Source organism: Lissotriton vulgaris, chromosome 12 (genome assembly GCF_964263255.1).
Source record: "Lissotriton vulgaris chromosome 12, aLisVul1.2, whole genome shotgun sequence".
NCBI lineage: Eukaryota > Metazoa > Chordata > Amphibia > Caudata > Salamandridae > Lissotriton > Lissotriton vulgaris.
This window is the reverse complement of record NC_141700.1, coordinates 804,415,082-804,487,170: the sequence shown is the minus strand read 5'-3', so window position 1 is coordinate 804,487,170 and position 72,089 is coordinate 804,415,082. Positions and strand designations below refer to the sequence as shown.

General features: G+C 48.0%; 1 protein-coding gene across 1 annotated transcript; it reads right to left on the bottom strand.

The window, feature by feature from the left end:
* Window positions 1–40,750: 40,750 nt before the first annotated feature.
* LOC147678799 (uncharacterized) lies at window positions 40,751–46,644 on the bottom strand. The gene has a single exon (XM_086946255.1). The coding sequence runs from the start codon at window positions 46,567–46,569 to the stop codon at window positions 42,982–42,984; it is 3,588 nt and encodes a 1,195-aa protein (XP_086802381.1). The 5' UTR covers window positions 46,570–46,644; the 3' UTR covers window positions 40,751–42,981.
* Between the last annotated feature and the right edge of the window lie 25,445 nt (window positions 46,645–72,089).

Here is a 72,089-nt window from a genome sequence, read left to right as displayed (position 1 = left end):
TGGGCATCAGCAGCTTTCAGGTGCGATCAAAGGACCCGTTCAGATGGAGCACCCGGTCCCAACAGCCTTCCACCAGGCCTGTTCCATCATACCTATTATTTTGGTCAGGTAGATTGACCTCCTTAACACCTTCCATGCTCATGACGAGCTGAACTCGTCATGAGGCCCGGTGCTCCGGTGCTCTGAGCCGTGGAACGCTAACTCGCGGGGATTATTCCCCTGCTGTGCTGAGCGTTCCACGGGAACGGGTGCAGCTGTGACGAGCTCGGCTCGTCATGAGCACCAGAGTGCCGTGCCTCATGACGAGCTGAGCTCGTCATGAGCATGGGGGTGCTGTGCGCGCCCGCCAGCACAGCGGGGAAATTACCCCCGCAGCGAAGGGGTTATATAATTCTTGGTTACAAACATAAAAGATCCCAGAGTCATTGATGGATCCATACTTCCCCCCATTGATAAGAAAGGCCCAGTGTCAAAACCAGCAAAGTATAAATTGAGTCCATTGTGGGAGCCAAACACTTTGCTTGTCTACTATTCTGGACCTAGAAGCATGGGCCACCAAACTCAATTTGGTTCCATTAAAACAAACTGGGGTTCACCGTGGAACAATAACAAACATTTTAGCTGTCATCAATCAGCACCAATTCCTTGCTATAAGCCTATTTTGTTGTTTTAAGATCAGATTTTGACAAAGTCTCAAGTCCCTCACTAAGGGCAAAGCTTAGCTGCTGGGGATACCTCTGAAGCTATTACAAGCCATACCGCTGGTTCACTCCAGTACTTGGGGTACCTTCCAGTAAAAATGGGTGAGGGACAATTTGTCTCTGCCAAGACACGTACAACAAAAGATTAAAAACAATAGGGTGTTCGGCACCGCTTCTTTTTAAGCTTCATATTCAGGACTTAAACAAAGTACTTAATTATGTGGATAATGTTGTATTATTGAGTAAAACTTCAATCAGACGAATAACTTCATCCTCCAATTACGGCAAAACCAATGAAATGGAGATTAATTCGGACAAAATGAAAGTGTTCATCTTCAGCCTGAAACGCAAGAACCCTAGTTTGTGGTTCAAGCATAGAAGATAGAGAAAGAACTTGTTTATGAGTGTCTCAGCATTATATTTGATAATCAAGACAACGTTTGTGATCAATTGTCTCTAAAAAGTCCTAAAGCACAACCCTTTGAGGTTGCCTTTTAGACATTGCTAAAGAAACATCATAGGAACCTATGTTAAAAGTTATAAATTGTAAACGGCTACCAAGTTTAACATATGACACTATCGCCCTGGTACGCCTATAAGCAATACCCCTTGGCAGGGTTACTAGTGACATCTGTATACACTCGTCCTTCTTGCCTAGAAATGCATCACAAGACTTGAGTTTGGTCTCATGCACCAGTTCCTGGCACGTCACACAGGGGCATATTTACAAGGGCTTTATCTCTGCTTTTTTTGGCTTAAAAGGCCAAAAAAGCAGAGATAAAAAATATGACCCTATTTACAAGAGGGTGCTAACATGCATAATCGCATCTTAGCACCCTTTTTCCCATCGCCTCCCTTTGACTAACGTCTGCTAAAATGCAGACTTACCTATCCCCAACATTGGGGTGGAGTATGCTAATACAACCCTGTGGGTCGTATCAGCAAGGTTTTCACAGTTTTGCAGGGAACATCGCTGGATAACCAGCAATGTTCCCTGCAAAAGGGCGATAACCTCGCTATCTCTGGAATTTTTATCGCCCTGGAGAAAAGCATTAATAATAACGCGCTACCAGGGAGATAAATTCCCGAGATAGCCAGCAATAATATAATTATCGCTAAGCACGGCTAGCGATAATTATCGCTGGCCGTTGATAATATGCCCCCAAACTTTTCTTAAATTGTGCCACAAAACAAGTATAAACATTGAGGGGCAGATGTACTAAGAATGGATTCAGTAAAAGTGGTCGTGAATTGTGCACCAACTTTTACAAAATCAATGATTCGCCTCCATCACAGGGATTGTGGCCTACTGAGGCCAGCAGATCACCATGTCTCTGACCGATTTTAAATAGAGCAGTATTTTTTATTAAATGCAACCTGTTTTCCCTTAAAGGAAAACAGAATGATTTAAAAAAATTAAAAGTTTAAACCGCATTTTTATAAGTTAGCTGTGCTCAATGGACCACTGCCCAGTCCTAAAAAATGATTGTGTCTACATCCACAAAGGGGGAGAAAGGGCACCTGGGGACTCCTTTCCATTTGTGAATAGGTTACCACGACATTGGTGTTGTTCAATTTCAGTCACAAAACATTCATACCTCCAAATCGGAATTGGTATTTGGAAGGGATGATCTAAACATGCCCCTTCCAAATGCTGATTTGTTATTTGGACGCAAACCCAAATTGTAATTCAGTAACCATGCCAAATTATAATTTGGATTCGATACATAACCGCATTTTTGAGGTCTTAAACAGTGCGATTCTGCAAATTGGACCTTTTACGAACTCAAAAATAGCTCCATACATAATTACTTAAAATGGACAGAAATTGTAAATCGCAGAAATAAAAACGTATAGTCAAAATATTTTGAAGCAGCATTGCAAACTACATAAATGATGTCACTTTGGGAAACGCCAGACAGTCCTACTAACATCTTCAAAATATCTGGTAATAAAGCATTAAAGCTTCCCTCACGAGTCCAGGATAAAAGGGAATACACAACTGCGCGCCTACATAACCACTAATAGTTATGAAACTAATGGCAACCCTATTTTGCAGACAATTTCCAGCTCATATTAAATTTAAACTAATGATTCACAGATGCGGCATGTTTCTATCTGGTGATTCACACCCACATTGATAGTTGGGTGGTACATATGGAGAAACCTCTAGATTAATAACAGCTGCAGGCTCGGGAACCACAAGTGGGTAACAAAATTATATAAATTGTGGGGTTCCCTGCATTTGTACAGGTATGTAAAAGATGTAGTAGCTCCCAGCTCAATCATATAGCGCAAAACTGCTTGGTGATTTGCGCTATATAAATTCCTGTACATATAATAGTCTGCACCTTCCAATAAGTCCTTGTCAATTGCTTAAATTGAGCTAATATTTTATTTATAAAGTTTTATATAGCGCAAACTTGATCCTGAAGGATATCAGAGCACTTGACAGTTTGAGGTAAATGACGGTAACAGATCCGTACATGAGTCAAATAGGGTATATATATAGTCATTGAATCAAATAGTGCACACATAAAGGACCATATATGAACCTGGGGTACGCGAAGAATGGCCTAGTCAATGAAAGATAATGACAAAAGGGGAGCAAATACAATAGTAAAATACAAGATTGACAACCAATACTGTAGTATTTCCGATGTGATAAGAGCAGATAGTCGCTCCTCTTGTTAAGGTAAGAACTTATTCATGAGGAATCTTTTTGCTTCCAGTTTGAAGGCAACCTTGGAACAGATTCTACGGATTTCCGGTGAAAGAGAGTTCCAGATTTATGGCACAGAGCCCGAGAAGGCTCGTTGGCATGTTCTCTTTTTGCGGAAGAACTGGGGTTTCAAGAGGAGGGTAATTAGCACTCCTCGATGGACTTTGCCTTCCAGATAGTTCTAGCTTTTGCACCAGGTAGTTGGGGGTTTAGAAGTGTAGGGTTTTGTGCGATAAGCAGGCAATCTTTAGTTGAATTCTAGCTTCGTCGGACAGCCAGTTTAGAGATTTTAGGACTGGGGAGATGTGGGCGTTTCGCTTGGTGGCCATTATTAATCTGGCCGCCGCGTTTAACGATGCCTTTAGGGGAGCCAAAGTGTAATTGGGGAGGCCACATAGCGTAGCACTGCCATAGTCAAGCCTCGTTAAAACAAGCGCTTGGACCACTTGCTTGAAAAAGCATCTATTGCTTATTTTTTGACATAATGTGTAATTGTTATCATATTCTGTTACATTGTGGAACCTAATGTAAAGCGCTCTGATACCTCCGGGTCTAGCCAGCGCTATATAAAACTTTTTAAATAAATAAACAAAATAAGTACCTCACCGACAGAATCCAAAGGATCAGACTGTCACCATTCCCGTCCGAACCCATGGAAATCAACTGCGGAGTACCCCAGAGATCATCGCTCAGCCCAACCCTCTTCAACATCTACTGGGCCCCCTTGCCACCATCGTCCGACAGCACGGCCTCAGCATAGTATCCTATGCCGACGACACCCAGCTCCTCCTCTCCCTCAACAAGGACCACACCACCACCAGACTCAACTTCCAGGAAGGAATGCAGAACGTCGCAGCCTGGATGAATAACAGTTGCCTGAAGCCCAACTCAGAGAAGACAGAAGTCCTCGTCCTTGGGACCAGAACTGACCCCCAAGACTGGCATCCTAAAGAGTGTGCACCGCTCTGGTAATGGCACGCTGGTGGGCACCATCACAGGAGCAGCTGTGGAGGAGAGACAAGTGACTGTAACTCATTACTTCATTGGAGTGAGGCCATTCCTGGGCCGGACCCACCAGGCTGTAGGTTTTTTGTGTCAATCATGGCCGAGCTGGGAGCCCACACGCTCAAAACACACAGTGACCATTAGCACCCCAATATCAGAACAATGGAACATACACAGTGGTACCAGCAGAGGGGCCCCTATCACCCCAATATCAGAACAATGGAAAATACATAGTGGTACCGTCGGGTATGAACCTAGTCCTGAAACCTACATTATAACCCACAGATTAATCTTCTGATTTGATGACAACTCGACAGACATGTTCTGAATATTAATCCACCATTGGATTAATAGGCGAGTCCCTTATCACCTAATCGCCTTTTGCGAATTGTAATGCTTTTAATAAATACTAATTACAAATCCAAACTCCGTCTTATCAACAGGCGCCTACACTCTTCCCCACGTTCCTGTCCTGAGGAAGACCCGCATTGACCTACAAATTAGGCGTCAACAGGGTTAAAACGTCGACGATATTAGATTATAGGATCAGTGGTCCGAATCCAGGATACAAAAGCTAAACAAATTTGGCACACTGGACTACAAGATAACTGCACTTGGAAATAGCTGGCCTATTAAATTGTTTTCCACCCTCACTCCCTTTTTCACTCACTTGCGTATAAATCACTTCTTCTTGTACCACTTATGCACAAATTGTCACAATTCACTCACTTCCTATGTTGCGCCGTTTATTGAATAACATGTGAAGACTGATTTTCTATGCATTTATAATGGGTCCCGAAAAGAAATAATTTATGAATAATAAGACTGAGTGAATTAAACTCTCTATGACCCTTTCGTTTTGCTTGTTTGGATTTGTATGTATTGACAATTTTTTTGTAAATAATCTCATCTGATGTGAAATATGATGAAGCACCGGTTGTAAGATATTTCAGATTTATACATGATTTAAGGCAACTAGGTTCATACCCGACAGAACCATTGTTGTAATTGAAAATATACTGCCCAGGTTATGAGGGATACTGGGTCACCCCATAAGAGATTTATATACATAGTGGTACCAGTAGAGATGGCCCCCCTCATCCCTGATTGAGCCATCGGCTTGCCTTCTGCGGTCATAGGAACTCGACTGGGGGATAAACTCTATACAAGAACCGCAAATTGTTTCCCCGTATGCGATCTTCCGCTGCACATTCTGGTCCTGTTGGCTGCTTTTGGGGTAGTGCTTGGCCTGCAAGGTAACTGGGACAAGTCACTTCTTTACACCATACTCTGTAGAGCACATCGTCGACTGTCCTTGCAGGTGCACCGCAGTGAATCATGTATGACACCTTTGAATATTTCTGTGGCTGGACCTACTGCGAGGAGGAACTCATGAGGGGTAATCTGGGCAGGGATGTGACTTTTGTGCAGTCCTCTGCCTTCTGGAGGACACCTTTCTCCTCTCTGCAGGGTCATGATCACAGTGACAGCATCCCTAACTGCTTTCAAGCCATACCAATGATCTTAAGGTGGGCCTTTAAGAGGGATTAAAGTCTCCTATCCGACCTGATATGGAAAGATCACATTTAAGAGACTAACCATGAGCAAGATGAGGCTCACATTGAAAGGCGGGGGCCACGGGGTGCCCCTAATGGGATGAATTACCTGGCAGCCCATTGATCTGGCCAATGCTATGGTTGGAGGACCCACACAGCTGGGATGCATCTGACATTGCAGCATCCACCCCAGAATCATCACTGATCTGGCTGCTTAAGGGTGCTATAAAGATCAAGAGGAAACATCTGAGGGCCCTCTGGGTTCTTGATTGTAGCTGGTCAACACGCACGCAACCTTTAGGGTCAAGAACTAGGTTCCTCAAATCCCACTGTAGTGTCTCCCAATAGTCAGTTGTCTGACCAGCAACTATAGCATAAAATGAGTCGGGTTTGTTCTGTTCAGGCCCATGGATGAGAGATCAGGTAACAAAAGCAGAGAAGCAACTGCACACTCCAGCAAAGCCATAGATTACACTCCACATAATAAACATACACAAGGAATTGACTCAATGTGCACACATGCTTTCCAGTATTGCTTTAGAGGATTATTTATTTTCCGTGTTTATCTTTTGATACTAGTAACATGGAGAAGTCGTCAAGAGCATCTGCAGGCGCCCAGGAGAAAAAGCAGCCCCCCATGACTTATGGGAGTTACATGCGACTTTGCTCCTGGCATGGGAAGCACAATGCATGGTCAGGTACCAAGGGCAGGGAGGGGGGTGTTCTCTCTAGTTCCTTATCGACAGATTGTAACTGTGGGTGTATCCTAGTGCACAACTGGTGCTGCACCTCAAGTTACTCTGGGTGACACTTTCTTTAAATTCTTCATGCGCAGAAATTCTAATAAAGAATTTTTTTAAAAAAATCTTGCCACACTATCCAGCTCCTAATAAGTTTGTCAATGTAATTGTTCTTTGAGAATTACAGTTATTCCTTGATTTTTCATTTATGGACCATAAATTGGTTACTATTGAATGTTCAAGGCTACACCAGATACTTCTCAGTACTTGCAGCATTCAAATTGTGTTTTAAAAAAATACTTCCTCTTAACGGAGTCCTTTGTGAACCACTGCTTTTGTGCATCTGCTTATACCCCAGCTTCTGTGCACGTTTATACATAGTGCTTCTGTGCATGTGTTTACACCCAGTGCTTCTGTGCACGTTTATACATAGTGCACGTTTACACCCAGTGCTTCTGTGCACGTTTATACAGTGCTTCTGTGCATGATTATACCCACAGCTTCTGTGCACGTTTATACAGTGCTTCTGTGCATGTGTTTATACCCGCAGCTTCTGTGCACGTTTATACATAGTGCTTCTGTGCATGTGTTTACACCCAGTGCTTCTGTGCACGTTTATACAGTGCTTCTGTGCATGTTTATACCCAGTGCTTCTGTGCACGTTTATACAGTGCTTCTGTGCATGTGTTTACACCCAGTGCTTCTGTGCACGTTTATACAGTGCTTCTGTGCATGTGTTTACACCCAGTGCTTCTGTGCACGTTTATACAGCGCTTCTGTGCATGTTTATACATAGTGCTTCTGTGCATGTGTTTACACCCAGTGCTTCTGTGCACGTTTATACAGTGCTTCTGTGCATGATTATACCCACAGCTTCTGTGCACGTTTATACAGTGCTTCTGTGCATGTGTTTATACCCGCAGCTTCTGTGCACGTTTATACAGTGCTTCTGTGCATGTGTTTATACCCGCAGCTTCTGTGCACGTTTATACAGTGCTTCTGTGCATGTGTTTGTACCCAGTGCTTCTCTGCACGTTTATACAGTGCTTCTGTGCATGTGTTTACACCCAGTGCTTCTGTGCACGTTTATACATAGTGCTTCTGTGCATGTGTTTACACCCAGTGCTTCTGTGCACGTTTATACAGTGCTTCTGTGCATGATTATACCCGCAGCTTCTGTGCACGTTTATACATAGTGCTTCTGTGCATGTGTTTACACCCAGTGCTTCTGTGCACGTTCATACAGTGCTTCTGTGCATGATTATACCCACAGCTTCTGTGCACGTTTATACAGTGCTTCTGTGCATGTGTTTATACCCAGTGCTTCTGTGCACGTTTATACCCAGTGCTTCTGTGCACGTTTATACAGTGCTTCTCTGCATGTGTTTGTACCCAGAGCTTCTGTGCACGTTTATACAGTGCTTCTGTGCATGTGTTTATACCCAGTGCTTCTGTGCACGTTTATACAGTGCTTCTGTGCATGTGTTTATACCCATTGCTTCTGTGCACGTTTATACAGTGCTTCTGTGCATGTGTTTATACCCATTGCTTCTGTGCACGTTTATACAGTGCTTCTGTGCACGTTTATACAGTGCTTCTGTGCATGTGTTTATACCCATTGCTTCTGTGCACATTTATACATAGTGCTTCTGTTTATACCCAGTGCTTCTCTGCACGTTTATACAGTGCTTCTGTGCATGTGTTTATACCGAGTGCTTCTGTGCACGTTTATACAGTGCTTCTGTGCATGTGTTTATACCCAGTGCTTCTCTGCACGTTTATACAGTGCTTCTGTGCATGTGTTTATACCCAGTGCTTCTGTGCACGTTTATACAGTGCTTCTGTGCATGTGTTTATACCCACAGCTTCTGTGCACGTTTATACAGTGCTTCTGTGCATGTGTTTATACCCAGTGCTTCTGTGCACGTTTATACAGTGCTTCTGTGCATGATTATACCCACAGCTTCTGTGCACGTTTATACAGTGCTTCTGTGCATGTGTTTATACCCAGTGCTTCTGTGCACGTTTATACAGTGCTTCTGTGCATGTGTTTATACCCAGTGCTTCTGTGCATGTTTATACCCAGTGCTTCTGTGCACGTTTATACAGTGCTTCTCTGCATGTGTTTATACCCAGTGCTTCTGTGCACGTTTATACAGTGCTTCTGTGCATGTGTTTATACCCAGTGCTTCTGTGCACGTTTATACAGTGCTTCTGTGCATGTGTTTATACCCATTGCTTCTGTGCACGTTTATACAGTGCTTCTGTGCATGTGTTTGTACCCAGAGCTTCTGTGCACGTTTATACAGTGCTTCTGTGCATGTGTTTATACCCATTGCTTCTGTGCACGTTTATACAGTGCTTCTGTGCATGTGTTTATACCCATTGCTTCTGTGCACGTTTATACAGTGCTTCTGTGCACGTTTATACAGTGCTTCTGTGCATGTGTTTATACCCATTGCTTCTGTGCACATTTATACATAGTGCTTCTGTTTATACCCAGTGCTTCTCTGCACGTTTATACAGTGCTTCTGTGCATGTGTTTATACCGAGTGCTTCTGTGCACGTTTATACAGTGCTTCTGTGCATGTGTTTATACCCAGTGCTTCTGTGCACGTTTATACAGTGCTTCTGTGCATGTGTTTATACCCACAGCTTCTGTGCACGTTTATACAGTGCTTCTGTGCATGTGTTTATACCCAGTGCTTCTGTGCACGTTTATACAGTGCTTCTGTGCATGATTATACCCACAGCTTCTGTGCACGTTTATACAGTGCTTCTGTGCATGTGTTTATACCCAGTGCTTCTGTGCACGTTTATACAGTGCTTCTGTGCATGTGTTTATACCCAGTGCTTCTGTGCATGTTTATACCCAGTGCTTCTGTGCACGTTTATACAGTGCTTCTCTGCATGTGTTTGTACCCAGAGCTTCTGTGCACGTTTATACAGTGCTTCTGTGCATGTGTTTATACCCAGTGCTTCTGTGCACGTTTATACAGTGCTTCTGTGCATGTGTTTATACCCATTGCTTCTGTGCACGTTTATACAGTGCTTCTGTGCATGTGTTTGTACCCAGAGCTTCTGTGCACATTTATACATAGTGCTTCTGTGCATGTGTTTATACCCAGTGCTTCTCTGCACGTTTATACAGTGCTTCTGTGCATGTGTTTATACCCAGTGCTTCTGTGCACGTTTATACAGTGCTTCTGTGCATGTGTTTATACCCACAGCTTCTGTGCACGTTTATACAGTGCTTCTGTGCATGTGTTTATACCCAGTGCTTCTGTGCACGTTTATACAGTGCTTCTGTGCATGTGTTTATACCCATTGCTTCTGTGCACGTTTATACAGTGCTTCTGTGCATGTGTTTATACCCAGTGCTTCTGTGCACGTTTATACATTGCTTCTGTGCATGTGTTTATACCCATTGCTTCTGTGCACGTTTATACAGTGCTTCTGTGCATGTGTTTATACCCAGTGCTTCTCTGCACGTTTATACAGTGCTTCTGTGCATGTGTTTATACCGAGTGCTTCTGTGCACGTTTATACAGTGCTTCTGTGCATGATTATACCCACAGCTTCTGTGCACGTTTATACAGTGCTTCTGTGCATGTGTTTATACCCAGTGCTTCTGTGCACGTTTATACAGTGCTTCTGTGCATGATTATACCCACAGCTTCTGTGCACGATTATACAGTGCTTCTGTGCATGTGTTTATACCCAGTGCTTCTGTGCACGTTTATACAGTGCTTCTGTGCATGTGTTTATACCCAGTGCTTCTGTGCATGTTTATACCCAGTGCTTCTGTGCACGTTTATACAGTGCTTCTCTGCATGTTTGTACCCAGAGCTTCTGTGCACGTTTATAGTGCTTCTGTGCATGTGTTTATACCCAGTGCTTCTCTGCACGTTTATACAGTGCTTCTGTGCATGTGTTTATACCCAGTGCTTCTCTGCACGTTTATACAGTGCTTCTGTGCATGTGTTTATACCCAGTGCTTCTCTGCACGTTTATACAGTGCTTCTGTGCATGTGTTTATACCGAGTGCTTCTGTATTTATCCATTGCTTCTGTGCATGTGTTTATACCCAGTGCTTCTGTGCACGTTTATACAGTGCTTCTGTGCATGTGTTTATACCCAGTGCTTCTCTGCACGTTTATACAGTGCTTCTGTGCATGTGTTTATACCCAGTGCTTCTGTGCATGTTTATACCCAGTGCTTCTGTGCACGTTTATACAGTGCTTCTCTGCATGTTTGTACCCAGAGCTTCTGTGCACGTTTATAGTGCTTCTGGGCATGTGTTTATACCCAGTGCTTCTCTGCACGTTTATACAGTGCTTCTGTGCATGTGTTTATACCCAGTGCTTCTCTGCACGTTTATACAGTGCTTCTGTGCATGTGTTTATACCGAGTGCTTCTGTATTTATCCATTGCTTCTGTGCATGTGTTTATACCCAGTGCTTCTGTGCACGTTTATACAGTGCTTCTGTGCATGTGTTTATACCCAGTGCTTCTCTGCACGTTTATACAGTGCTTCTGTGCATGTGTTTATACCGAGTGCTTCTGTATTTATCCATTGTTTCTGTGCATGTGTTTATACCCAGTGCTTCTGTGCACGTTTATACAGTGCTTCTGTGCATGTGTTTATACCCAGTGCTTCTCTGCACGTTTATACAGTGCTTCTGTGCATGTGTTTATACCCAGTGCTTCTCTGCACGTTTATACAGTGCTTCTCTGCATGTGTTTATACCGAGTGCTTCTGTATTTATCCATTGCGTCTGTGCATGTGTTTATACCCAGTGCTTCTGTGCACGTTTATACAGTGCTTCTGTGCATGTGTTTATACCCATTGCTTCTGTGCACGTTTATATAGTGCTTCTGTGCATGTGTTTGTACCCAGAGCTTCTGTGCACATTTATACATAGTGCTTCTGTGCATGTGTTTATACCCAGTGCTTCTCTGCACGTTTATACAGTGCTTCTGTGCATGTGTTTATACCCAGTGCTTCTGTGCACGTTTATACAGTGCTTCTGTGCATGTGTTTATACCCACAGCTTCTGTGCACGTTTATACAGTGCTTCTGTGCATGTGTTTATACCCAGTGCTTCTGTGCACGTTTATACAGTGCTTCTGTGCATGTGTTTATACCCATTGCTTCTGTGCACGTTTATACAGTGCTTCTGTGCATGTGTTTATACCCAGTGCTTCTGTGCACGTTTATACAGTGCTTCTGTGCATGTGTTTATACCCATTGCTTCTGTGCACGTTTATACAGTGCTTCTGTGCATGTGTTTATACCGAGTGCTTCTGTGCACGTTTATACAGTGCTTCTGTGCATGTGTTTATACCGAGTGCTTCTGTGCACGTTTATACAGTGCTTCTGTGCATGTGTTTATACCCACAGCTTCTGTGCACGTTTATACAGTGCTTCTGTGCATGTGTTTATACCCAGTGCTTCTGTGCACGTTTATACTGTGCTTCTGTGCATGATTATACCCACAGCTTCTGTGCACGTTTATACAGTGCTTCTGTGCATGTGTTTATACCCAGTGCTTCTGTGCACGTTTATACAGTGCTTCTGTGCATGTGTTTATACCCAGTGCTTCTGTGCATGTTTATACCCAGTGCTTCTGTGCACGTTTATACAGTGCTTCTCTGCATGTTTGTACCCAGAGCTTCTGTGCACGTTTATAGTGCTTCTGTGCATGTGTTTATACCCAGTGCTTCTCTGCACGTTTATACAGTGCTTCTGTGCATGTTTATACATAGTGCTTCTGTGCATGTGTTTACACCCAGTGCTTCTGTGCACGTTTATACAGTGCTTCTGTGCATGTGTTTATACCCAGTGCTTCTCTGCACGTTTATACAGTGCTTCTGTGCATGTGTTTATACCGAGTGCTTCTGTATTTATCCATTGCTTCTGTGCATGTGTTTATACCCAGTGCTTCTGTGCACGTTTATACAGTGCTTCTGTGCATGTGTTTATACCCAGTGCTTCTCTGCACGTTTATACAGTGCTTCTGTGCATGTGTTTATACCCAGTGCTTCTGTGCATGTTTATACCCAGTGCTTCTGTGCACGTTTATACAGTGCTTCTCTGCATGTTTGTACCCAGAGCTTCTGTGCACGTTTATAGTGCTTCTGTGCATGTGTTTATACCCAGTGCTTCTCTGCACGTTTATACAGTGCTTCTGTGCATGTGTTTATACCCAGTGCTTCTCTGCACGTTTATACAGTGCTTCTGTGCATGTGTTTATACCCAGTGCTTCTGTATTTATCCATTGCTTCTGTGCATGTGTTTATACCCAGTGCTTCTGTGCACGTTTATACAGTGCTTCTGTGCATGTGTTTATACCCAGTGCTTCTCTGCACGTTTATACAGTGCTTCTGTGCATGTGTTTATACCGAGTGCTTCTGTATTTATCCATTGCTTCTGTGCATGTGTTTATACCCAGTGCTTCTGTGCACGTTTATACAGTGCTTCTGTGCATGATTATACCCACAGCTTCTGTGCACGTTTATACAGTGCTTCTCTGCATGTTTGTACCCAGAGCTTCTGTGCACGTTTATAGTGCTTCTGTGCATGTGTTTATACCCAGTGCTTCTCTGCACGTTTATACAGTGCTTCTGTGCATGTGTTTATACCCAATGCTTCTCTGCACGTTTATACAGTGCTTCTGTGCATGTGTTTATACCCAGTGCTTCTCTGCACGTTTATACAGTGCTTCTGTGCATGTGTTTATACCGAGTGCTTCTGTATTTATCCATTGCTTCTGTGCATGTGTTTACACCCAGTGCTTCTGTGCACGTTTATACAGTGCTTCTGTGCATGTGTTTATACCCAGTGCTTCTCTGCACGTTTATACAGTGCTTCTGTGCATGTGTTTATACCCAGTGCTTCTGTGCATGTTTATACCCAGTGCTTCTGTGCACGTTTATACAGTGCTTCTCTGCATGTTTGTACCCAGAGCTTCTGTGCACGTTTATAGTGCTTCTGTGCATGTGTTTATACCCAGTGCTTCTCTGCACGTTTATACAGTGCTTCTGTGCATGTGTTTATACCCAGTGCTTCTCTGCACGTTTATACAGTGCTTCTGTGCATGTGTTTATACCCAGTGCTTCTGTATTTATCCATTGCTTCTGTGCATGTGTTTATACCCAGTGCTTCTGTGCACGTTTATACAGTGCTTCTGTGCATGTGTTTATACCCAGTGCTTCTCTGCACGTTTATACAGTGCTTCTGTGCATGTGTTTATACCGAGTGCTTCTGTATTTATCCATTGCTTCTGTGCATGTGTTTATACCCAGTGCTTCTGTGCACGTTTATACAGTGCTTCTGTGCATGATTATACCCACAGCTTCTGTGCACGTTTATACAGTGCTTCTGTGCATGTGTTTATACCCAGTGCTTCTGTGCACGTTTATACAGTGCTTCTGTGCATGATTATACCCACAGCTTCTGTGCACGTTTATACAGTGCTTCTGTGCATGTGTTTATACCCAGTGCTTCTGTGCACGTTTATACAGTGCTTCTGTGCATGTGTTTATACCGAGTGCTTCTGTGCATGTTTATACCCAGTGCTTCTGTGCACGTTTATACAGTGCTTCTCTGCATGTGTTTGTACCCAGAGCATCTGTGCACGTTTATACAGTGCTTCTGTGCATGTGTTTATACCCAGTGCTTCTGTACACGTTTATACAGTGCTTCTGTGCATGTGTTTATACCCATTGCTTCTGTGCACGTTTATACAGTGCTTCTGTGCATGTGTTTGTACCCAGAGCTTCTGTGCACATTTATACATAGTGCTTCTGTGCATGTGTTTATACCCAGTGCTTCTCTGCACGTTTATACAGTGCTTCTGTGCATGTGTCTATACCCAGTGCTTCTGTGCACGTTTATACAGTGCTTCTGTGCATGTGTTTATACCCACAGCTTCTGTGCACGTTTATACAGTGCTTCTGTGCATGTGTTTATACCCAGTGCTTCTGTGCACGTTTATACAGTGCTTCTGTGCATGTGTTTATACCCAGTGCTTCTGTGCATGTTTATACCCAGTGCTTCTGTGCACGTTTATACAGTGCTTCTCTGCATGTGTTTATACCCAGTGCTTCTGTGCACGTTTATACAGTGCTTCTGTGCATGTGTTTATACCCAGTGCTTCTGTGCACGTTTATACAGTGCTTCTGTGCATGTGTTTATACCCATTGCTTCTGTGCACGTTTATACAGTGCTTCTGTGCATGTGTTTGTACCCAGAGCTTCTGTGCACGTTTATACAGTGCTTCTGTGCATGTGTTTATACCCATTGCTTCTGTGCACGTTTATACAGTGCTTCTGTGCATGTGTTTATACCCATTGCTTCTGTGCACGTTTATACAGTGCTTCTGTGCACGTTTATACAGTGCTTCTGTGCATGTGTTTATACCCATTGCTTCTGTGCACATTTATACATAGTGCTTCTGTTTATACCCAGTGCTTCTCTGCACGTTTATACAGTGCTTCTGTGCATGTGTTTATACCGAGTGCTTCTGTGCACGTTTATACAGTGCTTCTGTGCATGTGTTTATACCCAGTGCTTCTGTGCACGTTTATACAGTGCTTCTGTGCATGTGTTTATACCCACAGCTTCTGTGCACGTTTATACAGTGCTTCTGTGCATGTGTTTATACCCAGTGCTTCTGTGCACGTTTATACAGTGCTTCTGTGCATGATTATACCCACAGCTTCTGTGCACGTTTATACAGTGCTTCTGTGCATGTGTTTATACCCAGTGCTTCTGTGCACGTTTATACAGTGTTTCTGTGCATGTGTTTATACCCAGTGCTTCTGTGCACGTTTATACAGTGCTTCTGTGCATGTGTTTATACCCATTGCTTCTGTGCACGTTTATACAGTGCTTCTGTGCATGTGTTTGTACCCAGAGCTTCTGTGCACATTTATACATAGTGCTTCTGTGCATGTGTTTATACCCAGTGCTTCTCTGCACGTTTATACAGTGCTTCTGTGCATGTGTTTATACCCAGTGCTTCTGTGCACGTTTATACAGTGCTTCTGTGCATGTGTTTATACCCACAGCTTCTGTGCACGTTTATACAGTGCTTCTGTGCATGTGTTTATACCCAGTGCTTCTGTGCACGTTTATACAGTGCCTATGTGCATGTGTTTATACCCATTGCTTCTGTGCACGTTTATACAGTGCTTCTGTGCATGTGTTTATACCCAGTGCTTCTGTGCACGTTTATACAGTGCTTCTGTGCATGTGTTTATACCCAGTGCTTCTGTGCATGTTTATACCCAGTGCTTCTGTGCACGTTTATACAGTGCTTCTCTGCATGTTTGTACCCAGAGCTTCTGTGCACGTTTATAGTGCTTCTGTGCATGTGTTTATACCCAGTGCTTCTCTGCACGTTTATACAGTGCTTCTGTGCATGTGTTTATACCCAATGCTTCTCTGCACGTTTATACAGTGCTTCTGTGCATGTGTTTATACCCAGTGCTTCTCTGCACGTTTATACAGTTCTTCTGTGCATGTGTTTATACCGAGTGCTTCTGTATTTATCCATTGCTTCTGTGCATGTGTTTATACCCAGTGCTTCTGTGCACGTTTATACAGTGCTTCTGTGCATGTGTTTATACCCAGTGCTTCTCTGCACGTTTATACAGTGCTTCTGTGCATGTGTTTATACCCAGTGCTTCTGTGCATGTTTATACCCAGTGCTTCTGTGCACGTTTATACAGTGCTTCTCTGCATGTTTGTACCCAGAGCTTCTGTGCACGTTTATAGTGCTTCTGTGCATGTGTTTATACCCAGTGCTTCTCTGCACGTTTATACAGTGCTTCTGTGCATGTGTTTATACCCAGTGCTTCTGTGCACGTTTATACAGTGCTTCTGTGCATGTGTTTATACCCATTGCTTCTGTGCACGTTTAAACAGTGCTTCTGTGCATGTGTTTATACCCAGTGCTTCTCTGCACGTTTATACAGTGCTTCTGTGCATGTGTTTATACCCAGTGCTTCTGTGCATGTTTATACCCAGTGCTTCTGTGCACGTTTATACAGTGCTTCTCTGCATGTTTGTACCCAGAGCTTCTGTGCACGTTTATAGTGCTTCTGTGCATGTGTTTATACCCAGTGCTTCTCTGCACGTTTATACAGTGCTTCTGTGCATGTGTTTATACCCATTGCTTCTGTGCACGTTTATACAGTGCTTCTGTGCATGTGTTTATACCCATTGCTTCTGTGCACGTTTATACAGTGCTTCTGTGCATGTGTTTATACCGAGTGCTTCTGTGCACGTTTATACAGTGCTTCTGTGCATGTGTTTATACCGAGTGCTTCTGTGCACGTTTATACAGTGCTTCTGTGCATGTGTTTATACCCACAGCTTCTGTGCACGTTTATACAGTGCTTCTGTGCATGTGTTTATACCCAGTGCTTCTGTGCACGTTTATACAGTGCTTCTGTGCATGATTATACCCACAGCTTCTGTGCACGTTTATACAGTGCTTCTGTGCATGTGTTTATACCCAGTGCTTCTGTGCATGTTTATACCCAGTGCTTCTGTGCACGTTTATACAGTGCTTCTCTGCATGTGTTTGTACCCAGAGCTTCTGTGCACGTTTATACAGTGCTTCTGTGCATGTGTTTATACCCAGTGCTTCTGTGCACGTTTATACAGTGCTTCTGTGCATGTGTTTATACCCATTGCTTCTGTGCACGTTTATACAGTGCTTCTGTGCATGTGTTTGTACCCAGAGCTTCTGTGCACATTTATACATAGTGCTTCTGTGCATGTGTTTATACCCAGTGCTTCTCTGCACGTTTATACAGTGCTTCTGTGCATGTGTTTATACCCAGTGCTTCTGTGCACGTTTATACAGTGCTTCTGTGCATGTGTTTATACCCACAGCTTCTGTGCACGTTTATACAGTGCTTCTGTGCATGTGTTTATACCCAGTGCTTCTGTGCACGTTTATACAGTGCTTCTGTGCATGTGTTTATACCCATTGCTTCTGTGCACGTTTATACAGTGCTTCTGTGCATGTGTTTATACCCAGTGCTTCTGTGCACGTTTATACAGTGCTTCTGTGCATGTGTTTATACCCATTGCTTCTGTGCACGTTTATACAGTGCTTCTGTGCATGTGTTTATACCCACTGCTTCTCTGCACGTTTATACAGTGCTTCTGTGCATGTGTTTATACCGAGTGCTTCTGTGCACGTTTATACAGTGCTTCTGTGCATGATTATACCCACAGCTTCTGTGCACGTTTATACAGTGCTTCTGTGCATGTGTTTATACCCAGTGCTTCTGTGCACGTTTATACAGTGCTTCTGTGCATGATTATACCCACAGCTTCTGTGCACGTTTATACAGTGCTTCTGTGCATGTGTTTATACCCAGTGCTTCTGTGCACGTTTATACAGTGCTTCTGTGCATGTGTTTATACCCAGTGCTTCTGTGCATGTTTATACCCAGTGCTTCTGTGCACGTTTATACAGTGCTTCTCTGCATGTTTGTACCCAGAGCTTCTGTGCACGTTTATAGTGCTTCTGTGCATGTGTTTATACCCAGTGCTTCTCTGCACGTTTATACAGTGCTTCTGTGCATGTGTTTATACCCAGTGCTTCTCTGCACGTTTATACAGTGCTTCTGTGCATGTGTTTATACCGAGTGCTTCTGTATTTATCCATTGCTTCTGTGCATGTGTTTATACCCAGTGCTTCTGTGCACGTTTATACAGTGCTTCTGTGCATGTGTTTATACCCAGTGCTTCTCTGCACGTTTATACAGTGCTTCTGTGCATGTGTTTATACCCAGTGCTTCTGTGCATGTTTATACCCAGTGCTTCTGTGCACGTTTATACTGTGCTTCTCTGCATGTTTGTACCCAGAGCTTCTGTGCACGTTTATAGTGCTTCTGTGCATGTGTTTATACCCAGTGCTTCTCTGCACGTTTATACAGTGCTTCTGTGCATGTGTTTATACCCAGTGCTTCTCTGCACGTTTATACAGTGCTTCTGTGCATGTGTTTATACCGAGTGCTTCTGTATTTATCCATTGCTTCTGTGCATGTGTTTATACCCAGTGCTTCTGTGCACGTTTATACAGTGCTTCTGTGCATGTGTTTATACCCAGTGCTTCTCTGCACGTTTATACAGTGCTTCTGTGCATGTGTTTATACCGAGTGCTTCTGTATTTATCCATTGCTTCTGTGCATGTGCTTATACCCAGTGCTTCTGTGCACGTTTATACAGTGCTTCTGTGCATGTGTTTATACCCAGTGCTTCTCTGCACGTTTATACAGTGCTTCTGTGCATGTGTTTATACCCAGTGCTTCTCTGCACGTTTATACAGTGCTTCTGTGCATGTGTTTATACCGAGTGCTTCTGTATTTATCCATTGCTTCTGTGCATGTGTTTATACCCAGTGCTTCTGTGCACGTTTATACAGTGCTTCTGTGCATGTGTTTATACCCATTGCTTCTGTGCACGTTTATACAGTGCTTCTGTGCATGTGTTTATACCCTTTGCTTCTGTGCACGTTTATACAGTGCTTCTGTGCATGTGTTTATACCCAGTGCTTCTGTGCACGTTTATACAGTGCTTCTGTGCATGTGTTTATACCCATTGCTTCTGTGCACGTTTATACAGTGCTTCTGTGCATGTGTTTATACCGAGTGCTTCTGTGCACGTTTATACAGTGCTTCTGTGCATGTGTTTATACCGAGTGCTTCTGTGCACGTTTATACAGTGCTTCTGTGCATGTGTTTATACCCACAGCTTCTGTGCACGTTTATACAGTGCTTCTGTGCATGTGTTTATACCCAGTGCTTCTGTGCACGTTTATACAGTGCTTCTGTGCATGATTATACCCACAGCTTCTGTGCACGTTTATACAGTGCTTCTGTGCATGTGTTTATTCCCAGTGCTTCTGTGCACGTTTATACAGTGCTTCTGTGCATGTGTTTATACCCAGTGCTTCTGTGCATGTTTATACCCAGTGCTTCTGTGCACGTTTATACAGTGCTTCTCTGCATGTTTGTACCCAGAGCTTCTGTGCACGTTTATAGTGCTTCTGTGCATGTGTTTATACCCAGTGCTTCTCTGCACGTTTATACAGTGCTTCTGTGCATGTGTTTATACCCAATGCTTCTCTGCACGTTTATACAGTGCTTCTGTGCATGTGTTTATACCCAGTGCTTCTCTGCACGTTTATACAGTGCTTCTGTGCATGTGTTTATACCGAGTGCTTCTGTATTTATCCATTGCTTCTGTGCATGTGTTTATACCCAGTGCTTCTGTGCACGTTTATACAGTGCTTCTGTGCATGTGTTTATACCCAGTGCTTCTCTGCACGTTTATACAGTGCTTCTGTGCATGTGTTTATACCCAGTGCTTCTGTGCATGTTTATACCCAGTGCTTCTGTGCACGTTTATACAGTGCTTCTCTGCATGTTTGTACCCAGAGCTTCTGTGCACGTTTATAGTGCTTCTGTGCATGTGTTTATACCCAGTGCTTCTCTGCACGTTTATACAGTGCTTCTGTGCATGTGTTTATACCCAGTGCTTCTCTGCACGTTTATACAGTGCTTCTGTGCATGTGTTTATACCGAGTGCTTCTGTATTTATCCATTGCTTCTGTGCATGTGTTTATACCCAGTGCTTCTGTGCACGTTTATACAGTGCTTCTGTGCATGTGTTTATACCCAGTGCTTCTCTGCACGTTTATACAGTGCTTCTGTGCATGTGTTTATACCGAGTGCTTCTGTATTTATCCATTGCTTCTGTGCATGTGTTTATACCCAGTGCTTCTGTGCACGTTTATACAGTGCTTCTGTGCATGATTATACCCACAGCTTCTGTGCACGTTTATACAGTGCTTCTGTGCATGTGTTTATACCCAGTGCTTCTGTGCACGTTTATACAGTGCTTCTGTGCATGATTATACCCACAGCTTCTGTGCACGTTTATACAGTGCTTCTGTGCATGTGTTTATACCCAGTGCTTCTGTGCACGTTTATACAGTGCTTCTGTGCATGTGTTTATACCCAGTGCTTCTGTGCATGTTTATACCCAGTGCTTCTGTGCACGTTTATACAGTGCTTCTCTGCATGTGTTTGTACCCAGAGCTTCTGTGCACGTTTATACAGTGCTTCTGTGCATGTGTTTATACCCAGTGCTTCTGTACACGTTTATACAGTGCTTCTGTGCATGTGTTTATACCCATTGCTTCTGTGCACGTTTATACAGTGCTTCTGTGCATGTGTTTGTACCCAGAGCTTCTGTGCACATTTATACATAGTGCTTCTGTGCATGTGTTTATACCCAGTGCTTCTCTGCACGTTTATACAGTGCTTCTGTGCATGTGTCTATACCCAGTGCTTCTGTGCACGTTTATACAGTGCTTCTGTGCATGTGTTTATACCCACAGCTTCTGTGCACGTTTATACAGTGCTTCTGTGCATGTGTTTATACCCAGTGCTTCTGTGCACGTTTATACAGTGCTTCTGTGCATGATTATACCCACAGCTTCTGTGCACGTTTATACAGTGCTTCTGTGCATGATTATACCCACAGCTTCTGTGCACGTTTATACAGTGCTTCTGTGCATGTGTTTATACCCAGTGCTTCTGTGCACGTTTATACAGTGCTTCTGTGCATGTGTTTATATCCAGTGCTTCTCTGCACGTTTATACAGTGCTTCTGTGCATGTGTTTATACCGAGTGCTTCTGTATTTATCCATTGCTTCTTTGCATGTGTTTATACCCAGTGCTTCTGTGCACGTTTATACAGTGCTTCTGTGCATGTGTTTATACCCATTGCTTCTGTGCACGTTTATACAGTGCTTCTGTGCATGTGTTTGTACCCAGAGCTTCTGTGCACATTTATACATAGTGCTTCTGTGCATGTGTTTATACCCAGTGCTTCTCTGCACGTTTATACAGTGCTTCTGTGCATGTGTTTATACCCAGTGCTTCTGTGCACGTTTATACAGTGCTTCTGTGCATGTGTTTATACCCACAGCTTCTGTGCACGTTTATACAGTGCTTCTGTGCATGTGTTTATACCCAGTGCTTCTGTGCACGTTTATACAGTGCTTCTGTGCATGTGTTTATACCCATTGCTTCTGTGCACGTTTATACAGTGCTTCTGTGCATGTGTTTATACCCAGTGCTTCTGTGCACGTTTATACAGTGCTTCTGTGCATGTGTTTATACCCATTGCTTCTGTGCACGTTTATACAGTGCTTCTGTGCATGTGTTTATACCCAGTGCTTCTCTGCACGTTTATACAGTGCTTCTGTGCATGTGTTTATACCGAGTGCTTCTGTGCATGTTTATACAGTGCTTCTGTGCATGATTATACCCACAGCTTCTGTGCACGTTTATACAGTGCTTCTGTGCATGTGTTTATACCCAGTGCTTCTGTGCACGTTTATACAGTGCTTCTGTGCATGATTATACCCACAGCTTCTGTGCACGTTTATACAGTGCTTCTGTGCATGTGTTTATACCCAGTGCTTCTGTGCACGTTTATACAGTGCTTCTGTGCATGTGTTTATACCCAGTGCTTCTGTGCATGTTTATACCCAGTGCTTCTGTGCACGTTTATACAGTGCTTCTCTGCATGTTTGTACCCAGAGCTTCTGTGCACGTTTATAGTGCTTCTGTGCATGTGTTTATACCCAGTGCTTCTCTGCACGTTTATACAGTGCTTCTGTGCATGTGTTTATACCCAGTGCTTCTCTGCACGTTTATACAGTGCTTCTGTGCATGTGTTTATACCCAGTGCTTCTCTGCACGTTTATACAGTGCTTCTGTGCATGTGTTTATACCGAGTGCTTCTGTATTTATCCATTGCTTCTGTGCATGTGTTTATACCCAGTGCTTCTGTGCACGTTTATACAGTGCTTCTGTGCATGTGTTTATACCCAGTGCTTCTCTGCACGTTTATGCAGTGCTTCTGTGCATGTGTTTATACCCAGTGCTTCTGTGCATGTTTATACCCAGTGCTTCTGTGCACGTTTATACAGTGCTTCTCTGCATGTTTGTACCCAGAGCTTCTGTGCACGTTTATAGTGCTTCTGTGCATGTGTTTATACCCAGTGCTTCTCTGCACTTTTATACAGTGCTTCTGTGCATGTGTTTATACCCAGTGCTTCTCTGCACGTTTATACAGTGCTTCTGTGCATGTGTTTATACCGAGTGCTTCTGTATTTATCCATTGCTTCTGTGCATGTGTTTATACCCAGTGCTTCTGTGCACGTTTATACAGTGCTTCTGTGCATGTGTTTATACCCAGTGCTTCTCTGCACGTTTATACAGTGCTTCTGTGCATGTGTTTATACCGAGTGCTTCTGTATTAATCCATTGCTTCTGTGCCTGTGTTTATACCCAGTGCTTCTGTGCACGTTTATACAGTGCTTCTGTGCATGATTATACCCACAGCTTCTGTGCACGTTTATACAGTGCTTCTGTGCATGTGTTTATACCCAGTGCTTCTGTGCACGTTTATACAGTGCTTCTGTGCATGATTATACCCACAGCTTCTGTGCACGTTTATACAGTGCTTCTGTGCATGTGTTTATACCCAGTGCTTCTGTGCACGTTTATACAGTGCTTCTGTGCATGTGTTTATACCCAGTGCTTCTGTGCATGTTTATACCCAGTGCTTCTGTGCACGTTTATACAGTGCTTCTCTGCATGTGTTTGTACCCAGAGCTTCTGTGCACGTTTATACAGTGCTTCTGTGCATGTGTTTATACCCAGTGCTTCTGTGCACGTTTATACAGTGCTTCTGTGCATGTGTTTATACCCATTGCTTCTGTGCACGTTTATACAGTGCTTCTGTGCATGTGTTTGTACCCAGTGCTTCTCTTCACGTTTATACAGTGCTTCTGTGCATGTGTTTATACCCAGTGCTTCTGTGCACGTTTATACAGTGCTTCTGTGCATGTGTTTATACCCACAGCTTCTGTGCACGTTTATACAGTGCTTCTGTGCATGTGTTTATACCCAGTGCTTCTGTGCACGTTTATACAGTGCTTCTGTGCATGATTATACCCACAGCTTCTGTGCACGTTTATACAGTGCTTCTGTGCATGATTATACCCACAGCTTCTGTGCACGTTTATACAGTGCTTCTGTGCATGTGTTTATACCCAGTGCTTCTGTGCACGTTTATACAGTGCTTCTGTGCATGTGTTTATACCCATTGCTTCTGTGCACGTTTATACAGTGCTTCTGTGCATGTGTTTATACCCAGTGCTTCTGTGCACGTTTATACAGTGCTTCTGTGCATGTGTTTATACCCATTGCTTCTGTGCACGTTTATACAGTGCTTCTGTGCATGTGTTTATACCCAGTGCTTCTCTGCACGTTTATACAGTGCTTCTGTGCATGTGTTTATACCGAGTGCTTCTGTGCACGTTTATACAGTGCTTCTGTGCATGATTATACCCACAGCTTCTGTGCACGTTTATACAGTGCTTCTGTGCATGTGTTTATACCCAGTGCTTCTGTGCACGTTTATACAGTGCTTCTGTGCATGATTATACCCACAGCTTCTGTGCACGTTTATACAGTGCTTCTGTGCATGTGTTTATACCCATTGCTTCTGTGCACGTTTATACAGTGCTTCTGTGCATGTGTTTATACCCAGTGCTTCTGTGCACGTTTATACAGTGCTTCTGTGCATGTGTTTATACCCAGTGCTTCTGTGCACGTTTATACAGTGCTTCTGTGCATGTGTTTATACCCAGTGCTTCTGTGCATGTTTATACCCAGTGCTTCTGTGCACGTTTATACAGTGCTTCTCTGCATGTTTGTACCCAGAGCTTCTGTGCACGTTTATAGTGCTTCTGTGCATGTGTTTATACCCAGTGCTTCTCTGCACGTTTATACAGTGCTTCTGTGCATGTGTTTATACCCAGTGCTTCTCTGCACGTTTATACAGTGCTTCTGTGCATGTGTTTATACCGAGTGCTTCTGTATTTATCCATTGCTTCTGTGCATGTGTTTATACCCAGTGCTTCTGTGCACGTTTATACAGTGCTTCTGTGCATGTGTTTATACCCAGTGCTTCTCTGCACGTTTATACAGTGCTTCTGTGCATGTGTTTATACCGAGTGCTTCTGTATTTATCCATTGCTTCTGTGCATGTGTTTATACCCAGTGCTTCTGTGCACGTTTATACAGTGCTTCTGTGCATGATTATACCCACAGCTTCTGTGCACGTTTATACAGTGCTTCTGTGCATGTGTTTATACCCAGTGCTTCTCTGCACGTTTATACAGTGCTTCTGTGCATGTGTTTATACCCAGTGCTTCTCTGCACGTTTATACAGTGCTTCTGTGCATGTGTTTATACCGAGTGCTTCTGTATTTATCCATTGCTTCTGTGCATGTGTTTATACCCAGTGCTTCTGTGCACGTTTATACAGTGCTTCTGTGCATGTGTTTATACCCATTGCTTCTGTGCACGTTTATACAGTGCTTCTGTGCATGTGTTTGTACCCAGAGCTTCTGTGCACATTTATACATAGTGCTTCTGTGCATGTGTTTATACCCAGTGCTTCTCTGCACGTTTATACAGTGCTTCTGTGCATGTGTTTATACCCAGTGCTTCTGTGCACGTTTATACAGTGCTTCTGTGCATGTGTTTATACCCACAGCTTCTGTGCACGTTTATACAGTGCTTCTGTGCATGTGTTTATACCCAGTGCTTCTGTGCACGTTTATACAGTGCTTCTGTGCATGTGTTTATACCCATTGCTTCTGTGCACGTTTATACAGTGCTTCTGTGCATGTGTTTATACCCAGTGCTTCTGTGCACGTTTATACAGTGCTTCTGTGCATGTGTTTATACCCATTGCTTCTGTGCACGTTTATACAGTGCTTCTGTGCATGTGTTTATACCCAGTGCTTCTCTGCACGTTTATACAGTGCTTCTGTGCATGTGTTTATACCGAGTGCTTCTGTGCACGTTTATACAGTGCTTCTGTGCATGATTATACCCACAGCTTCTGTGCACGTTTATACAGTGCTTCTGTGCATGTGTTTATACCCAGTGCTTCTGTGCACGTTTATACAGTGCTTCTGTGCATGTGTTTATACCCAGTGCTTCTGTGCATGTTTATACCCAGTGCTTCTGTGCACGTTTATACAGTGCTTCTCTGCATGTTTTTACCCAGAGCTTCTGTGCACGTTTATAGTGCTTCTGTGCATGTGTTTATACCCAGTGCTTCTCTGCACGTTTATACAGTGCTTCTGTGCATGTGTTTATACCCAGTGCTTCTCTGCACGTTTATACAGTGCTTCTGTGCATGTGTTTATACCGAGTGCTTCTGTATTTATCCATTGCTTCTGTGCATGTGTTTATACCCAGTGCTTCTGTGCACGTTTATACAGTGCTTCTGTGCATGATTATACCCACAGCTTCTGTGCACGTTTATACAGTGCTTCTGTGCATGTGTTTATACCCAGTGCTTCTCTGCACGTTTATACAGTGCTTCTGTGCGTGTGTTTATACCCAGTGCTTCTCTGCACGTTTATACAGTGCTTCTGTGCATGTGTTTATACCCAGTGCTTCTCTGCACGTTTATACAGTGCTTCTGTGCATGTGTTTATACCGAGTGCTTCTGTATTTATCCATTGCTTCTGTGCATGTGTTTATACCCAGTGCTTCTGTGCACGTTTATACAGTGCTTCTGTGCATGTGTTTATACCCAGTGCTTCTCTGCACGTTTATACAGTGCTTCTGTGCATGTGTTTATACCCAGTGCTTCTGTGCATGTTTATACCCAGTGCTTCTGTGCACGTTTATACAGTGCTTCTCTGCATGTTTGTACCCAGAGCTTCTGTGCACGTTTATAGTGCTTCTGTGCATGTGTTTATACCCAGTGCTTCTCTGCACGTTTATACAGTGCTTCTGTGCATGTGTTTATACCCAGTGCTTCTCTGCACGTTTATACAGTGCTTCTGTGCATTTGTTTATACCGAGTGCTTCTGTATTTATCCATTGCTTCTGTGCATGTGTTTATACCCAGTGCTTCTGTGCACGTTTATACAGTGCTTCTGTGCATGTGTTTATACCCAGTGCTTCTCTGCACGTTTATACAGTGCTTCTGTGCATGTGTTTATACCGAGTGCTTCTGTATTTATCCATTGCTTCTGTGCCTGTGTTTATACCCAGTGCTTCTGTGCACGTTTATACAGTGCTTCTGTGCATGATTATACCCACAGCTTCTGTGCACGTTTATACAGTGCTTCTGTGCATGTGTTTATACCCAGTGCTTCTGTGCACGTTTATACAGTGCTTCTGTGCATGATTATACCCACAGCTTCTGTGCACGTTTATACAGTGCTTCTGTGCATGTGTTTATACCCAGTGCTTCTGTGCACGTTTATACAGTGCTTCTGTGCATGTGTTTATACCCAGTGCTTCTGTGCATGTTTATACCCAGTGCTTCTGTGCACGTTTATACAGTGCTTCTCTGCATGTGTTTGTACCCAGAGCTTCTGTGCACGTTTATACAGTGCTTCTGTGCATGTGTTTATACCCAGTGCTTCTGTGCACGTTTATACAGTGCTTCTGTGCATGTGTTTATACCCATTGCTTCTGTGCACGTTTATACAGTGCTTCTGTGCATGTGTTTGTACCCAGTGCTTCTCTGCACGTTTATACAGTGCTTCTGTGCATGTGTTTATACCCAGTGCTTCTGTGCACGTTTATACAGTGCTTCTGTGCATGTGTTTATACCCACAGCTTCTGTGCACGTTTATACAGTGCTTCTGTGCATGTGTTTATACCCAGTGCTTCTGTGCACGTTTATACAGTGCTTCTGTGCATGATTATACCCACAGCTTCTGTGCACGTTTATACAGTGCTTCTGTGCATGATTATACCCACAGCTTCTGTGCACGTTTATACAGTGCTTCTGTGCATGTGTTTATACCCAGTGCTTCTGTGCACGTTTATACAGTGCTTCTGTGCATGTGTTTATACCCATTGCTTCTGTGCACGTTTATACAGTGCTTCTGTGCATGTGTTTATACCCAGTGCTTCTGTGCACGTTTATACAGTGCTTCTGTGCATGTGTTTATACCGAGTGCTTCTGTATTTATCCATTGCTTCTGTGCATGTGTTTATACCCAGTGCTTCTGTGCACGTTTATACAGTGCTTCTGTGCATGATTATACCCACAGCTTCTGTGCACGTTTATACAGTGCTTCTGTGCATGTGTTTATACCCAGTGCTTCTGTGCACGTTTATACAGTGCTTCTGTGCATGTGTTTATACCCAGTGCTTCTGTGCATGTTTATACCCAGTGCTTCTGTGCACGTTTATACAGTGCTTCTCTGCATGTTTGTACCCAGAGCTTCTGTGCACGTTTATAGTGCTTCTGTGCATGTGTTTATACCCAGTGCTTCTCTGCACGTTTATACAGTGCTTCTGTGCATGTGTTTATACCCAGTGCTTCTCTGCACGTTTATACAGTGCTTCTGTGCATGTGTTTATACCGAGTGCTTCTGTATTTATCCATTGCTTCTGTGCATGTGTTTATACCCAGTGCTTCTCTGCACGTTTATACAGTGCTTCTGTGCATGTGTTTATACCCAGTGCTTCTCTGCACGTTTATACAGTGCTTCTGTGCATGTGTTTATACCCAGTGCTTCTCTGCACGTTTATACAGTGCTTCTGTGCATGTGTTTATACCGAGTGCTTCTGTATTTATCCATTGCTTCTGTGCATGTGTTTATACCCAGTGCTTCTGTGCACGTTTATACAGTGCTTCTGTGCATGTGTTTATACCCATTGCTTCTGTGCACGTTTATACAGTGCTTCTGTGCATGTGTTTGTACCCAGAGCTTCTGTGCACATTTATACATAGTGCTTCTGTGCATGTGTTTATACCCAGTGCTTCTCTGCACGTTTATACAGTGCTTCTGTGCATGTGTTTATACCCAGTGCTTCTGTGCATGTTTATACAGTGCTTCTGTGCATGTGTTTATACCCACAGCTTCTGTGCACGTTTATACAGTGCTTCTGTGCATGTGTTTATACCCAGTGCTTCTGTGCACGTTTATACAGTGCTTCTGTGCATGTTTATACCCATTGCTTCTGTGCACGTTTATACAGTGCTTCTGTGCATGTGTTTATACCCAGTGCTTCTGTGCACGTTTATACAGTGCTTCTGTGCATGTGTTTATACCCATTGCTTCTGTGCACGTTTATACAGTGCTTCTGTGCATGTGTTTATACCCAGTGCTTCTCTGCACGTTTATACAGTGCTTCTGTGCATGTGTTTATACCGAGTGCTTCTGTGCACGTTTATACAGTGCTTCTGTGCATGATTATACCCACAGCTTCTGTGCACGTTTATACAGTGCTTCTGTGCATGTGTTTATACCCAGTGCTTCTGTGCACGTTTATACAGTGCTTCTGTGCATGTGTTTATACCCAGTGCTTCTGTGCATGTTTATACCCAGTGCTTCTGTGCACGTTTATACAGTGCTTCTCTGCATGTTTGTACCCAGAGCTTCTGTGCACGTTTATAGTGCTTCTGTGCATGTGTTTATACCCAGTGCTTCTCTGCACGTTTATACAGTGCTTCTGTGCATGTGTTTATACCCATTGCTTCTGTGCACGTTTATACAGTGCTTCTGTGCATGTGTTTGTACCCAGAGCTTCTGTGCACATTTATACATAGTGCTTCTGTGCATGTGTGTTAGACGGACCGGGAGGGTCGGCCGAGATTACGGGGAGAGGTCTCCAGGGAGAGCCGTCTCCAACGACTGTACAGACAAGTAACTTCCCCCCCACAGACGGACACCACACAAGGATGAAGGTTAACGAGACTTTATATGCAATTCTTAGGTTACGATGGTACGATACAAGGAGGTCTGGACTCAGGGGTCCCCTCGGTTCTGATCTCTGGCTGAGGAAAAGGGTAGCGGGACAGTCTTAGTTACCAATCGGTACAAAATAGCTCTCAATCCTCGAGCTCGGCGTTCTAGTTGGTCGGGCCGTGGAGGAGCCAAGCAGGTCCCGAGATGGATGAAGGAAGGACGACGGTCCGCGGCGGAGCCTGCAGGTCCCGGTGACGATGAAGGATGAAGGTTACGACGGCTGTGGCAGCGCCAACAGGCAGGACGATGGTGCACAGGACAGAGCTACGGCAGCGCCAGTAGTCCGTCCAGGATGAGTTCCTCTTTACGTCTCTCGACTCCAAGATACAACTGCCTTCCTGTTCTGGAGCTGCCCCAGTTATAGGGCTGGTGTGCTTTGATGTCCGGACCCTCGCACTTGGAGGTCGGGAGGTCCGGGATGAGGGAGTCCAGACACCCAGCAGGGGGGTGGAGCCAGCGCCCGGGGAGGCGATGGGCGAGCGGCACTTGGTGGGGGAGAGCCATCGACACCTCCTTCTCCCATTGACTTGCCAAGTAGCCCGCTCACCTCCTGGGTGGATGGTGGTGCCGGGATGTCTGAGGCCTGGCCAGGCCCAGGGTTGAGGTCGGCCGGGGGCCAGCCGGCCACGTGGTGAAGTGTCCAAGATGACGGCCCGGGCTGGGCGCGTGGGCCGGCAGTGGATCGGGCCCACGAGGTCGACATGCTCGAGGACAGGGGTCCCGGAGGGGACGGAGGACGTGCAAGGGTGGTGCGTGGTGCTGGTGTGACCGGGCTCGGGCCTGGTCGAGCCGGGGGAGAGCGGCCCTTCATGTGGCCTGTCCAACATGCGTCCCCCCCAGCTGAAGGCGGGGAGAGTCACCCATCCTCTTGGGGACTCTCTTCGTCGAGGCGGAAAAACCGGGACAGGCCATCCGCATTGGCGTGGTCGGACCCAGGCCGGTGTTCGACGGTGAAGTCCATACCCTGCAAGGATATGGACCAGCGTAGCAACTTAGGGTTTTCCCCCCGCATGTGCATCAGCCACTGCAGGGGTCGGTGGTCGGTCTGCACCCGAAAGTGGGTGCCGAAAAGGTAGGGCCGGAGCTTCTTGAGGGCCCATACCACAGCGAAGGCTTCCCTCTCTATGGTGCTCCAGCGTTGCTCCCGTGGTAGGAGTCTCCGGCTGATGAAGGCCACCGGTTGATCAAGGCCTTCAGTGTTCACCTGAGACAGGACTGCCCCAATGCCCTGGTCGGAGGCGTCCGTCTGGACGACGAACTCCCGGCTGTAGTCTGGGGCCTGGAGCACAGGAGCGGAACACATGGCGGCCTTCAACTGTTCGAATGCCGCTTGACACTCGGAGGTCCAGTTCACCTTCTTGGGCTGATTTTTTGACGTGAGTTCGGTGAGAGGCCCCACTATGGTACCATAGTCTTTCACGAACCTTCGGTAGTAGCCCGTGAGGCCCAGGAAGGCTCGCACCTCGGTTTGGGTGATAGGGGGCTGCCAGTTCTGGATGGCGGCAATTTTCAGCTGTAGAGGGGCCACTAGGCCGCTTCCCACCTGGTGTCCGAGGTAGGTCACAGACCCTTGTCCAATTTGGCACTTGCTGGCCTTGATCGTAAGGCCAGCTCGCTGAAGGGCTTGCAGCACTGCTCGGAGGTGGTGGAGGTGCTCGGTCCAATGGTGGCTGTACACAGCGATGTCGTCCAGGTAGGCGGCGCTGAACTCTTCAAGCCCCGCCAGGACCTGATTGACGAGCCGTTGGAAAGTCGCTGGGGCATTTTTCATACCGAAGGGCATGACCGTAAAATGATAGTGGCCATCGGGGGTGGAGAAGGCAGAACGTTCTTGTGCTCGGGGTGTGAGGCCGATCTGCCAATAACCTGCTGTCAGGTCGAAGATGCTGAGGTAGCGGGCAGCTCCCATTCGGTCGACCAGTTCATCTGCCCGGGGGATGGGATGTGCGTCCGTTCTGGTGACTTCATTCAGGCCCCGGTAGTCGACGCAGAACCGGAGTTCTGGTGTGGTTCCGGGGGCGGCTGCTTTGGGGACCAGTACGACTGGGCTGGCCCATGGACTGTCTGAGGGCTCGATGACCCCGAGCGTGAGCATCTTAGCTACTTCTGCCTGGATGCAGGCCCGTACCCGATCAGGTACGCGGTAGGCCCGGTGGCGGATAGGAGGGCTGTCTCCGGTGTCCACATCGTGCACACACCAGGAAGTGACACCTGGGGTGAGGGAGAACAGACTGGCGAACCGGGACAGGAGGGCTTGGCACTCTTGGCGTTGTTCTCTGGTGAGGGTCTCCGAGAGTCGGACCCCATCCACGGAACCGTCTTGCTCCTGGGTCCGCAAGAGGTCAGGGAGAGGCTCGGAGTCGTCTTCAACCCCATTGTCTGTGGCCATCAGTAGGCTGAGTTCTGTTCGTGCAAAGTGGGGCTTCAGTCGGTTGGTGTGGAGGACTCGGAGTGGATTCCGGGAGGACTCCATATCGATCAGATAGGTGGCAGGCCCCTTGCGCTCGATTACTTTGAAGGGTCCCGTCCATTTGTCTTGGAGAGCGCATGGCTCCGTGGGGGACATTACCCATACCTGTTGCCCCGGCTCGAATTCAATGGATGAGGCGTTCTGGTCATACCATTTCTTCATGTCCTCTTGACTGGCCTCTAGGTTGGCTTTTGCTAGGTCTCTGAACCGCCGGGACTGGTTGCGGAGGGTGAGGAGGTACCGGAAGACATCTGGAGGATTCTTGGCCGGAGGCATCTCCCAGCCTTCTTTGATCAGGCTGAGCGGCCCCCGCACTGGGTGCCCATATAGCAGTTCGAATGGGCTGAAGCCTAGGGACTTCTGTGGGACCTCCCGGTAGGCGAAGAGGAGGCACGGCAGCAGCACGTCCCACTGGCGACGGAGGGGCTCTTCCAATCCCCCGATCATCCCTTTTAGCGTGCGATTGAACCGCTCAACAAGTCCGTTTCCTTGGGGGTGATAGGGGGTCGTGAAGCGATAGGTGACCCCACACTGTTGCCAGAGGGACTTCATGTATTTAGAGATAAAGTTCGTGCCTCTGTCGCTGACGACTTCTCGGGGGAACCCCACACGGGAGAAGATCCCCATCAGGGCCCGGCCGACCACTGGGGCTGTCACGGTCCGGAGAGGAATAGCCTCAGGGTAGCGGGTGGCGTGGTCTACCAGTACCAGGATGAAGCGATGGCCTTGTCTTGTACGCGGGTCCAGGGGCCCCACAATGTCTATCCCGACCCTCTCAAATGGGGTCGTGACTACTGGAAAGGGTTGCAGGGGGGCCTTTAGTTTGCGGCCGCTCTTTCCACTAGCTTGGCACGTGGGGCAAGATCGGCAATGCTGGTGCACATCGTTTCTCATTTTGGGCCAGAAGAAGTGGGTCACTAGGCGGCTGTAAGTTTTATCCTGTCCCAGGTGCCCTGCCAGGGGGACATCGTGGGCCAGATTCAGCAGGAAGTCTCTAAAGCGGAGGGGCACTACTAGTACTCGGTTGGCCCCCAGCTCGGCGATTCGTTGCTCGCTGTACAACAGATCATTGTCCCAGTAGACCCAATGAGTTCCGGAGGTATCCCCTGCGCTCTGGGCGAGCGCTTGTTGTCGGAGTCCCTCGAGGGAGGGACAGGTCTTCTGTTCCTGACGAAATTGTTCTTGCGTGGGTCCCCCTTCTTGAGCCCACTGGTCAAGGTTAGCGAGGTCGGAAGGTTGAGCAAGTTCGAGGGGGGTGTCGTGGTCGGGGGTCTCGGCTGGGGCGACCGGAGGCGGTGGCGCCGGCCATTCTGGTTCTTCCGGGTGATGGTTGGCACGGGCGGCCATGGACCGGGTGGTGACGCACGCCCAGTCCGGGACGCCCAACATCCCCAAGTGTTCTTTTCGCTCCACGGCTGCCCACGGGGAGCTTTCCAGGTCATTTCCGAGGAGGCAGTCCACAGGGGCGTCGTCTCGGACCGTCACTTTCAACATGCCGGAGACCCCTCCCCACTCAAAGGGGACGCAGGCCATCCGACACAGACTTTCCGAGTTGTCGGCTGATCGTACAGGGCAGAGAATGTTCGGTAGATATTGTTCTGGGGTCACCAGATGACAGCGGACGGCTGTCACACTGGCCCCGGTGTCCCGAAGGGCTTCGGCCCGTTGTCCATTGATGCTCACCCATTGGCTGTACTTCTGGGTGTTAGCGGGCAGGGGGACCCGCGGGACCATGTCTCTTCCCCCTAAGCACGCGAGAGTCATGGCGGCTGGCTCCCACTCTTGATACTCTTGCTCGTCTGTTTCTTGTTCCTCTGAGATCTGTTCTTCCCCTAGTGCTGCGGCGGCCACATGGCGGGGTTTTGGACTCTGATACTGCGGGCAGCTTGGGTCGTTGGCATAGTGGCCGACTCGTTGGCATCGGTGACATGTAACATTGGCTCTGTACCCCGGTCGCGCTGGGGTGCTGCCCCAGTTGGCCGGGGGGGTGGTGCCGGTAGCGGGGGTGACCGGGGCGTTGTCTCTTCCTCGTCCTTGGCCCCCTCCTCCTCCTCGGGGTCGGTGGTGACCATTGTTGTTCCGGTTCTGCTCGTAGGACCCATTCCGACCCACTCTGGTGATCTCCCACCGGTCAGCTTCGGCTGCGAGCTGCCGGGGATCGGTTAACTTGCTGTCGAGGAGGTGTTGGCGTAGTTCAATGAAGCAATTGTTGGACAGATGCTCCCATACCATCAGATTGAACAGCTGCTCGTAGGTCGTGACGTTGTTCCCTCTGATCCAGCCTTCGAAGGCTCGGCTAAAGTACGTTACATAGTCCACCCAAGTTGTACCCGGGATGCGTGTGCAGTCTCGGAACCTCTGACGGTACATCTCGGGCGTGAGACCATAGCGGGTGAGGAGGGCCGCTTTCATATGGTCGTAGGAGGTCATCTGGTGGTCTGGGAGCTGTAACAGGGTATCGCGACCCTCATTGAGGAATTTGCCCCATAGGCCGGCTCCCCAATCGTTTCTATCGATCCGGTGTGCAGTCATCGCGATTTCATAGGCCTTAAACCATTGTTGGATGTCGTCTTCTCGAAAATATTCTCGGACAACATCCTTGGGGATGTGTACTTTTTTCTCCGTGGTCCCTGGGGTGTGTGGTCTGTCGGGCACCCCTAACTCCTTATTCTGCTTGCGCAGGTTGATCTCGGCTAGGTTCCGTTCGTGCTCGTATGCTAGTTTCTTTTCCTCGAGCTCCCTTTGTCTCTGTTTCTCCTCTCTTTCTTCTCGTAGACGCAGGTGCTCTAAGGTTATTTTTTGTTCGGCCAACTTGAGTTCTACGTCCATCTTGAGTCGGGCCATTTCTAGTTCGTGTAGTCGGGTTTTTTCTCTTTCTTGGATCTCGTCTTGTGAGAGACTGGTTCTTTGCCCCTCCGGGGCCGTGTTGGTCTTTCTCGCGGTGTTTTGCTCCGGGGCTTCAACATCCCCGGTCTCTGCCCAAGATTCTAGGGCATGCTTAAAATCGTCTTTGGTGCTTAGTCCGGTGGTAGCGATACCTAGTTCGATGCAGAACTGCTTTAGTTCACGATGGCTGTACTCCTCTAGTTTTTCCATTTGGAACTTCTCAGTTGATCCGCTCTCTTTAGTTGTCATTGTGGTTCGTCGTGGGGTGAGCTACTCTCTGTACGTTATGCGGTGATTCGGATCGCGCCGCTGGCCACCAATGTTAGACGGACCGGGAGGGTCGGCCGAGATTACGGGGAGAGGTCTCCAGGGAGAGCCGTCTCCAACGACTGTACAGACAAGTAACTTCCCCCCCACAGACGGACACCACACAAGGATGAAGGTTAACGAGACTTTATATGCAATTCTTAGGTTACGATGGTACGATACAAGGAGGTCTGGACTCAGGGGTCCCCTCGGTTCTGATCTCTGGCTGAGGAAAAGGGTAGCGGGACAGTCTTAGTTACCAATGGGTACAAAATAGCTCTCAATCCTCGAGCTCGGCGTTCTAGTTGGTCGGGCCGTGGAGGAGCCAAGCAGGTCCCGAGATGGATGAAGGAAGGACGACGGTCCGCGGCGGAGCCTGCAGGTCCCGGTGACGATGAAGGATGAAGGTTACGACGGCTGTGGCAGCGCCAACAGGCAGGACGATGGTGCACAGGACAGAGCTACGGCAGCGCCAGTAGTCCGTCCAGGATGAGTTCCTCTTTACGTCTCTCGACTCCAAGATACAACTGCCTTCCTGTTCTGGAGCTGCCCCAGTTATAGGGCTGGTGTGCTTTGATGTCCGGACCCTCGCACTTGGAGGTCGGGAGGTCCGGGATGAGGGAGTCCAGACACCCAGCAGGGGGGTGGAGCCAGCGCCCGGGGAGGCGATGGGCGAGCGGCACTTGGTGGGGGAGAGCCATCGACACCTCCTTCTCCCATTGACTTGCCAAGTAGCCCGCTCACCTCCTGGGTGGATGGTGGTGCCGGGATGTCTGAGGCCTGGCCAGGCCCAGGGTTGAGGTCGGCCGGGGGCCAGCCGGCCACGTGGTGAAGTGTCCAAGATGGCGGCCCGGGCTGGGCGCGTGGGCCGGCAGTGGATCGGGCCCACGAGGTCGACATGCTCGAGGACAGGGGTCCCGGAGGGGACGGAGGACGTGCAAGGGTGGTGCGTGGTGCTGGTGTGACCGGGCTCGGGCCTGGTCGAGCCGGGGGAGAGCGGCCCTTCATGTGGCCTGTCCAACAATGTGTTTATACCCAGTGCTTCTCTGCACGTTTATACAGTGCTTCTGTGCATGTGTTTATACCCAGTGCTTCTGTGCACGTTTATACAGTGCTTCTGTGCATGTGTTTATACCCACAGCTTCTGTGCACGTTTATACAGTGCTTCTGTGCATGTGTTTATACCCAGTGCTTCTGTGCACGTTTATACAGTGCTTCTGTGCATGTTTATACCCATTGCTTCTGTGCACGTTTATACAGTGCTTCTGTGCATGTGTTTATACCCAGTGCTTCTGTGCACGTTTATACAGTGCTTCTGTGCATGTGTTTATACCCATTGCTTCTGTGCACGTTTATACAGTGCTTCTGTGCATGTGTTTATACCCAGTGCTTCTCTGCACGTTTATACAGTGCTTCTGTGCATGTGTTTATACCGAGTGCTTCTGTGCACGTTTATACAGTGCTTCTGTGCATGATTATACCCACAGCTTCTGTGCACGTTTATACAGTGCTTCTGTGCATGTGTTTATACCCAGTGCTTCTGTGCACGTTTATACAGTGCTTCTGTGCATGTGTTTATACCCAGTGCTTCTGTGCATGTTTATACCCAGTGCTTCTGTGCACGTTTATACAGTGCTTCTCTGCATGTTTGTACCCAGAGCTTCTGTGCACGTTTATAGTGCTTCTGTGCATGTGTTTATACCCAGTGCTTCTCTGCACGTTTATACAGTGCTTCTGTGCATGTGTTTATACCCAGTGCTTCTCTGCACGTTTATACAGTGCTTCTGTGCATGTGTTTATACCGAGTGCTTCTGTATTTATCCATTGCTTCTGTGCATGTGTTTATACCCAGTGCTTCTGTGCACGTTTATACAGTGCTTCTGTGCATGATTATACCCACAGCTTCTGTGCACATTTATACAGTGCTTCTGTGCATGTGTTTATACCCAGTGCTTCTCTGCACGTTTATACAGTGCTTCTGTGCATGTGTTTATACCCAGTGCTTCTGTGCATGTTTATACCCAGTGCTTCTGTGCACGTTTATACAGTGCTTCTCTGCATGTTTGTACCCAGAGCTTCTGTGCACGTTTATAGTGCTTCTGTGCATGTGTTTATACCCAGTGCTTTTCTGCACGTTTATACAGTGCTTCTGTGCATGTGTTTATACCCAGTGCTTCTCTGCACGTTTATACAGTGCTTCTGTGCATGTGTTTATACCCAGTGCTTCTGTGCATGTTTATACCCAGTGCTTCTGTGCACGTTTATACAGTGCTTCTCTGCATGTTTGTACCCAGAGCTTCTGTGCACGTTTATAGTGCTTCTGTGCATGTGTTTATCCCCAGTGCTTCTCTGCACGTTTATACAGTGCTTCTGTGCATGTGTTTATACCCAGTGCTTCTCTGCACGTTTATACAGTGCTTCTGTGCATGTGTTTATACCCAGTGCTTCTGTGCATGTTTATACCCAGTGCTTCTGTGCACGTTTATACAGTGCTTCTCTGCATGTTTGTACCCAGAGCTTCTGTGCACGTTTATAGTGCTTCTGTGCATGTGTTTATACCCAGTGCTTCTCTGCACGTTTATACAGTGCTTCTGTGCATGTGTTTATACCCAGTGCTTCTCTGCACGTTTATACAGTGCTTCTGTGCATGTGTGTATACCGAGTGCTTCTGTATTTATCCATTGCTTCTGTGCATGTGTTTATACCCAGTGCTTCTGTGCACGTTTATACAGTGCTTCTGTGCATGTGTTTATACCCAGTGCTTCTCTGCACGTTTATACAGTGCTTCTGTGCATGTGTTTATACCGGGTGCTTCTGTATTTATCCATTGCTTCTGTGCATGTGTTTATACCCAGTGCTTCTGTGCACGTTTATACAGTGCTTCTGTGCATGTGTTTATACCCAGTGCTTCTCTGCACGTTTATACAGTGCTTCTGTGCATGTGTTTATACCGAGTGCTTCTGTATTTATCCATTGCTTCTGTGCATGTGTTTATACCCACAGCTTCTGTGCACGTTTATACAGTGCTTCTGTGCACATTTATAGCTAGTGCTTCTGTGCATGTGTTTATACCCAGTGCTTCTGCGCGTTTATACCCATTGTTTCTGTGCATGTTTACACCCAGTGCTACTGCTCATGTTTATACCCAATGCTTCTGTTTATATCCATTGCTTATATGCATGCGTTTCTACACAGTGCTTCTGTTAATATCCATTGATTCGGTTTATATCCATTGCTTCTGTGCATGCGTTTATACCCAGTGCTTCTGCGCCTGTTTATACCCAGTGCTTCTGTTAATACCCACGGTTTCTGTGCATGTGTTTATACCCAGGCCCCCATTGCCAGAAAGGTTGCTCCAAAATACTGTAACGTCGCAAAGCAGGGGGAAGCAAGTGATGTCATTGCCATCCTTAAATGGGAGGAGTAGAAAAAATAGACCACAGGGTGGTATTGTGGCAGGGAGGAGAGAAAAACACACAGAACCAAGTTTCAAATAAATTGTGGCCCAAGGAGCATGGGGTAGGAAAGGAAACAGAAACAAGCACACCAGGAAAATCACAGGCAGACACAGGATGACGACATCACTGCAAAAAACAAAGTGCTGAAAATGACTTGTGCGGAGAGGCAAGTGGGAATGAGTAGAATGGAGAGAAGGGGGGATAGAGGGTGGTGGACAGCAACAGAAGCAAAAGTCAAGCCTCAGAAGTAAACAGACGTATGGGTAAACACACTGCGGAAGAAAGAAGAATAGAATAAAGGCGATCAACAAATGGGAAAATAAAGTAGCTGCTTAGGGAAACTGGACCTACAAGTTAGGGCAATTGACCCTCAAGAAAAAGAATAAAGGGCAACTACATCACAATGCTGTAAAGAGAATAATTGAGTTCTCTGTCACGTCGCAAAGCACCCCTGAAATACCAATGTAATGTTATCAAATTACATGGCGCATAAGTGTCTTTTTAAGTAAAAACTGAACATTATTGAAATGGGTGAAAACTTAAATGTGCTAACTAGAAAATAAGATGATATACTTTCAGTTTTCTCGAAAAACCTTACATGACATATGTCTATCAAGTCAAGATCACAACTCTCTGGTGATTTTCAGAAACCATCAAAAAGCCATATTTACAACATTTGTGTGCGCTGGTCTATTGCTTCACCTTTCGACCCACCTCCTTTCCGTCCAGTCACTCTAGCCTTTGTTGTCTGGTCCTTCACCTCTTCTTTGATTATCATTTTCATGGTTGAGGTTTGCAGAATCTTCTCAATTCCCATACCCCGTGATCCCCTTTCTTGCTGGACTCCCTCGTCTCTTTTTAGATGGAATTTCCAGTCTTATCTTTCTGAACTCTTATTCTTTAAAATTTCATGTAGTATTATGAAAAAGGAATCGTTTTTTTATACATAAGCCAAGCGGAACTCACATGGTTACTACAAAGTACAGATACCTTAGAGTGGAATGTGCTTTAGAAAGACACCAATGTCTTCACACCGGCTGTCTGGAGGCAGGAGACTGTCTGAAAAAGTTGAAAGACTACCAGTTTTGGGTGCTGTATCATTTGGCGGTTCAACTCATCAAGAATGGCCAGAAATGCATGGAGTTGTGACGTGCATCAAGAAGGGGGTTCGGGAAGTACATTAGTGATAAAAAAACAACCACACCCTCCATGGTGAAACTGCCTCAATGCTGAAGGGGATATAAAGGAACATCCCTGGGAATATGACGCAATGAAGGACCACATTTATTGACAATGTTGACTAAATTTTTGTAAGAGTTAAATTGTGCTACATCATGTGGCACATTCTGTAAAATGATTTCACTGTTTTCTCATCTGAATAAACATTAATACGGTCTACAAAGTTTTATCTTGTCAACACTTGAACACATCAATCTGCAACTAAGAAGAGTCCTGCAAACGTTTGCACTGTTTCTGCCAATGTGCAAAATTACACGGCGTGCATTTTTTAGAAACGTTTGATACTTTGAACTAGAAACTACTTTTTTGCTGAAATGTAGAAATTTTGCAGCACATACAAGTTTGGAAAGCAAGTGCGGTACATTCATAATTGTATAATTGTTAAAAAAAATGTAGAACAGTAACACTTCAGAAGCGCCTAGGTAAATTTACAAAACACTACTACTGGTCGTAGAGTAGTGGTAAAATATATGGGGTGGCAGCTGGCTACATCTAGTCATCAATCTCCGTGGACCACCTACAAGCATGGATACAAGTGGCCAGCATGTCATTCTCTTTTGCTTTCGGCTAGTACATTTGTCCGTTGCTCAGCTTTAAACTTAAATTTGAGGCCTTTCCCAACAACAAGAAAACAATCAATAACCCCATTATTACACTTCACTCTCCAAGTAAAACATTTTGAGCAGATCAAAACATACCCATATAAATGCTCATCATGGAAATGCAACATTTTAGAAAATCACTGTCTCACTATACTTCAAGGACATATTTATTATATGGTTAAAAGGTACACCACTTACATGTTAAAAACATTCAATAATTAAAAACATATGTTACATTCACATAGTATTCAAATACACAATTTCCTATTTACAATAATGCACTAGTTAAAAATCTATTGCCTCAGCGTTTCAGTGAAAGTAAATATGGTTCACACCACCTTCATCAGGACATTTACAACAAAGACGAGTTACTAGTTCTCACAGATCCTACAGTTTCAACAGAAATGGGAGAGGTTATCAGTCCTGTCTGAACATCAGACTAGTAAACACAAGTGTTGCCCATTGGTTCACTTTAATTGCTTATGGGGCTGAATCATTCACATCACACTCCTACTACATCTGGGGACCTTATACAACTCCCCATATAGTACTGGTGGTGTATTTAAAAACAACACCTGGGTCATCAAATTTCACCCTTAGAATGCTTTATTTGAAATGTCAGCTCTATGTTAAGATCAACTATGGGTTTTAAAAAAACCCTGAATCTTCCTACAGAACCAGGACAGATATCCGTTCCACTTAACGCAAAAAAGCCTCCCACTGTTTGCTGTTTTACAATCCACTTTTTGGTTGGCATGCCTGGTTGGAAGAATGTGTTCCTGAGCAGACAACAGTTCTGGCTCCGTATAATTTCTTACTGAAACTGGGGAACAGAACTTGGCTCCTTTTTTAACACCTTGGCTGCTATGACTTCTCCCCTCCTGTGCTGGAGATCCTAGATTCCCATTCTTCATGACGAGCTCAGCTCGTCATAAGCACAGCTCCAGTGTACCTCATGACGAGCTCAGCTCGTCATGAGCAGCGGAAGGGGTTAAACAAATAGTGGACTGTAAAGTGAAGAACAGGGCGATTAAATGATTTTTGTATTTGAATGCTATATAAATGTAACCGGTAGTTTATTATTAAATGTGTTAACATATGTAAGTGGTGCACTTTTTAACCATATAATAAATAATATTTCCTTGAACTATAGCAAGACAATTATTTTACCATGGTGTTGAATTTCCATGATGACTATTTATGTGGGTATGTTTTGATCTGCTTAAAAATGCTTTAGTAGGCGAGAGTGAAGTACAAAAGGGATATGGATTGCTTTCTTGTTGTTGTGAATAACACTGTACCTTTTGACAAATAAGGTCGAATTCCCCTTTGTTTGTGAGGCACATGTCCGGTGCATAAGCCATTCCATGTGTATGCAGATGTGGGTATACAGCTTAGATTACCCAAAATCCTATATATTAATAAACTACTTGCTTCAACCGGGTTTCCCATTTATTTAGAGGACGGACGGTAGAAAGGACAGGCAGTGGTGCAGTGAAGTGGTTTTGGGACAGAGGGAAGGTAGTGTGAAACATCTAAATTTAGGAACATCACATTTTACTATTTCGGACTAATTTGGTCCAATGGTCTGCTATGAATACAGCATCTTATTGAGAGTTTTCAAAATCAATTCTCCGGACAGCCCAATGTCCCACCCACAAAGAGAAATTTCACTGAGATATAAAAGTAGTAACCCCTCCGATTTGTGCAGAGAACAACTGAAGCATGTTCTCTCTGTGTGTGCATACAGAACTCTGCACACACAAGGCTTTGAATCACATCCCAAAAGCATGCTGCAGCGTTTGCAATAACATGAAAAGCAAGCAAAATGTCAACAAGTGATCATGTAAACAACGTTAAATAAATGCTGTACAAGCTACTTCTTTTCCTATACTGATCTTATTGTAAAAAAGGGTAACCATGACAACTCATGACTGTTGGTAAGAGATCATAAGCAGATCCAAAGTCACCTCCACTATAACAGTGGAAAACATTAAACAAATGTTATCAAACGTATTTTTACAATTTAAAGATTACCAGTGCTATCACTTTATTAAGTTGACACGTTTTTACAACATTTCTAAAGTAGCTAATTTCCCTGCTACATTTTTGAGTGAATAAACAACCATAAAATTACATCTCCCATTTCTCAGCACAAAAACAATTGTAACTTTTTGAAAAAACGCTTTGAAGCAGATTATGTGGAACAACTGAGATTAAGACTACAAAGCAACCAAATAGAGATGAAGGGGTTATGGCAAAGTGTTTTTTCTTTAGAGCACAACTTAGTCTTCTCATATCAAAATTGTCCTCGCTCTCAATAGCTATGCCAATTCATCACCCCCTTTTGTGAACACCAGCTGCCTCCTCACGACAGGCTCTTGCTCATAAGAGTGCCTCGTCCTCACTGGCTTCGGCTCCCAAAGGAACCTCCTCATCACTGGCTTCTGCTACCATCTGGGCCTCATCGTACACGTCAGCTAAGTCTTCAGATCCATCTTTGCCGCTTTCTGATGAAATCTGAAGAAAGTCTCTGACATCTTGCCCTGATGACTCCATGGCACGGCAAAACTCTAACTGATACGTGCTACTCGCATATATTCCCTTAAGACTATGCCCAGCAACTTTTTCATTCAGTCCGTCTATGGCTTTTGCGGCACTATCAATGTCATTGTATAGAACTAGAGCCATGCCTTTTAAACTGTTATGCAACAATTTCACGACAGTACCAAACTGACTGAAATGGCCAATTAAACTTTCCTCTGTTAATTTAGTCTTGCGTAAGCCAGAAAGCCAGACACAGTTTGAAGGGTCCAATCTCCCAAAATACACGCTGAGTTTGTTATTCCCAAGTAGTCTCCCATCCATCTCTTTAACTGCCCTTTCGGCATTTAAGTTATCAGCAAACTGAACTACACCAATGTTATAAAGCTCTTTCAGTGGTTCAATAGAAGTATACAAGATCTCACCAAAACGTCTGAAGATACTAACGAGATCATCAGGTGCGATCGATTTCAAAAGGTTAAGAACATGGAGTTTAGTTGAGATCTTTTGCTTCCATGCAGTAACCTCTAACTTCTGGTCAAAGAGGCGTTTTCCCTTGGCTCCAGCTAGAGCATTGCAGCAGTGGTTTGATCGTGTGAAGGTCACAATGGCACTCTGTTTCACATCACCAGGATGTATGATTGTACACTGCCCATACTTTTTAAAGATTTGCAGGAGGCCTTCTTTAATGCTTTCTGGCGAATGTTGGAGTGGTAAATTTTGAACAACGAGTGAACATTTACGAAGCCGAAATTGTTCAGTGTCCCCCAGACGTAATTTGTTCTCTCTGGCTGGGTTGGTCAAACTTGCTGAAGTGGGGCTGTGCCTCTTGCTTGAGGCCGAACAGCTGCTCCTGTGTTCCTTCCTCGAAGGGGAGTGACCACTGCTCTTCTTCTTTGAAGGAGAGCAGCCTTTACTGTGGCTGTGACCCTTATTTGCAGGTGACCGCCCCCGGCTGTGTCCTTTCTTTGCAGGCGACCGCCCCCGACTGTGCCTCTTCTTTGTAGACGACCGCCCCAGGCTGTGCCCCTTCTTTGCAGGCGACCGCCCCCGACTGTGCCCCTTCTTTGCAGGCGACCGCCCCCGACTGTGCCCCTTCTTTGCAGGCGACCGCCCCCGGCTGTGCCCCTTCTTTGCAGGCGACCGCCCCCGGCTGTGCCCCTTCTTTGCAGGCGACCGCCCCCGGCTGTGCCCCTTCTTTGCAGGCAACCGCCCCTGGCTGTGCCGCTTCGTTGCAGGCAACCGCCCCTGGCTGTGTCCCTTCGTTGCAGGCGACCGCCCCCGGCTGTGCCGTTTCTTTGCAGGCGACCGCCCCTGGCTGTGCCCCTTCTTTGCAGGCGACCGCCCCTGGCTGTGCCCCTTCTTTGCAGGCGACCGATGCCGGCTGTGACCCTTCTTTGCAGGCGACCGCTGCCGGCTGTGACCCTTCTTTGCAGGCGACCGCTGCCGGCTGTGACCCTTCTTTGCAGGCGACCGCTGCTGGCTGTGACCCTTCTTTGCAGGCGACCGCTGCCGGCTGTGACCCTTCTTTGCAGGCGACCGCCGCCGGCTGTGCCCCTTCTTTGCAGGCGACTGTCCTCTACTGTGTCCCTTCTTTGATGGTGAATATCTGATTCTGTGCTCTTTTTTGGCCAATGAATGACCTCTGCTGTGTCTTCTCATAAGTGAACGGTCTCTACTATGCCTCATATTTGTTCGTGAACGATCTTTACTGCAACCTTTCTTTGCTAGCGAACGGCGTTTGGTGGGTTCATTTCTAGTAAGTGAGAGGGCTCTGGAATTGCCATTCCTCAATGGGGAGCAGACCCTATGCCCACTCCTCGACAGCGAGGAGCTCCTTCTGCGTTGAGCAGACAGGAGAGAGAGTCTTCTGCTGTGCCCAGTCCTCATAGGAGAGAGGCTTCTGCGAAGACCCCCCCTTGAAGGAGAGTAACTGCTACGATCATGTACTCCTCCATAAGAGCGATATCCGCTGTGACGCACCCCAAGGGTAGTGTGGTCCAAAATGTGTACAGTTCTCAGAGGTGACCGGTCTCTGCTGCGACCCACCCTCAGGAGGGACCGGTCTCTGCTGCGACCCACCCTCAGGAGGGACCGGTCTCTGCTGCGACCCACCCTCAGGAGGGACCGGTCTCTGCTGCGACTCACCCTCAGGAGGGACCGGTCTCTGCTGCGACCTACTCTCAGGAGGGACCGGTCTCTGCTGCGACCTACCCTCAGGAGGGACCGGTCGCTACTGCGACCCACCCTCAGGAGGGACCGGTCTCTGCTGCGACCTACCCTCAGGAGGGACCGGTCTCTGCTGCGACCTACCCTCAGGGGGGACCGGTCACTGCTGCGACCCACCCTTAGACGAGACCTGTCTCGGCTGCGACCAATCCTCAGGTGAGACCGGTCTGTGCTGCGCCTCGCACTCACTGGAGATTGGTCTCTGCTGGGGCCCATTATCTCCTGGGGTGATCCAGTGTCATTCCTGAGATTGGACAGCGAATGTTCTTCCGGCTTGAACACTGAGCTGTGGTTAAGAGAAGAGATGTAAGTCAGGCCCTGGGAGGAATAAAGAGGCCCTGGCTCCATGCTGTGCGGCTGCGGTGGCTCCAGTGCTGCCATTGAGCTGTACATCTGATGGGGCTGGTGGGAGTCGAGCGGTGGGTCTCCGTTGAAGAGTCCTGTGGATTGATGAGAGTTAAGCCCCGTCGGTCTGCTGGCAGGCCCTGGGGGTGGGCTGTAGGTCAGTCCTGGCTCGCTGCTGTAGGCTCCCAGGGGCTGCGGTGGGATCTGGCTCACTCCTGCGCTGTAAAGGCCCCAGTATCCCTGCTGCAGGTCTGCCCCCCTGCTATAGGACCCCAGCGGCTGCTGGGGGCTCAGAGCTTGCGGCAAGCTGGTGCGGGGCATTCCGGTCTGCTGGGACCCCGTCCCTGGCTCTCCATGGTTCGATCCCCATGGCTGTGGAGGGCCCGACCCCGGCTTCCCCATGAAGGGCCCTGGTGAGTCCAAGGGGCCCATGTCCGGCTTCCCCATGAAGGACCCTGCTGAGTCCATGTCCGGCCTTCCCATGAACGGTCCTTGGGGCTCCTTGAGGCCCATGTCCGGCCTTCCCATGAAGGACCCTGGCGGGTCCATGTCCGGCCTTCCCATGAAGGGTCTCGGGGGCCGCATGGGGCCCGCCCTTCCCATGAAGGGTATCGCGGGCTGAACGGGGCCCTGTCTAGCCATGAAGGGCCTCGGGGGCCGCACAGTGCCCGTCCCCGGCCTTCCGGTGAAAGCAGGCCCCAGAGGCTGCTGAGGGCCCGGGGCTCGGAAGCGGGAAGCGCCGGGGGGCGGCCGGTCCTGGAGCGCAGAGGCCGGAAGGGCGGGGCGCGGAATCCTCAGGTCCATGAGGCCGGCGATCTTGCCGCGGCCGGGCGCCGCCTCCTTGTCTCGGTGCATCCTGCGAGCGCGGCTCCGTCCTCTCCAGAGAATGAAGCACAGACCGCGGCCCGTCGTCGGTTTCTGCCGCGCAGAGCGGCGCAGCACTAGGACGTCACCCCTGCGCGTACAACGGGAAGAGGAGCAACGCGAGTCCGTCGTCGGTTTCTACTACCGTGAGCGGCGCAGCACTTGAACGTCATGCCTGCGCGTACAACGTGAATAGGAGCAACGCGAGTCCTTCGTCGGTTTCTACTGCACAGAGCGGCGCAGCACTCGAACGTCACGCCTGCGCGTACAACGTGAACAGGAGCATTGCGAGTCTTTCGTTGGTTTCTACTGCACAGAGCGGCGCAGCACTAGAACGTCAACCCTGAGCGTACAACGTGAACAGGAGCAACGTGTGTCCGTCGTCGTTTTATTCTGCGCAGAGCGGCGCAGCACTAGAACGTCACTTCTGCGCGTACAACGTGTACAGGAGGAACACGAGTCTGTTGAGTTGAAAGATCACACTTCAAAAAAGTTTTAGTATATGATTTATTCCTCAAAGTAACAAGCAGGTACGCAGCCGGACTGGTAGCTGGCTTCTGTAAAATGCCAACTCCAGAACCCATACCAACGTGTGCTAACAACAGAGATTAAAGATACAGATGCACAATATAACAGAGTCCTTCGTCGGTTTCTACAAAGCAGAGCTGCGGCAGCAGCACTAGAACGTCACCTCTGCGCATACAACGTGAACTCCAGCAAAGGGAGTCCTTAGTCGTTTTTTTACTGCACAGAGCTGCGCGGCACAGCACTATAACGTCACCCCTGCACGTACAACGTGAACCGGAGCAGCGCAAGTCCTTCATCGGTTTCTACTGGAGAGGCCGGCTGCAGTACTAGAACGTCACCCCTGCTCTTACAGCATGAACTGAAGCAGTGCAAGTCCTTTATCAGTTTTAACCGCAGAGAGTGAAAAATTGTCTAGCAGACGCGACAAAGAATTTTCAATTCTATTAAGGACACGGAGGCGAGGATTATGCTTCTCTTCACTTTACTGACATAAACAGCAGCCAATAAAAAACTTTAAACTGGCATGACCCCGGAATTACAACCCCCTCCAACAGTATGCACCAATCACTAACAAGTCCAATGTATAACTGTCCATGTTTATCCATACGACCTCCTCTTTCTTTGCGAACACATCATCAGTCCAACAAGACCGGAGGCCAACGTGGCAACCATCGCATCCATCGTCGAGGAAGGCACCTCCTGCACCACGTCACAGAGTTCCAGATCATAGATTGTTCATCTCATGTCTGCTTGTGCTGATCTCCTGAAACAAGAACATAAGTCGTAATGGCCATTCCCAAACTTGGAAATACAACAAGCCAATAACAATCATTCGGGTGGGTACAATAATTCATAAACCATACAACATTGCATGAAAATACAGATCTGCAAGCCCGGGTGGGATAATCCTCGCCTCCGTGTCCTTAATAGAATTGAAAATTCTTTGTCGCGTCTGCTAGACAATTTTTCATTCTATGTCAGTCCACGGAGGCTCAGATTATGCTAGTTTAAAGTTTCTCCACCACCAGCGAGGCCACATCCACAATAGGCTTATGATAAAACACTTTAAAGGTGAAATCAGAAGACCAATCTGCCGCAGTCATGATATCTTGAAGCCGAGAACCGGCACCAAAGGATTTTGAGGCCATCGCCCCTCTCACAGAATGAGCCCCAAATTTAGAGGTATCAATACCCGCCAGGTCCAACAACCAGGTAACCCACCTAGCCAGAGTCGCACTGGTGACTGGGCGGAAAGGTTTCTGCAATGAAATCAACAATTGACCAAAACCAGTTCTAAATTCTCTAGTACAATCCTCATATACCTTCAAACATTTGACCACACATAATTTACTGTGATGAGGAAATGCAGGGTAAGCAATACATTTTGTATGGGTTTTTGTACGCCTAGAGATCGTAAAAGAAACTCCCGTGGGAGTGAATACTCTACCTGATAAATCCAAGGCCCGAATATCCGACACTCGCCTGCATGATATTAAGCAGAGTAGAAGCGTAAGTTTAGCTGAGAGCTGTTTGCGAGACAGACCCTCATTAGCCGGCCAGGCCGCCAAAAAACGTAGGACCACTGAAACGTCCCAGAGTTCAGCATACCTGGGTTGAGGGGATTCACTAAGCGGACCCCCCTGACTACCCTACACACCAAAGGGTGTTCCCCAACGGGTTTACCGTCAACATGCGGATGCCCCGCAGAGATCGCCGATCGAAAGTTATTCACTGTTCGATAAGCCAGGCCTGACCGCGCCAGTTCCGATAAGAAATTCGCTATGACAGTGATATCGGATCCCATCGGATCTCCCTGCCGTTCGTTACACCAACCAACCCATCGTCTCCAAGCTGACTCATAACGCTTGTGGGTGGAAGGTGCCCATGCCTGTGATAAGAAAAAGAGAGTGTCCTGTGAAACTCCCGGCATTTGCCAACGGCGCCGGAAAGTCTCCAGGCCATGAGGGACAACTGATTCTGAAGGACCAACGGGTGGTGAAGACCCACCGGGTCCGTGAGAAGATCCGGAAACGATGAAATCCGCACCGGCGCTGCACAGGTGAGACTCATTGCCACCGGGAACCACGCCTGTGCTTTCCTGCACGGTGAGATCAAGACCAGTTCCGCTTTCTGCCTCCGAACCTGAGCCAGAACTCTCGGGATCATGATAAACGGAGGAAACGCATACAGAATGCCCGTCGTCCATGATTGAAGGAAGGCGTCCGAGCTGATCGCCAAGGGGTCCGGGCGCCAGCTGTAAAACTGGGGAAGCTGCCTGTTGAGCCGAGAGGCAAAAAGGTCCATCACATACGGACCCTATTTGTTGTTCAATGCCCCGAAGATCCGGGGGTGCAGCCTCCAATCGCTCGCATCTCTCAAATACCGAGAGTTCCAATCCGCCGTCACGTTGGCAGACCCCGGTATATATTCCGCCGTCACTGAAATTTGATGGGCTAAGCAATAGTGCCAGAAATCCTTCGCTATCTCCGCCAGGAGCCGAGACCTGGTACCTCCCACGCGATTTATGTATCGCACCGCGGACACATTGTCCATGCATAGGAGAATGCAGCATGACACTTTCTGAGGGGACAGAGTGCGAATCGCAAAGGAACCCGCCAGGAGTTCCAGGCAGTTGATGTGGAGACTCAGCTCGTCGCTGGACCATCGACCCCCCGTCTCCACCTAGCCGCAACGGGCTCCCCAGCCCCAACGGCTGGCATCCGACTCTATCACCACCTCCGGGGTGGCCGCGAAAATGGCTCTGCCATTCCACGCATCCATATGCTCTAACCACCAGTTTATCTCCGTACGAGCCTCTAACGAAAGGGAAACTTGTTGAGCGTAAGTCAGACCTTTGCGCAAGTGCAATGCCTTCAAACGCTGCAGGGCCCTGTAATGTAAAGGGCCCGGAAATATCGCCTGGATAGATGAAGCTAGAAGCCCGACCAGGCGCGCCAAAGTCCTCAAGGAGATTGTCGGAGAGGCCAGCGCTCTCCTCAACTCCTTCCTGATAGCAACTCTCTTCTTGAGGGGCAGGAGTAGTTGAGCTTTCACCGAGTCGACCTGGAAGCCCAGGAATTCCATCACCTGAGAAGGTTGCAAGATGGACTTCTGTAAATTCAGAAGGAAACCCAAGTCCTGAAGAAGTTGAATCGTCCAGGACAGATGGAGTGACACCATCTCCGGCGACCGACCTAAAATCAGTATGTCGTCGAGGTAAATAATGAGGCGAACGCCCCGTTCCCTCAAGTTCTGTACCACGGGTCTCATCAACTTGGTGAAACACCATGGGGCGGACGACAGACCAAAGGGCATGGCCGAAAACTCGAACCACCGGTCGCGCCACTGAAACTGCAGAAATCGCCGGTGTGGGGGGTAAATGGACACTGCCAGGTAGGCGTCTTTTAAGTCCAGGCGTACCATCCAATCTTGTTCTAGGAGGATGTCGCGCAGTAGGTGTATACCTTCCATTTTGAAGTGTCGATACACCACCCAGCCGTTGAACTCCCTGAGGTTCAACACCAGCCGATACCCCTGGTCCTTTTTGGGGACCACAAGACAGTGCTCACGAAGCCCAGGTCGTGTGGAACTGTTTCCACAATCGCGCCTTTCTGGAGTAAAGAGCATATCTCTACGTCGATGAAACTCTGCTCTGTCTGGGAAAAATGCAGGGCATTCGGCCTCCGCCGTTGTATCGGGGAGGCATAGAACTCTATGTGAAATCCCTGTACTGTCTGCAACACCCAAGGGTCGCTTGTGAGCGTGCGCCACCTGTGGAGAAAAAGAGACAGTCTGCCTCCCACCATATGTTCTGACGGACACAAAAGTCGTACCTGAGTAGGAGTTGTCTCCAGAACTACTCTGTTGGCCACAATAGGTTCCTCTCTGTCCTTTGCCCCGTCCTCCTCTATCGCGGGAGGGGTAGAAGTTGGAGCATCTGTTGCCTCTGCCTCTCTGATCTGCTCCACGTGAGGTCTGTGCATAACCTCGGCCGGACCCTCGACCTCGTGGGCGTCCGGCCCTATCAAAAACACCAGTGTGGAATACCTTCTTGATATTTGATTGCGCCCGGTCCAGCGCGGAGAAGGTGGCAACGTACTTGCCCATTTCTCTAACAAATTTGTCTCCAAAAAGCATACCATTGGCGAGAGAGCCAGGTTCGGAAGGGGCCATTTCCGCCAGCTGGGAGTCGATTCTCATAAGAAAAGAGCGCCTCCGCTCTGTAGACAGGGCCACATTTGCATTCCCCAAAAGACACATGGCACGTTGTGCCCATTCAAGGATCTCTGACACATCCAGTGGTACCTTCCTATCCTTTGCCTTAACTGCTGCGTCCAGAATCTTCGTGAGGGGTCCAGCGACGTCCAACATTTTGTCCTGACACCCCCGCCAGGCCCTATCCAGTCCCTTTTTCGGATCTTTCGCAAACTTTCTCATAAAGGCCGCCATCGTGGGGTCCAAGTCCGGCGTATCTGCCACCTTTCCCGTCAAGGATGGCCTGGGACATTCAGATCTGAGCGTGGCTCTGACACTACTGTCGAAACCCTGTCGCAGGTTATTACCCACGTAATGCGCCACCTCCGGGCACGGCACCCATTCCGTGGACCTAGGGTGTACAATGTTGTTTGGATCAAAAAGAAGGTTCTTCGGCGCCTGACTATCATCAGCCTTATAAGCGGTGTGTTTCACCTTCTTCGATTTCTTCCTGGACGTCACCGATTCCATCTCAGAATCAGAAGTGACAGGCGGGGTCGGGGACGAATCCCCAGACGTATCAATAACCATCGAGCCATGATCCTTCATAACATTCCTGGCCATCTGTGCTAACACCTGGGCTGAGGTTTGAGTAGAGGTATCACCTTGTCGTGCTGACTTAAACTTCCTCTTGCCATATTTCTGAAGGGTGTGAGTAAAAGGCTTGAGAGCCTTGATCAATGCCTTATTCACCGACCCTTGGACATGGGTATCCAGGGCCTCAACCAAGTTTTCCTCCAATTGTTCTTCCTGTGGCTCATACTCTTCGTACTCATTATATTCTGCCCATTGGTTATCCTCCTCGGCGTAGTACGCCATAGCGCTAAAGCAGGGAGGTGTGGAGGAACTTCAACAGGGGGGAGCAGCGCAGGGGTGCCTCAAACACACACACACACACACAATAGTCCTTAAAGTTCACCACGCTGTGAGGCCAAGATTTAGGTGGAAGGAGACCCCTTTTGCACACAAACGCTCCCCTAGAGCAAAGCTCTGATCCGGACACGCTCCAGTATGCGTTCTCTGAGACCAGGATTGATGCAGTCGGAAAGACGCGCAATGTGCGAGGAGCCGGTACTGCTGAAAACGAAAGCGGCTCCTCGCGCATGCGCGTTGCTCGTGGGGCCGAACTTGACTGCCTCCTGAGCGCGAGAGGCTCGCGTCTGTCTCCTCCTGCTCCACCGCCCCCTACCGAGCGAGACACGCGCACCGCCGACTCGCGGTCACCGGAAAAAACAAACGCGCGGCAAAGACCAGAGCGGGTCAAGAAATAACCTGAGCCATAAAGGCGAAGACATAAAAACACACCTCCGCAACGCGAAAGTAGCGCGTGAGGAATAAACAGCACAACGGAAGGCGTTGTAGTCACTGAACGCTAAGACATCAAAGCACATCAAAGTCAACAAAGTCAAGGGCACGAACACGCGCCGTTCACAACCACCGCCCTCAAACCATTAACCACAATAAAGTAGAAATGTAAAGGGCACTTAACTCGCTGCTGCAGCAGCAAAGAAAGAGGAGGTCGTATGGATAAACATGGACAGTTATACATTGGACTTGTTAGTGATTGATGCATACTGTTGGAGGGGGTTGTCCTTCCGGGGTCATGCCAGTTTAAAGTTTTTTATTGGCTGCTGTTTATGTCAGTAAAGTGAAGAGAAGCATAATCTGAGCCTCCGTGGACTGACATAGAATGGCAGCAGCACTAGAACGTCATCCCTGCTCTTACAACGTGAATAGGAGATTCTATGTCAGGACGGAGGCTCCGATTATGCTGTCTCATTTCTTTACTACCAAAAATACAGCAGCCAATAACAATAGTAAAGAAAAAGCAATACACTACATATCCCATGAACCCCTAGGATACCATAGAGTAGGTGTCCTAGAGGACAGTCCTTCCTCTTTCTTTGCTGCTCCGCAGCCAGTTAAGTGTATTTTTGACTTTATTCCTTGCGCTTTGTGCATTACTCTTTGGGAAATTTTGGCTAAAGTTATTGCGTGCTTGCTCCGCTTACCTTACTATATATGTTATTGCCGATTGCTATTATCGCTCGCGTTGTAGCGCTTGCCTTCGCGCTGGTTTTGCCTTGGGGGCGTGTGGTCACCCCCCGCATGCAGGCTTGCTCTTCTGCGCCTGCTTTTACTGTTGTGGAGTGGGAGTGGGAGCTGAGAGACGCGCGTTCCTCGCGCGTCTCTCATTTTCAGCCGGCGTTTGTTTTCTGTGTCGTGCATGCGCAGTACCTTCGTCTCGTGTTTCAGGCGACCGTTGGTACTGCGCATTACATGCATTCCTGGCGTTTGTGAGGAGGAATAGCAGCGCGTCTTCGAGCATCTGTCAGAAGACATTGAAATCGGCTTTCTAAGCCTCTGCCCACCTGCCGGCTGTCAAGCTCCAGACGCCCTTTTGTCAGAGAGGACTAAGGGTTGTAAAATTTAAAGTAGGCTTTGCCTAGAGTGTTACAAGCCCTCCCTCCACATTCAAATTGTTCATTCAGGTTAGTTTTTTCTTGCCTGAGGCTTGTTATTGGGGTCGCACTCCCCCTGAATACCCTAAGGGTGTGAATTTTAAGCCCTTTCCTCTGTGGGCTATTTACTATTCTTTGTTTACCAAAGATGGGAGATTATTATGAAGAGGAGGGCTTCTACCATGATGAAGAGGAACCTTCTGGTTCCATGGATATGGAGTATGAGGGACAAGCTTTCCATTCCAATCTTGCTCCTTTACAGTTACACCTCGCTGAATATGCATCTCAGCAGGGATGCTTGCCGCCTTCTGGACGATCCACTAGATCTCCCAAGAATCCGCATGTGGCGGACTTTGTTAAACTGGCGCATTCTCTGGCTGCACCCAAATCCTCTAAGAAGGGGAAACGCTCTAAAAGGTCTTGCAAACCTTCCCCTTCCACTTCTGACTCCTCTGACTCTACATCTTCTGAATCCGAGGCGCCCCCTCCTAAGAAGAAAGCTCGTAAAGAGCACTTTGTTGATGCCCCTTCTAAGCCTCCGGTGCTAGATTTTGAGCCCACTGAAATTGTGCATCCTAATTCTTCAGCCTGGTTGCCTTCCCCTGAGGTGGCTGCTTATGTTCAGACTAATATCAGGCGATCTTTTGAAAGAGACGTGCGAGCACGTTTAAGATCTGAGTGTCCCCGTCCTGATCTGTCCGACAAGTTAGCGGAGACTCCTGAGGTGGACCCTGTAGGAGAGTAGGGTCTGCAATCCCATGATCACCCAGATTTTTTGCTTTTGTTTCACTGGTTTACGACTTTCTCTGGCTGTGGGCCTGCCAATCAGACCCACAGCCTGGCTGTTCTCTTTCTAAATTACGAGATGTACCCTAGGTGCATTTACCAATTGGTACTGGGCCACCTTATCAGACCCCGTAACGCAGGGCATAGGTACCCAGGGCCGCCAGGGGCTGCAGCATGTATTATGCCACCCCTGGCTGGCCTCCTAAATCTGACACAACTGGCTGCATGACAGCTGGGGCAAAGTCGTGTAATCACCCTTTGCTTTAGATATAGTCGCCCTATATCTAACCCTCCAATGGACACCCGAGTTCCTATCAGTCACTCCTATGGCAGGCCTTGACAATCCTGAAGGCAGAGTGCATGGGCTCGTGTGAACTAAGCTCTGGCCCGAGCCGAGCCCGGTTGCAGCTTGCGGACTCAAGACCCAATGGCTGTTCCATGATAACGCGTACCATATCGGTAACTTCGGTGACGCGTTATCAAGACATGTCGAGTAAGGTGTCATACGAATCGGGATGCTGCCCTCTCACCAACTCTGGCGACGAGGTTAGCATTCCGCCCTTCTAGAGGGACACGACATGTACGTAACTGTGAACCCCGGTTAAAGTTAACGAAAGCCTCAGCTCCACAAAATGGATGCTGCCACCACAGACACGAGTCTGACCTCCTGCTGCTGGGAGTCCTTCCAGCGAGGAGCACTTGGACAAAGGGTTTCCTGTCGAGGGCGGTGTTCGCACCGTCCCAGACAGGGTTTGTGTATTCTGGGTAGGTAGGGCTTTTGCGAGAAGGTGACTGCGGAGTGGCACCCCGGTGCTCACTACGCATCTGCCGGTTAGAACCAGTTCCAGGGGCGACAGCCTTGGCCTGGGGAAAGTCCGGCAGGGGAGAGGGGTGTAACTACCCCCCTTCCTGGTCCCACCCTTAGGGCAGGACCTAGTCATGCACCCGCCCCTTTCTTTAGGATAAAGGCCGGAGCGGGGACCCTTCCAAATTAGATCATCTTTGAATCAAGAATACTTTCTACGAAAGGACTTCAAGACTCTTCTCAAGATTTCTCCCTTGTGGCTAAGGAGTAGTCACCCTGCATCAGCGGGCACCATCTAAGAACTCTGCGGTTTGCTGTAAGTCCTTCCTCAAGGAATCCGACGGCCCAGCTCGACGAGAACCGGCTTCCCTGGCACCTCTGACCTCTACCCACGTCATCAGCTCAGCTGTGATCTGTGGGTGCGACGAGACCTCGAGGGACCGGCCATCATCAGAACCTGCACGCTCTTAAAAACCAGCACGACCATCGAGATAACTCTCTGGTGAGTGCTCTGGGGTCCGAGAAGCCCCGACCCTGAGTCGCTCCAGCACCGAAGTGCAGTCTCCCAGCATCTCCACGATCTGCGTGGGGCCCTTCTGCTCGCTGCTCAGCACGTTGTCTGGTCACTAGCCGCTGGCTTGTGCCCTTCTGTGACGACACCCAAGAACCAACACTGCCGGTCTGGTTGCTCCAGACTGGCCCTTGCTTCCATCTCTTTGAGAAGCACCCCGGACCCTCCTGGTCCCCTCAAGACGCCGACAGCGACATCCGTCGTGGGACAGCTCGCACCTCCACCGTGGTCGCCGACAACGCCTCCTGGTCCGTGAGACTGCAGAGCCTAGCGTCGCCCACTCACCTGGTCGAGGTGACGGCCAACTGGTGCCTTCCTGGTACCCTCTAACTACTAGCTAGTAGTACGAACTTGGTCCCCTCTGCTTTCAGGTTTTTCATCAATCTCTACGAACTATACACCACTGGTCGCCGGCCAGCAACTCCTTTTCTTCCGGCTCCTGGCTCGTCAGCGAAGACCCCGACGCCTGTAAGACTTGTGCAGCCGCAGCCCTCGTGGCTAGGTAAACTCGGCATTTCGGTGCCTGCATAGCCTCCTTACTCTAGGGTCCCGAGTCCCTCGCTTCCGACTTGCCTTAACCTTTCCGTGTCCTCGGACACTTGTCTTTAAACTGTGCACTTGAAGTATTTACTAAAGAGATTTGGTTTGTGCTTAGTACCCTGTCCTCATAAAGAGTACAGGGCTGTTGTGATTCTTAATAAATATATTGTTTATTTTCATAACACTTGTGTGGTGTCCTTTCACTGGGTGTTCAAGGGGTACATGTGTGGTAAACAGCTGGCTTAACGCGCCCTCTCGAGTCTTTAGCCTTAGACTGCTCGTATCCACGCTACTAGGATAGCTGGTCTGTAGGTTGACTTACAACCAAACACCATAAGGGTCGTTGGAACGATACATAGCGGTCGCTAGAATAGCGAACGTTGCATATCGGGCCAACTTCTCACAGACCCTACAATGGTAACTTATTTACGGAAGTATTCCCAGGATCCTAAAAAGGGTCTCGACAGGTCATGGAGATCCTGTCAGGATAAGATGCTAGATCTTCTTGGCCCTCTCACAAAAATTTTGGATTTAGCATTTCGAGCGAAAGACTCTGATGCCCTGATTGATCCGGAGGAGATGGTAGGATGGGCTCAGCGGGCTATATGCATGCTTGGTAATGCTAACTGTGCCCTAAATAGTGAACGCCGTCGCTCAATCCTCATGAAGCTTGATCCTAAGCTCACTGATCTGGCTCCTTCGGAGTCTGGGCCTCTAGCTCAAGGTTTGCTCTTTGGTCAGCCGTTTTTAAAAGAACTCTCCAGTTTTGTGGCCACCTTCAGCGGCTTGGACAGGGCGCAGGCCAACCTGCGTTGAGCTTTCCGTCCGGTTTTCGGTTGGTCTGGACGAAGGGGGCGTTCGTCCGGCCGTGGAACTTCCCAACCTAATCAGAGAGGAGGTCAGTCCCAAAGAGGAGGCGGACAGGAGTCCTACAGTTCTGGAAAATCGAAGTTCTACCCTTCAAGGAAAGGTCGGGGTCAGTACTCCAAAGGTGGATACGGAGGTGCCCAAGATGGTCGCCCGGATTCCTCAGGTGAGATTAATTCTGTCTTCAGAAGTAATTTTGGGGGCAGGTTGAGATATTTCCTTCCAAATTGGCAGTTAATCTCCAGCGATGCTTGGGTGTTGGAGACGGTCCAAGGCTACAAACTCGAGTTTTACGCTCACCCTCTCCAACACCATCCTCCTACTCCCCATGTTTTTTCCCTAAGAGATCAGGAATTCATCTCCACAGAGATAGAGTCTCTACTGGCGAAAGGGGCCATAGTCCTTCCTTCCCCTCATCCAGAAGGCTTCGTCAGCAATGTCTTTCTGCTGGAAAAGAAAGGAGGGGGTTCTCATCTAGTCCTCAACCTCAAAGACTTCAACGGCCGAGTGGTGTACCGTCACTTCAAAATGGAGGGTATTCACCTTCTAATGGGACCTCTTGCGGGAAGGAGACTGGATGGTTCGTCTGGACTTGAAGGATGCGTATCTTTCAGTTCCAATCTATGCTCCTCATCGTCGCTTTCTCCAGTTTCAGTGGCTGGGAAAGTGGTACGAGTGCACGGTCCTTCCGTTTGGTCTGTCTTCCGCTCCGTGGTGCTTCACGAAGCTATTGCGTCCAGTTGTAGAGTCCTTGCGGGCCCGTGGGGTCAGATTGATTGTTTACCTGGACGATTTTCTTTTGATGGCCCAGTGTCCTCTCCTTTTACAACGACATCTGCATTGGTCCATCAATCTTTTGCAATCTCTGGGATTTCTTGTGAATCCTCAGAAGTCGGACTTTCGTCCTTCTCAATCCATGGATTTTCTGGGGTTCAAAATCGACTCAGTTGCTTGTCAACTTCTGCTCCCGGGACAGAAGATCAGAGCGATCAAACGGGAATTACGTTTGGTTTTGTCCAAACAGATGGTTTCCTTGCGATCGGTAGCTCGAATTGTAGGTCTGTTGTCCTCATCAATTCAAGCAATCTTTCCAGGTCCTCTGCACTATCGGGCCCTTCAGCGTCTCAAAATCCGTCATCTTCAGAAGGGCTTGCGGTATTCCGATATGGTTCCTCTTTCAGAGGACGCCAAGTGGGAGATGCTGTGGTGGTTAGACCACATGGAGTCCTGGAACGGATGTGCTCTTTTCGGTCAAACTCCAGAGGTTGTGATCGAGTCAGATGCGAGTCTTTGGGGATGGGGAGCTCGGTGCGGCTCTCTGACGACAGGGGGGCATTGGTCTCCAGAGGAGTTGTCCCTCCATATCAATTGCTTAGAGCTTCTTGCGGGCTCTTTTGCGATTTGTTGTCTAACCCCCCATGCAACGAACTGTTGCATTCTTCTACGCATGGACAACATTTCGGCTGTGAGGTATGTGGACAAGCCAGGAGGTACGAAGTCCATGCTCCTGGCAGATATTGCCAAGGACTTTTGGCACCTGTGTCTGCAACGTCAGATCACAGTTATTGCCGAATACCTTCCAGGTCACCAAAATCAAGTGGCGGATTGGAATTCTCGCCATCTGAGGGATGCCAGCGATTGGAGGCTTCACCCTCTGGTGTTTCGGCTCCTGTCCCGAACTTGGGGTCCATGTCATCTGGATTTCTTTGCTTCTCGGCTAAACACGCAGGTTCCTCAATTTTACAGTTGGAGACCGGATCCCGAGGCTCTGGCCACGGACGCGTTCCTTCAGACCTGGCCTCCTCTTCTATGCTATGCCTTCCCTCCCTTCATAATGATTCCGAGGTTTCTGGCCCGCGCGAGGCACTTTCTGTCGGAATTGATTCTGGTCACTCCTCTGTGGAGGGCCCAACCGTGGTTTCCGATTCTTCTGGAGATGAGTTGCTCTCCTCCTATTCTGCTTCCCAACCTGCAGAATCTGTTGCTGGACCCTCTGAGAGATCCCCACCCTCTAATTCTGTCGGGTCAGCTTCGGTTAGTGGCATGGCGGATTTCGGGGGACGTTGGCAAGTCCCTGGGCTTTCTTCGGAGGCTGCCCGATTTATCGGGGAAGCTTGGGCTCCCAACACACACAAGCGTTATGCTTCATCTTGGAAACAATGGTGTGATTGGTGTGCACAACGGTCAGTGGATCCCTCTTCTGCAGATGTCACTTTAGTTTCCAATTTCCTGGCTTTCCAGGCTTCTTCGGGTTTGGCCTACAGGACAATTAACAACTTTCGTTCTGCGATTTCAGCTGGTCATGTCCCTGTTGATAGTAAACCTATTGGTGAGCATTCTCTTATTTGCAAATTACTCAGAGGTATTCGGATGGTAAAACCTCCTTGCCCAAAGTATGTCGCCTTATGGGATGTTTCAGTGGTTTTACGTTTCTTGGATTCATGGCCTTCTAATTCTTTGCTCTCTCGCAAACAGTTATCTGCCAAACTGACCATGTTGTTATGTTTGCTTTCTTGCAAACGTGTATCTGATGTTCGTGCCTTAGATCTGGCTGGACGTCTTTTCACCCCAGAAGGGGTTTCTTTTACTATTTCTCGCCGTACTAAGTCTAACACTTCTTTTCCTCACAATCCCAAACTCTGTGTGGTTCAATGCATCAGAGATTATGAGGTGAGTACTGCTCCTTTTCGTAGCAATCTCCAAGGTCAACTGCTTATAGCTTTACAGAAACCGTTTAAGCCTGTTTGTCCTGCCACTTTAGCAAGATGGGTTCGTTGGCTCATGAAGGAGGCGGGCATTGATGTCTCTGTTTTTGGTGCCCACTCGGCTAGAGGAGCTATGGCCTCTAAGGCTTTTTCCTTGGGTGCCGGCCTCCAAGACATCTTGAAGGCTGCTGATTGGTCTTCAGAGTCAGTGTTTAAAACATTTTTTTTTACACCTATTATGCATGTTGCTTCTGTTGTGGTGGATCAGCTTTAAACAAGCATAATCGGAGCCTCCGCCCTGACATAGAATTTAAAATTTGCTAACATTCGTGCCAAGAATTTTCAATTTTATTAAGGACAGGAGTCGAAGGATTATCCCACCCTTATTTATATATATGCATTGTATTGATCATTGCTTTTACACTTGTATTCTATGCATATGTTGTATTTTTTCCCTCCCTTATCCTTTATCCATGCTTCCTTCATCTGGTAGTTTTTGGATACTACGGATTTGTTTTTTCATTTCAGGTTCTGATCCTAAATGATTGCATTTGGTCGTGTCCCACGGGGCAGCGGTGGCTGTTCTTCGGACGGTTTCTCCAGTTGCAGCATTCGGTTTAGGACGTCCTGGACCCTTGGCCATCCGTCTTTCTTCTGGTTCATTGTTCTGCTCCCCGAAGACTGGGTTTCGTGTTTATCTTCATTTTATCTTGTTGGATTCCTGGAACGTTTACTTGTATGACTTTACTTATGACTGAACTGTTCTACACAAAGAAAGAGGAAGGACTGTCCTCTAGGATACCTTTTATACTACACCTACTCTATGGTATCCTAGGGGTTCATGGGATATGTAGTTTATTGCTTTTTCTTTACTATTGTGATTGGCTGCTGTATTTTTGGTAGTAAAGAAATGAGACAGCATAATCCTCGCCTCCTGTCCTTAATAGAATTGAAAATTCTTGGCACGAATGTTAGCAAATTTTAAATTATTAACTTTATTGTACTTATGATGCAATTTTCTCAAAATGTCAATAAAAAATTTAAAATTTGCTAACATTCGTGCCAAGAATTTTCAATTCTATTAAGGACAGGAGGCAAGGATTATGCTATCTCATTTCTTTACTGAAAAATACAGCAGCCAATAAGAACACAGTAAAGAAATAACACACTACATTTCCCATGAGTACCTAGTGACCATAGAGTGTAGACAGTATAAAAGGTACCATAGAGCACAACACTTCCTCTTTCTTTGTGTAGAACAGTTCAACCCTAAATTAAAGTTCCAAGAATCCAAACGATAGCTGAAAGGAAAAACACGAAGCACAGGCCATCTGGATGCAGGACGATGAAACAGAAGTAGAAGATCGTCTGCAGAGTAGCAACTCCTGGCACGTGGAATACGAGAGCAGCAGCTCATTTAGGATCTGAACCTGAAATGGAAAACAGAGTCGTAATAACCAAAACCCACTAATCGTAGGAATCATAGGTAAACAAAAGATCAGGAAAAAACAAGGTATAGAACAGCATCATGCATAGAAAAAATATGTACATCCAATCAGTGATAATAACACTACAATGCAGATATAAACAAGGGTGGGATATTCCTCGCCTCCTGTCCTTAATAGAATTGAAAATTCTTGGCACAAATGTTAGCAAATTTTAAATTCTATGGCACGACGGAGGCTCCGATTATGCTTGTTCAAAGCTTAGCCACCACAACAGAAGCAACATCAACAATAGGTTTGAAATAAAACGTTTTAAACACTGACTCTGAAGACCAATCAGCAGCCTTCATGACATCTTGGAGGCTGACACCCAAGGAAAAAGCCTTAGAGGCCATGGCCCCCCGAGCAGAGTGAGCTCCAAAGATGGAGACGTCAATGCCCGCCTCCATCATAAGGCAGCGCACCCAACGCGCCAATGTAGCAGGAGTGACAGGCTTCAAAGGCTTCTGTAAAGCTATAAGCAGTTGACCCTGTAAATCATGTCGAAAAGGTGCAGTACTCACCTCATAATCCTTGATGCATTGAACCACACAAAGCTTTGGATGGTGTGGAAAAGAAGGATAAGACACAGAAGATGTATTACACTTAGTACGGCGAGAAATGGCAAATGAAACACCCTTCGGAGAGAACGTGCGACCAGCCAGATCCAAAGCACGAACATCCGAGACTCGCTTGCGGGACAACAGACACAGCAACATAGTCAGCTTGGCAGATAACTGCTTGCGAGAGAGCAAAGAATAGGAAGGCCAAGAATTCAAGAAACTTAAAACCACTGAGACATCCCATAAGGCGACATACTTAGAGCAAGGAGGTTTTACCATCCAAATGCCTCTGAGTAGTTTGGAAACCAAAGGATGTTCCCCAATAGGTTTATTATCAACCGGGACATGGCCAGCTGAAATTGCAGAACGAAAGTTATTTACCGTCCTGTATGCCAAACCAGAAGAAGCAAGAGATGCGAGAAAATTCAGAACTAAAGGGACATCTGCAGAAGAGGGATCGACTGACAGTTGTGTACACCAATCACACCATCGTTTCCAAGCTGACGCATAACGTTTGCGTGTGTTGGGGGCCCAAGCTTCACTGATAAATCGGGCAGCGTCTGAAGAAAGGCCTGGGATTTGCCAGCGTCCCCCGAAATCCGCCACTCAACAAGACGGAGATGACCCGAAAGGATGAGGGGGTAAGGTTCCAGCAGAGGGTCCAGCAACAGGTTCCACTTGCTGGGGAGAAGGAGCGGCGGAGAGCAGCTCATCTCCAGAAGAACTGGAAACCACGCCTGCGTTCTCCAAAGAGTAGTGATGAGAATGAACTCCGAAAGAAAGTGCCTCGTGCGGGCCAGAACCCTGGGAATCATCATGAAGGGAGGAAAAGCATACCACAGATGAGGAGGCCATGACTGGAGAAACGCATCCGTGGCCAGAGCCTCCGGATCCGGGCGCCAACTGTAAAACAGGGGAAGCTGTTTGTTCAGGCGAGAGGCAAAGAGGTCAAGGTGACAACATCCCCAAATCCGGGACAACATCCGAAATACCTGAGGGTGAAGCCTCCAATCGCTATAATCCCGCAGATGGCGAGAGTTCCAATCCGCAATGCGATTGTCGCGACCTGGAAGGTATTCGGCAATAACTGTGATCTGACGTCGCAGACACAGATGCCAAAAGTCCTTTGCAATTTCCGCCAGGAGTTTGGACTTGGTACCCCCCAGCTTGTTGACATATCGAACCGCTGAGATATTGTCCATGCGTAGGAGAATGCAACAGTTTGACGCCTGAGGGGTAAGACAACGAATTGCGAAAAGAGCCCGCAAGAAGCTCCAAGCAATTGATGTGAAGGGATAACTCCTCCTGGGACCAACGGCCCCCCGTCGCAAGGGAACCGCATCGGGCTCCCCAACCCCAAAGACTCGCATCCGACTCGATCACCACATCCGGAGTCTTTCCGAACAACGCACAACCGTTCCAGGACTCCATGTGGTCCAGCCACCACAACATCTCCCACCGAGCCTCCTCGGAAAGAGGAATGAGGTTGGAGGAACGCAGGCCCTTCTGAAGATGACGGATTTTGAGGCGCTGAAGAGCCCGATAGTGTAAGGGCCCTGGGAAAATGGCTTGGATTGAAGATGACAATAGACCGACAATCCGAACCACTGACCGCAAGGAGACCATCTGTTTGGACAGAACCAAGTGCAATTCCCGTTTGATCGTTCTGATCTTCTGACCGGGTAACAGGAGTTGGCAGCCCACTGAATCGATTCGGAACCCAAGAAAGTCCATCGTCTGCGAGGGCTGAAAATCTGATTTCAGAGGATTCACAAGAAATCCCAGAGACTGCAAGAGTTCGATGGACCACTGCAAATGTTGTTGCAAAAGGAGAGGGCAATGAGCCATCAAAAGAATGTCGTTGAGGTAAACAATCAAGCGGACCCCCTGGGCTCTCAAAGATTCCACCACTGTACGCAGCAGCTTCGTGAAGCACCACGGAGCGGAGGAGAGACCGAATGGGAGGACAGTGTACTCGAACCACTTCCCCAGCCATTGAAACTGGAGGAAGCGACGATGAGGGCCATAGATTGGAACAGACAGGTAAGCGTCCTTCAGCTCGAGACGGACCATCCAGTCCCCCTCTTGAAGTAGGTCTCGAAGAAGGTGGATACCCTCCATTTTGAAGTGACGGTACACCACCCCGCCGTTGAAGTCCTTCAGAATGAGGACCAGACGAGAACCCCCTCCCTTTTTCTCCAATAGAAAAACTTTGCTGACAAAGCCGTCGGGATGACGGGAAGAAGGAATGATGGCCCCTTTCACTAGAAGCGACTCGATTTCCTCGGAGATGAATGCCTGATCTTGTTGGGAAAAAACATGGGGTACGGGAAGATGGTGTTGGAGAGGGCGGCCGTAAAACTCGAGTTTGTAACCTTGGACCAAGGTTACAAACTCGAGTTTTACGGCCGCCCTCTCCAACACCCAAGCATCGCTTGAGATGAGCCACCAATTGTGGAGGAAAAATGTCAACCTTCCCCCCAAAACAACCTCTGAAGCCAGAATTAAGCTCACCTGAGTTTGAGGAATCAGGACGTCCACCTTGGGCTCCACCGTAGCCGCCTTTGGAATACTGGCCTCGTCCTTTACGGGAAGGGTAGAACTTGGATTTGCCTGAATTGTAGGTGTCTTGGCCGCCGTCTCTTTGGGACTGACCACCACGTTGGTTTGGTTGAGAGTTACCCCAGCCGGACGAACGTCCCCTTCGTCCAGCCCGTCCAAAAACCGGGCGGAAGCCCGACGAAGATTGGCCTGTGCCTTATCAAGGCCACTGAACGTTGCTACAAAATTGGTCAGTTCCTTAAGAAAAGGATGGCCAAAAAGCAAGCCCTGAGCCAGGGGTCCAGATTCTGAAGGGGCTAGATCAGTCAATTTTAGGTCCAATTTCATGAGAATTGAGCGACGGCACTCACATGATAGAGCGCAATTGGCTTTGCCCAGAATGCAGATTGCCCTCTGAGACCAATCCACTAGCTCCTCAGGGTCGATGAGAGCGTCAGAATCCTTTGCTCGGAAAGCCAGGTCTAAAATCTTAGTGAGGGGGCCAAAAAGAAGGTCTAACATTTTGTCCTGACAGGACCTCCAGGATCTGTCCAGACCCTTCTTAGGATCCTTTGAATATTTTCTCATATAGGTCACCATAGTGGAATCTACATCAGGCGTATGCGCAAATTTGTCTGAAAGATTAGGATGGGGCACTCCGATCGCAAGCGGGCGCGAACATCTTTGTCAAAAGGGCGCCGAATATGTGACTGCACATATTCAGCCACCTCAGGGGAGGGAAGCCAGGCAGTAGAATTGGGGTGTACAATGTCAGTAGGGTCAAAGTCAAGCACTTGGGGTTTAGATGGGGCATCCACAAAGTGCTCCTTGCGAGCTTTCTTCTTTGGTGGAGAGATCACTGGATCCGAAGAGGAGGAATCAGTAGAGGACTCATTGGACGAAGGGGAATCCTGATGCGTCATCACAGGTCTTTTCAATTTTTTAGAAGGACGTGCAGAGGTTAAATTGTTTGCCAATTTTGCAAAATCCGCCATGTGTGGATTTTTCAGAGACCGTTTGGAGCGCCCAGAATGTTGCAACCATCCTTGCTGAGTGGCATACTCAGATAAAATGCCTTTGTAGAGGGGCAAGAGCTTGGAATAAAGCTTGACCCATATACCCGGCATCCATGGAGCCAGCAGGCTCCTCTTCATCATTGTAGTACTCTTCATACTCATAGTAATCTCCCATAATGCCTGTATGCAAAGGTAATTAGCCCATAGAGGTGAAGGAAAATATTATATACATACACCCTTAGGGCAATTCAAGGGGAGTGTAAACCCCAAAGCAAGCCAAATAAGCCAGGAAAAACCTGCAAATTAAGTGTGGAGGGAGGGCTTGCTGTAACACTCTAGGCAAAGCCTATGCCAAAATTTTACAACCCTTGCTCTATACTAAACAAGGGCGTGAGGGGGGCCTGACGACCTGGCAGGTGGGCGTAGGCAGAAGCAGCCAATATTAATATCTTTGCTGGAGAAAGTCTTACGCGCGCTGACAAAACCGGAGGCAAATTCCACCTCAGGAATGCTTGGAATGCGCTGTCACCATCGGCCGCCAGAGCAGGAAGACAAGGGACACTGCGCATGCGCGGTGACAATGAAGCCAGTCGAAAATGAGAGACGCGCGAGCCGAACGCGCGTCTCTCAGCCCCGTCTCCCGCTCCACAAAAGTCTTAACGGGCGCAGAAAAAGCGAGCCTGCAAGTGGGGGGTGAACACACGCCCCCGCAGCAACACTGGAATGAACGGCGAAATTACTGGCAACAATGTGAAAAAGCCAAATACAACAGCGCAAGATAAATTAGCAAAAGCGCAGTAATAATTAACAGCAATAAAGCACAATAGTAACAGTATAAGAAAAAAGGTGCACTTAACTGGCTGCGGAGCAGCAAAGAAAGAGGAAGTGTTGACCTCTATGGTACCTTTTATACTGTCTACACTCTATGGTCACTAGGTACTCATGGGAAATGTAGTGTGTTATTTCTTTACTGTGTTCTTATTGGCTGCTGTATTTTTCAGTAAAGAAATGAGATAGCATAATCGGTGCCTCCGTCCTGCCATAGAATTATAACACAACGTGAATAGGAGCAGCGTGAGTCCTTCGTCGGTGTCTACTGTAAAGAACGGCGGCAGCACTAGACTGTCCCTCTTCTGTAATACGAACTGAGCCACGTGACCCCGCGTCGGTTTCAAATGGAGAGGAGGGCGGCAGATCTAGACCGCCACTCTGCCCCTTGGTTCGAACCCCCCCCCCTCCGAAACCGTAGGGGATTGTAGTAAGGTAGTATTTAAATGTGTTATTAATATTATGGTAATGTTTCTTTAAAGAGTCATTATTTTTTTTGGGAAAACCTTTATTATACCTTCACATCTTTACACAGCATGTCGCCTACAACCCCGAAGGGCCGGCCGCTAATCTTGAGTATCACATCGGAACGACAGCCTTAAGTAAATACAGTGCATATGCTGAAGAAGTCATTTCAGTAAGGGTCGCCGGAAGAAGTAATGAAGGACAGAAGCAAATGTTCCATACAGGGTAAATGAGGTTCTCATTTTCTATTTTTAAAACGAACTAAAAGAACAACCGAACATCGGGAAATCACAGTGCGATCATTGACAACGTACATTGCTAGATAGATACGGGAGTCTACCTGGAATAAGACAAAGCCTTTTTCATCCTGGAATTAACGTATGGCGTAAAGAAAACATCGCCTCCTCCAATCCCCCCTGAAGGACCCCACCCCACAGCCAACCACCCTCACTCCAACCCACCATCATCATCCGAGTCCATTGGGTCCTCTTCTGGCAGTGGGTCGCAGATATCGCCCCAATAGGTGTTCCACGGGGACCAGACCTTGTTCCACTTGCCAGGACAGGCCCGGCTTAGGTATACCGCCCTTTCTGTAACCATCGTTCTGTCCATGTTAGTGCACCATTGTGATGCTGTCGGGAGGTCCGCCACTCCCCAACGCTGCGCAATGTCTCGCTTTGCTACCATCATTCCCAGTGTCACCCAAAGGCGGCCGTACCGGGACAAATCTGTTGGTTCCCATACATTAAGGAGGCACCGTCGTGGCTCCGGCAGCACCGAGACCTCCAGCACCTGAGATATAGTACGCAGGACTTGACGCCAATAGTTGTGTATGCGTGGGCAATCCCAGAATGTATGGAAGAAGGTGCCCTGCTCCCCGCAGCCTCGTAAGCAAAAGGGGTTTGGGGTTCGGTGTATGCGGTGTAGCAGTGTTCTAGTGTAGTATGTTCTGTGGAGGACTTTGAGCTGAACTAGCCTCATCCTGGCCGATATGCCCGCTTCCTTAGGGGAAGCCAGTGCCTCATTCCACTCATGCTCATCAAGCGCGCCCACCTCTTGCTCCCATCTTTCCTTGAGGGGCATCAGCGGATCTGGAGAGTTATTGAGGAGCTTCCGGTATGTGAGGGAGGTTGCCTTCTCTACCATATAATCTGTCAGGAGGCGATCCTCCAGCGGGGAGGACTCAGGAAGAGTCGATCCAGCCGGGATGGCCGAGAGTAAGGCGTGGCGGATTTGTACATATCGGTATGTCTCGTGCGGTCCCAGGTCATACATTTCTTTCAAACGGGCGAAGGTGATGACCTCCCCACGCTCCCACATGTCCCCCACCGTGGAAATTCCGATGGAATCCCATCGGGAGAACCCCTTACTGAACCGAAGATTGCCCAGAGCACGCGCGTCCCAGAGCGGAGTGAGTTTAGTGAGCGTGCCTTTCCATCCCAGTGCAGCGGTGGCTGCATGCCAAGTGGCTACGGTGATCTTAGTGGGGCCCACAAGCGGTCTAAGCTTTCTCCGATCATAAAGTGGGGCTAGTATGCTATTGGCGCCCAACTGAGCCCTGTCTGTTTGGAACGCCGGGTCGGATTGCGGTGCATGTAGCCACTGGTTAATGGGCCTGAGTTGTGCTGCCCAATAATATAGATGCAAGTTCGGGAGTGCAATGCCCCCCTCGTACCAGCTCCTGCAGAGTTTGGCTTGGGCTATGCGCACAGGGCGATTGCCCCATAACAATCCGGAGACCACTGCTGCAACCTTCCTGAAGTATCCCGTTGTCACCGTGAATGGAGTGTTATCCAGGATGTACAGGAAACGGGGTAGAGACTTCATTTTGAACAAAGCAGCTCTCCCCAGCATCGTTAATGGCAACCCCGCCCAGAAGCCTGCGTCTTGTTTGAGACGATCTAGTGGTGGTAAGAGGTTTAGCCTCCTGTATTCGGAAGGGTCTCTCGTGATGTGAATGCCTAAATATTTAAATGAGGAACCGGCCAGCCGTAGAGGGCAGTCCGGCCCAAGTGTTGGGGGGTCTCCTGCCAGCACATACAACTCCGATTTGTTCCAGTTGATGGTGTAGCCTGAAACTTCGCCGTGGTCATTACAGAGATGCAAAAGAGCTGGTACGCCATGCTCGGGATCTGTTAGGTACACCAGCATGTCGTCTGCATAGAGAGATATGCGGTCCTCCCATCCCTCCCTCCATTGAATCCCCTTGAGTAGGGGAGTAGTTCTGATGCGAATAGCCAGGGGTTCTAGGGAGAGTGCAAAGAGCAGGGGGGAAAGAGGGCAGCCTTGCCGGGTGCCACGGGCAAGCGGAAACGTGCGTGATATGTGGCCATTCGCCACCACGTGTGCCACTGGCGCTGTGTAAAGTAACTTTATCCACGAGATGAAGTTTGGGCCAAATCCCATGTGTGAGAGGACTTCAAAGAGGTAGGCCCACTCCACCAGGTCAAAAGCCATCTTTGCGTCCAAAGCCAGTATAGCTGGACTATCGCCAATGCAATCCGCCCTCGCCAGCACTCCGTGTACCCTTCTAAGATTGAGCGCGGTGTTTCTGTGGGGCATGAATCCTGACTGGTCCGGGTGGATAAGGTCGGATAGGTGTGGCATTAGGCGGTTAGCCAGGAGTTTTGCTAAGATTTTACTTTCCGCATTTAGCAGAGAGATAGGGCGGTAGGATGAGCACTCCTCTGGGGGTTTACCGGGCTTCGGGATAGCCACAATTGTGGCCGTCCGTTGGTCCAGTGGGAGCATCCCTTTTTCTCGACATTCCACATACATTTTAAGTAAGTGCGGGCAAAGAGCGTCAGTGCGTGCCTGGAACCACTCAACCGGAATGCCATTTGGCCCAAGTGCCTTGCCGGTTCGGAGGGCCCCAATGGCTATCCGAAGTTCATCGGTGGTAAACGGTGCCTCCAGATCGGCTACGGCCTCCGGCTGCAGCGAGGGGATGTCTATATTGCTTAATGCACATTGGGCCGCAATCATGGTCACTTCTCGTTCGGGGGTATACACTTTTTCAAAGTGGGACGCCAACGCCTCCACCACTCGATCGGGGTCGGTTAGTATCCTGCCATCGCCATCCTTCACCTGTTGAATCCCCCTGGAGCTACCCCCTCTTTTATCGAGCCAGGCCAGCATCTTCCCTGCCTTGTCCCCCACATCGTATACCCGGTTCTGTGTGTCGGTTATATGTCCCTGTGCCGTGAGGCGTGCATGGTCTGCGTACAGTTGCTGGTGAAGTGTAAGGGTGTGTGCCGTATCTTCCGTGGGGTCGGCTTCGTGGGCATTAGTGGCTTCGCGCAGTCGCAGCTCAAGGGCAGAGTGTTCAGCTGTCTGTTCCTTTCTGTGTGTCGCTATAGAGCCTATCGCCTGTCCCCGCAGCACTGTTTTATAGGCCTCCCAGAGAATCTCAGCAGAGACCGCAGTTGGCTCATTTTCTGTGAAGTAGTGCTCAGTGGTCTTTTGAAGGGCCTTCCTGATCTTCGGGACTTTAAGGTAGGAGGCATGAATGGGGAATATGCGGCGACGGGACCGTGTCCGTGAGGTAATAGTGAGAGTCAGTGGTGAGTGGTCGGAGATGCCTCGAGGGTGTATAACTACCTCATCTACGCGCTTTAGCCCATCCCCTAAAGCCAAGAAGTAATCAATGCGAGATAGACTGTTGTGAACTGTGGAGTGGAACGTGTACTGCCGGACCATCGGGTGAACGTGGCGCCAAACATCCACCAGCCCCAGTGCCTCTAGGAATCGCCGAAACCGGGAGGGGCCCCCCGGTAGGGCGGTCGCCGGAAACTTGTCGAGCTGCGGGTCTGCAGCCGCGTTGAAGTCCCCACCTATAAGCACGTCCCCCTCCGGGAGGGACAGCAGGAAGTCTCCCAGGGCCGGTAGCATCACCGAGTGTAGGGAAGGTGGGATGTATACTGAAACCACTGTTAATGGGCGACCGTCCCACTGCCCTGCCACCGCCGCAAAGCAACCCTGAGTGTCGGTTCTAGTACTAAGGGTAATGAAGTGGGAGGATTTTTTGATCAGTATGCCCGTGCCCCGTGAACCAGTAGAAAATTCGGAGTGGACCAGCATTCTATACCCCCTTCTGTCCAAGGCCTTGGTAGCTCCACCCACCAAGTGGGTCTCCTGCAGGAGTATCAAGTCTGGTTTGTAGCGTTTTACCTCGGACAAAACAAGGCCGCGTTTTACCTTATCACCCAGGCCTCGCACATTCCAAGCGAGAAGTCGGAGAGTGGAGCCGCCTGTCTGCGTCTCATCCACCCTCGCGGCATTGAGCTGTTCACCCGCCATCAGTATTGATCAGACACACATTTTGTCTATGTAAACTCAATCGCACTAGCAACAGTACATTAACAGTCAAAGCACACTGTACAGTTCGAGATCGACTTTGTGAATTTCCCATGAAAAAGAACCACCACCCCCCCCCCCATCCCTTCCCACCCTGCCTCCCTGCCAAACGGACCTGCAACTGCCCGCCACCCCAACTCAGCAGAGCGCTTATCCCATTCCAAAAACAGAGTACTTGCGCGTCAGGGGAGAGTGTCCCCAAAGCAGGCGGTCCCTCTGCCGCCCTCGGGATGTCCAGGCCAGCGTCCATGAACGATGAGAACAGCCATCCTTATGGGAGAAAGCCAGAGTCCATCCAGTCCACCACGTGCGGGTTTCATTCGTCCCCAGCTGCCCCAGAGCGTTCCTGTGATGGCGACTCGCTCGCACTTCCCCTAGCTGAAGACTGTGAGCCCGGTCGGCCGTCGTCTTCAGGCCTGTTGCGTCGACGACTAGAAGTGCGATCCACCGTACGCCATCCCTCCAGCCAGTCTCTCGCTGACTCCGCAGAGTCGAAAAACCAGACCTTCTTGTCGGCCACCACTCTCAGTCGGGCCGGGAACAACATGGAATATGGCAATTCCTGTTCGCGAAGCGTTTTCTTCACCTCCAAGAAAGTTCTCCTCCTGCGGGTGACCTCCGCTGTGTAATCCGGGAAGAAGGATATACGAGAGTTCTGAATATGGATAGGTGGTGCCACCCTGGCTGCTTGGAGAATAGTGTCTCGATCTCTAAAATTGAAAAGTCTTGCCAGGATGGGA

Coding starts and splice junctions, on each gene's coding strand:
- LOC147678799 (XM_086946255.1), bottom strand. CDS start 46,569: ATGCACCGAGACAAGGAGGCGGCGCCCGGCCGCGGCAAGATCGCCGGC.